The sequence below is a fragment of the Symsagittifera roscoffensis genome, chromosome 5 (genome assembly GCF_963678635.1).
Source record: "Symsagittifera roscoffensis chromosome 5, txSymRosc1.1, whole genome shotgun sequence".
NCBI classification, from domain to species: Eukaryota; Metazoa; Xenacoelomorpha; order Acoela; family Convolutidae; genus Symsagittifera; species Symsagittifera roscoffensis.
The window spans coordinates 5,271,272-5,343,360 of NC_087066.1; the positions used below are offsets into that span (position 1 = coordinate 5,271,272).

The following is a 72,089-nucleotide window of genomic DNA, read 5'->3' on the forward strand; positions in this document are numbered from 1 at the left end:
CACATTTTGGCAGACTACCGAAAACAGAAATTAAAATTGTAAGGGATAGGTTTCTAAACAATTCTGACTATTTAGACAAACAACATTTGGAACGATCAGCATTGACAGCATCGCAACTGAAACGCAGAATCGACCAATCAAGAGAGAACCTCAAGCTAGTACGCAAAGGATAACTCAGCAGGGAACACAACAAGCCCGCTGCATAAGCAACAAGTAAACTCAGACAGGGATCGACAGAGGGCTAAAGCCCTAAAAGAACTGCTGGAGGCTAATGCCCGCTGGAATCACGAGAGAAGAGATGCCGCAAAAAATGATGTCAGGCGGATTGGGGACGAGACCGGATTTTTAAATCCTGATCTACTGAAGGAGATGATATACTCCTGGGAGAAGGGATTCATCGAGGACAAAGAACCAGAACAAAGTAAATCGCCGCCGAAGACAATCTTAAGAAAGGATCCGTTACGGAAAAGTGGACAGGCACTGACGAAGCAACTGAAGGGTAAAATAGCAATCGAAACAGATTCAACTATTAAGACGACAACAGGCTCTATTTACCGGAAATCGGACATTGCTCAAACGAGGACGACTCTGTCACACGAGAAACAGCGGAGCGAAAGTAAGAGCCCATCGGCGAAGAAATTTCAAAGGATTAGTTCCCCTGAAGCACTCGAGGATATTGGGTCAGACGAGGAATTACAACGAGATATGGACATAGCTGACGCGGTGAACCCCATAGACCGATTTCAACAGAGCCAAACGGTCGTAACTTCCAAAGACACGAACGCAGGAGGGGGCCTCAACTTAGCTATTAAGAGAGCGAAACCGAATTTGGCGGGTCCAAGTTCAACGGCAGACGAGAGTGACAAGAAGAGGACAGACAAGAATGTCAAGGAAAAGAGAATTCAAAGTAAACAAAACAATCTTACAGGTCAAACTGCGATAGCAACTGATCAGGGGCAGGAACAATCAACATCAAAGTTGGGGACGTTGGGTCACAACACTCAGACGAGTTCTACGCCAAAAACAAAACAGCGGACCAAATTGAAATGTATTGATTCTCAAACACCTCCGGAGGACATATTAGATACATTTCAAAATCAAAATTTGTCACCAGCTGAATGAGAGAAGTTCGCAGACCAATTGCTAAAACGTGGGGTTCAAAGGGTCGCGGATGATATCAAGGAAATCCACAACCAATTTCGGAAAGAGATGCAGCATTTGAACCGCCGCAAGGATTTTCCGACGAGTCAAGTGCGGAGGAGTCGAATGTCAGGCGAAGCTCCAGACAAACAAAGAATAAAGAGCCGAAACGTTTGGGTGATCCAATAAAACACTCCATTAAAGAGATTTCGGAGAATCTGACAGGGGGAGCACTACTCAAGACGGCACTTCAAGAATACAGTAGAAGACTAAGGGATTTCAAGGAACGAAGTGATAGGCCTGCAGAATCGAAATTGAAAATGTTAGAACGACACTTATTCAGGCGGAAATTTGGGTATGCAACGCTGGATGAAGGAGTGGAATGGAATCCTAGCTGGAAAATATAACTGGAAGAAAACTGAAATAGAAGATCATGAACTAATCTTTCGAGAAACCAAAAGATTTTCTTGTGAACTGAGTGTATTAAACTCTTTTTAAGATAAATTATTCCATATATGTTGAATAATTTATTTTTACCGAGGGGGGTGTGTCATACTGCTACTGCAATAGCAGCAATTGAGTTATGTTATATACTACCAACCTGCGGTGCTATAGTTATTAATTTCATGTGTACTCAAGGTCACAGTGTGTTGTGACATCGAAACTTATTTGAGAGTTCAGAGTTTTCAATTCTGATCTATCTCTCAGGAACTAATCAAAAGACAAAAGAAAAGAAAAGAGAAAACAAAGTTCAATATATCAGAATACATTATTGAATTACAATTAGTTTTCACTCGATACCGCATCGGATATCACAGAGCGAAAGAAAAGATACTAAAAATTCCGTAAACTAACCAGTTGGGAGCAAGTGTGTTTTACCGTAAGAACTATCTTCAACATGGTAGCAGGAGATATACGACAAAAATGTGCGAGAAAGTTTAGTAAAACAGTCAATCAACCAAACAGAGGGAACAATCAAAGAGGAAGATGATGCTACAGGTCAGCTCGGGGAGAGCAGGGCAACAAGGAACAAGGAGGTGACTGATTTAGATGTAACTCATTGGATCATTAGTTAAGAGATTGTACAGCCACCAATTATGGTTCAAGGATAGAAAATGGGAGAAGAGGAGACTAAATGAATGAATGTTACTCAGGAAATGGCAGCAAATGTTGCCCAGATCTTCCAGACAACCCCTCAGTAGGAGGTTTTCAGGGGTACAATGAGATGCCTCATCAATCGAATTTCACAGAAAAGGGGAAAAATTAAACATCCCTTGTTACGCAATACCCTAAATAGTCCTTTGTGATAGCGCTTGTTTTGATTGTTAAAAAATTTGAAGTTCTCATTTGTGATGCTGAAACCGTAGCGCGAATTAGTATCCTGTACACAAAAAAGTCTCGAGCTAAAATCAGGTGTGCTTTGTTTTGGTTATTTTTTTTTATTTTTCGACTCAAGTTTTACCTCCTAATATTTGATATTCACAGTCTAAAATTTATAATTTTTTAAAAAATTTTTGTACTAGAAACTAATGGATACCGTAAAATGACGCCGGATTTTTCTGGTTTTGCCCTGATACAGCAGTCTTTGTTTTTATGCTTTACTTGTGCAGCGACCTGCTATTCTTAGTTTTATCGGCTAGTTTTGTTACATTTTCAACGGCTACTCTGGCTTGATAAGCCCGGAAACAGGCTCTTGTAGCCTAATTACGTCTTCTGAATCTCTGTGTCATCCGGCAAGGATTGATAAAACTTTATATATCTTTATAATATTTATGTTATTGTTCCGACTTTCGATACGAAAGTAACGGAATATTTGTGCTCGGGGTGGGTTTTTTTTCTTCAAACAAATTTCGACTTTTTAACTAGCCATTTTTGGCGGAATTTTTTTATATCATTCGAAAAGTATTGTTGTCTTGAACTCAAATTTGAAAAGATATTCCACCTGTGATCATTTTTCGTAAAGCTATGAGGGTTTAAAGATTGCCATTTTGGCCATTTCGACCAATTTGGGATAATTAACGCGTTTTAATCCGTCTTAGAAATCGTTCCAAATTGGTTGAGCGAATCTTATTTGCCATAATTGATTTGTTACAAGGAACGAAATCTATCCTTTTGTACTTTATATGGCGTGTGGGGATGATTTTTATAAATAAAAATTTCAACTTAAAAAAATTTCATTTTTTTTATTTCATTTAACTTTTTAATGTTATTACTGCTCCATAAACCTTAAAAGGCAGTCAGAACATTCAGGGCTTTGCCCTGATACGAGCAGTTTTTTTCACATTTATGCTAACCTTGATTTAAAAGCTGGTGGATTGAACTTGGTAGACGGTGACACGAATCGGGTTTGAACTATGGTTCAGAGGAGAATAAATGTTGTTAACCAACTAGTTGTTTTGAACCGCTACTTCTGAGATATATTGTTTATCAATCCATTCGGATTCGAGAAATAGTTATTGTTCCGACTTTCGATACGAAAGTAACGGAATATTTTTGCTCGGGTGGGTTTCTTCCTGAGCTTAAATTTGAAAAAATATCTCACCTGTGATCATTTTTCGTAAAGTTATGAGGGTTTAAAATTTGCTATTTTGACCATTTTGACCAATTTGGGACAATTAACGCGAGATATATTTCGCTCTATTAACGCGTAAGCGAAGTTTTAATCCGTCTTAGAAATCGTTCCAAACTGGTTGAGCGAATCTTATTTGCTATAATTGATTTGTTACAAGGAACGAAATCTAGGCTTTTGTACTTTATATGGCGTGTGGGGATGATTTTATAAATAAATGCAATAAAAAATGAATTTTTTTTTTAATTTGAAATTTTTAACTTTTTAATGTTATTACTGCTCCATAAACCTTAAAAGGCAGTCAGAACATTCAGGGCTTTGCCCTGATACGAGCAGTCTTTTTCACATTTATGTTAACCTTGATTTAAAAGCTGGTGGATTGACCTTGGTAAACGGTGACAGGAATCGTGTTTGAACTATGGTTCAGAGGAGAATAAATGTTGTTAACCAACTAGTTGTTTTGAACCGCTACTTCTGAGATATATTGTTGGGGGTTTAAGTTTGCTATTTTGACCATTTTGACCAATTTGGGACAATTAACGCGCGACGTAATTCGCGCTATTAACGCGTAAGCGGAGATTTACTCCGTCTTATAATTCGTTCCAATTTGGCTGAACGAAGCTTATTTGCCATAATTGGTTTGTTACCAGGAGCGAAATTTATACTTTTGTATTTTATATGGCGTGTGGGGGGATGATTTTCATAAAAAATTTCAAATTTTAGAAAAAAAATTGTCGTTTTATTTTATTTCATTTAATTTTTTTATTTTATTACTGCTGCTCCATAAACCTTAAAAGGCAGTCGTTACATTCAGGGCTTCGCCCTGATACAAGCAGTCTTGTTCATACATAAAGGTATGACACTACTTTAATGGATTATTTTGGAAAAATTTAAATCCATTATAATCGATTCTAATCCATTTTTGTTTTCAATATAATGGATTATTTTTTGTACATAAATTCCATAAAAATTTATTAAATTTTGTAATTAATGACTCTAATTTTTGCAACTTTCTGCCAAATTCGAACGAACACGTTCATCTAGGGGCGGCCAAAATGTATTGATTTTCCAAAAAGTGCCCAAAAACAGCATTTTTGACCAGCTCCTCACGTCAACCCCCCCCCCCCCCCACCCAACAACGTACCTCCCCCCAAACGTAATTCCAACGTATTCAGCCCCCCAACGTATTATAATTGATTATATTGGGATTTTATTGGTTAAAAAAATATTATTGTTATAATCCATTTTCACTCAATTATAATCGCTTATTTTTGTTATTTTGTAGAGACTCACAATGAAAATCCAATATAATCGATTATTACCCATGAAACTTCAGTGCGGGTAGATGGAAACAATTCATTATGATTATGATTACTTCTTTCATTTCAGAAGACATGATTTGGACGTATTTGTTAGAGACATCCCGGATTTTGATTTGCATTTGTGTCTGACGTTGTCTTTGTCATAATGCAGTTGGTATCTCTGCATCATACATAGAGCACACATTTGCTCATTTGCTATTATGTCACAGCTGAAAATGGGTATTTTTAATGATGCTTTGGGTTCTAATTTCAACAAATTCTAATTTCGAGATATTTTGACATTGCTTAAAACACAGGCTTGCGAAAGGCCAAGTGAAAAATAACCGTGTGTTAAGAAGAAGAACTTATATTGTTAGTTGGAGCGCTAGAATAATATCCATCAACGAAAAAAGATATCAAATTACCGTTAGTTTTAATTTCAAAAAGCCTCGAAACTCTTTAATGTAAAACTGTAACTCTATATATGTAAAACTAAAACAATAAAGTAGAGCCAAAGTCTCTAGATTAGCCAAATAATCATAGGTATTATGAAGAATTTCAGATTACGCGAGTCTTTAAAACGTTTTGCGTTATGCTCAGTTTGGCGTTCTAGAGTTCTGATCATAATTTAAACGTTAAGGCTTAGCAACCTTGATGACTCATTTGCAGCAACAAAAAGAGCAATAGCAAAAATTCGCTCGTTACCTGACAAAATCCTTGTCACACATCTGTGTTTATTATAGAATCCAAAAAGTTGGAACAGAAAAAACTACTTAAAAAGAGCAATCTGCCATTTTTGAGCAGTTTTTGCATGGAATTTAGATTTTTTTGATAAACGTGAGTACTTTCTGTCTGAAACATTAACTTTTGCTTGCAAAATTTCTCTGAAATAGGCCATTTGCTCTTTCTAAGGTTGTGTCTGTTCCATTTTCTTATAATAATCTAATTATCTGCAACAAATTGTAAGCCAGCACTTACAAAATTCTGATGCGAAAAATATATCAAACTTTGGTCGAGAAAATCGAACTGGGTCGAGCCAAGTCGACACTTTTTTCTTGGGTTGTGAAGGTCGCAACATACCAAATTTTGGTGGAGTCGGTCATACCAAACGGATTTTTCGTCGAGAAAATCGAACTCATAAACTGAGCACCTCGACGTGGGTAACTTCGAAAAATGAAATTTATTCAAAATCATTCCCTTACCTAGAACCGCCACTCCATCCCATAAATGTTGCATCCTGTGCTTTTATTTCTGAGCTGCAGTCGCTCAATTTGGCAGCTGTCTCTTTAAACTTGCAGAAGTATAAGTTCTTTACTTTTACTTTCTTCTCACCAAGTGCCCCATACTCGATTGCTTTTGGCATCTCACTTAGATAGAGGGAATCGACATGATCTACGAAGTTGAGAAGCTTCGCAGGAATGTACGGAGTCTGATCTAAAATGATAATGCTCTTTGTCCTTCCCCCACCTGCAAAATTTTTAGAGTAATTTTTTCTGTTTACATTGCCGGATTGTTATAAAAATTGGAATACGGATTAGACTAACTGGGCCATGACAAACGTATTTCGTTTTCATATTGAACTTGTAAAATCACTCGTTACACCATGAAAACGATGCGTATGTGAGGTGGGTGGGGGGGGGGGGGGGGGGTTTAAAGAGTCAATGATAAGAACTGTACTTAAAAAAAAATTGCCAGTGACAAAGTTGTCAGTTCTCGAGATAATTGAACACAATAACCACTGATCATCGCACCCAAAGCCAACACCCCCCCCCCCCCCCCCCTCACCTCTCCAACCCACACGGCGGCCGCCGATTTTCTCATTTAGCGTTCTTAACTTACCAGATATGACGAGCACCAAGGTCAGCTGACCCTCACTGGATCCATAGCTTTGAATGAGACACGGGAAGTCTTTTTCCATCGTCAAATCTACTAAATGATTGCCAGTACGTGCGAAGTCCAGCACAATATTCAAACTTTCCAGTCCAACAAAAGATCCATGGTGAAGTGTTAACATTTTATCCTATGAAGGCTCCTTTCAAGTTCAGTCATGCTATATATATATGAACCAAAACTGCTCGTGTCAGGTCAAAATCCTGAATATTCCAGCTCTCCTCTAACGTCGATCAGAAGCATTTTCATTTCAAAAAACACATAAAAATTTTCAAAAAAAAAGAAACAAGAACTTTGAAACACAAAGTTGATTTCTGAATTTCTTCCCCACACGCTATGCTATGATTAATAGATAGTGATTTTTTGCCTTTAGCAGCGTATTATTAAGATCAAATTGCTTTATTGGCCGCTTACTTTTTAGTAAATCGCGCGTTAGCTGCTTAAATTGAACTATATTCGTCCAAGCCATAGAGCACTGACAAGGCAAATCTTGCAAGATTTTTGAGATGGAAAACAAGTTTTGAGAAGGAAAAGAAAATACGAATCGGACCGCAAAATTTTGGTAGAATCTCGTTAGATATAATTAGCTAATATTTTTTGTTAGAAAAATTTACATAGTCTAAAAACATCAAAGAATAAACGGAAATCTCTGTAAATCTACAGAATTGGTTTTTCTCTTTGGTTCTTTTGAGAAGGCGAATCAGGATTTTAGTTGAATTTCAGATCTGAAATTTTCTATTACATATCATGATAAGAATTTGAAAATTTCAGATTTGAAATAACCAAGAAAAATTAATTTTTAGATCTGAAATAACCAGGAAAAACAAAATTAAAACTTATTTCTAAAGTATCCAAGCGTTACATTAACAGGTCACAACCCATTATTTCAGAAATTTATTATTTCAGATCTGAATTAGATCATTTACTAGATGAGGGAATAAATGAGTTTTGCTGGAGCAATTGAGTTTGTGACTTTGTTTATAAAAAGTTCTAGCTTCTCACACAAATAATCATTCACAAAAAATTTCTAATTTATTACTCTAATCAACAAATTCTGAACATAATTCTAAAATGTTTAATATAACCTCAAAAATCATTAGTTTGCATGCAAATTTTCTAAGAATTTTTTCCATAATGTATACATAATCCAGCAATCTCTGGAATCCCGTACCGAACTTCTCTCACAATTTCACGTCTGATCATACAATTGTCAGACTTTAGCTAATTTCGAGCTCTGTGCATATCTGTTTCATATGTGACCACTTCTACCGTTTGCAGACTATACCTGAGTCAGGCATAACTATACCTGGTCATACATGACTATACCTGGTCAGACTTGACTATACCTGGTCAGAAACGACTATATCTAGTCAGACATGACGTATTTGAGACTTTGCTATGTATCTGCTAGAGACTAACAAAAAAATGGACATGACATTACGAGGCCAAACTGTGCTCTGGATAGGCGCACAATTTTGTGTCTGTATGTTCCTGGATTCCAGAGACAAATCTTTATTTAAGTAATATTTTGTCGGAACACTCAAAGTAAATGAAAGAACAAAAGAAGAACAAAGGGAGCGTCCTTGTTGCGGAATCAGCTTACAATTCACAAAATGCTCAGTTTGACGTCGTAAAAGACAAGATCAGAAACAAAATTTATTCAAAAACACAATCTGCGGTCGAATAAAAAGTACTGCTTGTTTCTAGTAAAAGAAAAAACTTGCAAAAAGATTACAATTTTTCCAAAATTCTTGAAAAAAAAGCAAGTAAACGTAATTACGTTCAAAATTTTTGCAAGATTTATTAGAACACTGCTGAGTCGTTCCAAAATCAAACTATTTTCAGTAAGCGAACAACAATTATGAATGAAATATGGTTTTTTAGTCAACCAGCCCGGAGACCTAACCCGAAGGTTAATTATTGAAGTTAAACAGCGTCCATAATAAGCTGTGACCGACTTACAACAGCTCACCTAGCACATCGCAGAGCACGTGCGATTTGAACCAGCAATTATATGATTGCTGGGCACCATCACTACCGGAGCGCCAGAATGCCACATATTTTTGACTTTGAGCCCTGGATTTCAGCATCGGCTCTTTTTCCTGTTTCGCCCCCCTGCAAATTTTTTATTATCTACCAATTGTTCGCATATTCTTATTAATATAAAAACTGACATAAGGAGTAACTAAGCCATGACAAACATTTAGTCTTCATACTCAATCTTGTAAAATCACTCGTTATACCGCAAAATTGAAGCTCATATGAGGTGGGAGGGGGGTTCAACAGCTTAGGGTATCAAAACGATCAATAAAAAACTAATACAATGAAAAGCGCCTTCTTATTAGTTCCTGCACTCAAAATAATATCATTCGGAGCTTCAAACTTCACATTTGGCGAATATCCAACTCTAAGAACCTGAAATGTCTGTATTTGGTTCTCATAGTTGAGGTTGAAACTATACGGGTCTTTTGAGATCATACTGGGAATGCAGAAAATGTTAATAGTTCTCTTGTATTGTCGGTGAAGTGCCGATACATTGGACACAGTCGTCGTATCCGGATTGAAAACTGATAGCCCAAGTATTTTACTATTTTTGCTCCACTTGTTAAGCACTTGATGAAATTCACCCATGAGATCCCTGGTTCCCCGCTCATTTTTCTTCTCTTTGAATGGAAATGCCTTTTGATTACTTTATTTAACAAACAGAAAAAAAACTAATGCTCGCTTCAGCTTGTAATTTTTGGCAGAAGGATGAACCTTAATTGGTTATGATGAAGATAACCAAAAGATACTTTGGGTCATTTTCCTAAGCCGCCCAAAAATCATTATTTCAACACCTTGAACTGAAACTATTTTGTTTCAATCCGATTGGATAGAAATGGCCAATCAAATTTCAGCACCATCTCAAAATGCTCTGTTGATAATTTGAATTCGACTCATAAATGGGCATAAATAGCATAAAAGTATAGCATAAATAGCATGAAAGTATAGCATAAATAGCATTAGAGTTTTAAGCAGACCAAAAAAAAGCAGTAAAAAAACAGACCAAAAAAAAGACCACACCTTCATATCTGTTCAAAACTCGGTCTTGTTAGAAAGTGATCACGATTGTACTAACCGAGTGTATCAATGATTTGTTCGCTGGGTACATTTACTATTCAAAAAAATTGCAAATTGAGAACTTGCAAAAAATTGAGAACTTCTAAAAATACTCCAAAGCTGCGTTTTTTTTATTTCAAGCAAAATTAGTAGAGCATTTGATATTGTTCTTAGACTAAAACTATCGAACTATTCGAGAGCTATATCCTAAAATTTTATTGAAATTTCCTAAATGATGACTTGATGGACTGTAAGGAGAAAGTTTTTTCAATATGTATATGTTTTTGTTTTCAGAAACCTGGCTAGACTACCCGTAGAATAAGACTAAAGACAAAGCCAAAACTGAAAAAGCGAAATACATAAAAAGCTTTGAGGATCAAAATTAAAATGTGTTCCGCAAAACAAATTTTAGTTCCGTGCTTTATGAAAATTCATTGAGATAACCGGTTTGACAAAAAATGCTTCTAGTATAATTTTCATAAATGAAAAAAAAAATCCTTATCATACTCTTTCATGCAATTTCATAGTGCAAAAGTAAATGTATGAAAATAGCAAAATAAAATTTTTTTCCATTCTATGAAATTTTATAACAAGCATTTTTTCCATCCTCTGGAGTTAAAATTTAGTCTTTCTCTAGTCTTTTTATCCTCAAAATTGTTTAATATAGCATGGTAAGCGTTTTTCCATACTATGAAATTGTTCGACAAGCACTCTTTTTTTAAATGAAAATAGAAAAAAGTTTTGTCTTGAAATTTTGTGTTTCAAACAAAACACGAAGTAAGGATGTTTTGTGCTAAGAAAACCCAGAGTATAACTGGCAGTTACCACGCAGATAATATGCATATGATGATTTTAGCCAAAAAATTAAACAATTTTAATAATAAAAATAATATAAATTTATAATATAAATATAATAAATTTTAATAATATATTATAATAAAAATTTAACATTTTCACATGAAATTTTGTAACTTTTTAAATATCGCTAGATACGTTTTTGTTTGATAGCTTTTGTGGTTGAGAACAAAAGGCCTCTTTTTTCCAAATTTATTTTTGTCTTAGCAAATGAAACAAAACAAATTATATTTGTGTTTACAAGAAAAATTTTTTTACGTAATTTTTGGACTTTTTTGGGTGAAAAACTCATCCTGGACTATGTTAAAAACAGAAAAAGTCAAATTTTGCATGTAAGTATTTTTTTTTCGTAAAATTTATATTTCTGCACAAAAGCAAGTTTGATACCAAAACAAAGATTTAAAATTTATTACTTCAAGTTTGAGTTTTTGCTCTTGAAAAAATGCATATCATACAATTTTTTTACATGAAAACTGTATGATAAACTTTTTTTCCGACCGCTGCGAAATTTAAATTATGTTTTTCATTGTCAAAATGCCAACTTTCTTAGATATAACTATTTAAATCTGTTTAAAGTTAACCAGACAAGTTTTTTTGGTCATTTTCGAAAATTATATTTTTTCTATGACAAAATGATGATCTTACAATTTTCATACATGAAAACAGTGTGATAAGCATTTTTTTATCGAAAATTTTGAATTTTTTTCAATGACCAGAAAGCCTCAAAAGAGGCAAATAGACTAAAAATGTTCATTAAATCTTCTTAAAACACTTTTCAAATTTTGTATGAATTTTGTATGAAAAACATTTTTTTCCATAGACTTTATATATGAAACTGTATGATAAGCATTTTTCTTTTATGGACGTCAACCTGGGTATTCAATCAAGGATCATGATATCCGCGGTCTGTAATTTTCAGGCAAGGATGACACCGTTAAACATAGAGTGCGGTCTGTATTTAGACAACCGCGTATCCCTACTCGTCAGTAAACAGACAAATACTATATGAACCAATCAGAATCGAGATGGGAAAGCGAACTTTCTAAATAAATAATTCTTACTTTTTAATTTCTTCCTTGTCTCGATTCTGATTGGTTGATACAGTGTTTGTCTGCTTACTGACTGGTAGGAATACGCGATTGTCTAAATACTGCTAGGTAACCGTTAAACATGATGTTAAGTTTTGGTGTTTTGTTTTTGTGTAACGTAGAAATGAGGGCGCAATATAAGAAAAAGCTTTGGGATTTGAATGTTCATTCTGGTGATTTGAGGTCCCAATTTGGAGTGGTTTATTGGTTACTGCTGCATCCTAGCTTTTTTCTAGTTTCATTAGTTTAAGGGAGGCTTTAAAATCAATTTTTCTCACTTTAGTTAAATTTGAACAATTCATTCATGAAAAACTGTCGTGCCAATTTTTTTAAGAATAGGGTTCATTGTAAAAAAAAAAGAAGTTTTGGTGTTTTTTTCCTTTTTACTGTTTTTCTCCAACTTAATTTTTTTGTTGTTGTGCTTTAATCTTTATGCAATTGTTTAATGTGCTAGAGGTTCCATGGAATTCAAATGGGTTATATCACTGCTCTCGCTGAGTTGGTAAAAACACTGCTTAATTTTTCCGCTATATTTTGAAATGATGTAACAACGGAATTTAATTCTTCTTCTTCAAAACAAAATTTGGGCTCAATTGATTTTTTTTTAAACTAGCGATATCAACGATCATGCTCCTAAAATAAATGGCAAAGATACGTAGTAAGTTAGCGCAACAGACCCGCAAACTCTAGGTAAAGTGATTGAATTTCCTGCTAATATGATTTAGCGCGGGGACTGTTCACTTGGTGCAGAATGGTTAAGTGTAAAAAGTAAAATGAGCCTAGAGGAGCTTTCAGGGATGACGAAGCCTCGAAGTTGAATGACGAAACCATCTTTCAGATCGGACGTATCTGCACTCCATCTGAAGTTGAATTCTCCAGATATTAATTTCTCGGGCTCGTATTTTTCCAGGCGAAGTTCAGCAGGATAGTACAATTTTTCCAGAAAATCTCTAAATTGATTTTTTATAAATTTATTGGCTCGAAATTGCTTTTCTACCCTTTCCCCGCCACATGCACTGTTTTATTCATAACTAATAATTTTAAAAACATAAGAAGAGAAGTTTATAGGGCGAAAAAGTGTTTTTATTTGAGTGATGCAGCCTGATGCAAAATATATGACAATGGAGTACGCGGATAAGAGTTGAAACAAGAGTTTTTGTATCACGGCGAAGCGTTAGTGTTTCGACTGCCGTTTAAAAACAAGGAAAGTTTTTTTGTCAAAATTGATAAATTATTCGAAATTTTGAAAAAAAAACATCACCAAAAGACATTTGAAAGAGGACGGGGAAAAAACTTAATAAAAGGCTTTAAAAAAATATTTTCAATTTAACGAATATCGCTAATGTAAAACATGCAGTTAGAAAAGAGTGAAACTACGAAGGAATTAGAAAACAAAACACTGCCTCAAAAAATTGTAAAAATAGCCAAAAAAAACAGTCAAAAAAGAGTCAACGAAGGCAAGAGGACAATACTTTTGTTTTGAAAAATCTTCAACTTTCGAGCTTCAAAGTAAGATATCAGTAAGATTTTTCGAGCTTCAAAAACTATCATAAAATGTTTATGAGGGAGTTTTTTTAGAACATTGCAACATATTGCATGTTGCGGTGAAACGATAACTTCTGTTTCTTTTTGTATTTCTGTTTTTGTATTTTGATTTTGTATGCCTTAGATAGATTCAACAAGAGTCGATCTGATCAAATGAACAGACTTTTTTTCCGGTTTTCGAAAAAAAACTTATTCACTCAGTCATTTTTTGACTTTCAACTTATCCTTTTGACTGAATTTCTTGTAGGGTTTGAAGTTTGCTAATTTGGCCAATTTAGATTAATTAACGTCCGATTTATTGCGTTCTTGTAACGAAGGCCAGCGCCAGAACAAAGCTTTCAAAATTGAACTAGAGGCCCAGCAAAAGCTGAGAGTACCTATTTGATAAGCTTTGAACTTGTTGTACTAATACGGGTTGAAATTGCTCATTTCAATAATTTAAAAATTGGGCTTCATCCAATAACTAGTTATTGCTTTATTAAATTATGTGAGTTTTTTGTTTTACACTTTTATACAAAAGAGCTTTGCTCAACATTTTCTTTCAGATGAATCCAAAATCTCCGATTGGAATTTTAGTTGTCGAGACGGTCAAAAAAATCATAAACTGTTTTTCTGAGGGCGTATTTTTTGCTAATTTGGCCAATTTAGATTAATTAACGCCCGATTTATTGCGTTCTTGTAACGAAGACCAGCGCCAGAACAAAGCTTTCAAAATTGAACTAGAGACCCAGCAAAAGCTGAGGGACCTATTTGATACGTTTTGAACTTGTTGTACTAATACGGGTTGAAATTGCTCATTTCAATAATTTAAAAATTGGGCTTCATCCAATAACTAGTTTTTGTTTTATTAAATTATGTGAGTTTTTTGTTTTACACTTTTATACAAAAGAGCTTTGCTCAACATTTTCTTTCAGATGAATCCAAAATCTCCGATTGGAAATTTAGTTGTCGAGACGGTCAAAAAAATCATAAACTGTTTTTCTGAGGGCGTATTTTTTTAGAAAAAAAGTTCTGCGGAGTCACTCATGCATAAGATCTTCCCACATACCGTTATATCGATTGAAGTAGAAAAAATCAGACTTGAGAGAGTGTTTTTCTAGGAAAGTCAAAAAGTTTCAAAAAATGGCCTTACAACAAAAAAAAAATCCGAGTGTCTAATTTTTTGTGAAATGAGCCGTGAAAAATTATGGAAGAGATTTTTTCACTACCCGTTGTACTCGTTGAAGGCAAAACCAAAGATTTTGGAGGGCATTTTCCTAGAAAAATCAAAAAGCTTCAAAAACATTCGAAAAAATCAAAATTTTATTCCTCGAGGGCGTTTTTTTTTTCTTCAAAATTGTGCGAAGCCGCTATTGAGTAAGATGTTCCCGCAAACCATTCTATCAATGGAACTCAAAAACTTTTTCTGTGTAACATGTTTTATCTGTGAATGCTTAGGGAAGAGAGTTTTCCACAACCCGCTCTATCCATTGAAGGCAAACTAAAAACTTGGGAGGATAATTTTCCAGAAAGTTCAGAAGTTTTAGCAAACAATAAAAAAAACGAAATTTTTTTAATTCCGAGTATCTTTGTTTTGTGTGTAACCAGTTTCAGCCGTGAATACTGGTAGAAAGAACTTTTTACAACCCTTTTTAACTCATTGAAGTCAAAAACAAAAAATTGCGAGACTATTTTTTGAGAAAATCAAAAATTATTCAAAAAAAATCTTAGTTTTTTATTCCGAGGGTATATTTAAAAAAAAAAGTTGTGCAAAGCCGCTTATGCATAAAATTTTCTCATATACCATTCTATCGATTGAACTCATAATGTCTCATTTGGATTGGTATTTTTCTAGAAAAATCAAAAGGTTTCGAAAAACGGTAAAAAAAAAAGTTTTACTTTTCCGAGGGTCACAACTATTTATGTAATAAAAATTAGGCGTGAATAATTGTGGAAGGGAACATTTTTAACAACCCGTTCTGCCCATTGAAAGCAAGACCAAAAATTTGGGCGGTTTTTTTTCCATAAATGACAAAAGTTTCAAGGAACGTTCAAAAATATCATAATTTAAATTTCCGAGGGCGTTTTTTTCATTTTTGCGAAAACGCTCATGCATAAGATCTCCTCGCATAATTTTTGATCAGTTAAACTCATTGTGTCTTTGTGTGTAACAAATTTTAGGTGTGAAGGCTTATGGAAGCAAGCTTTTCACAACCCGCTTTACCCAGTAAAGGCAAAACCAAAGATTTGGGAGGGTAATTTTCAAGAGAAGTCAAAAAATTTTAACAAACGGTCAAAAAACATCATAAATTGTTTAGGAAGAAATTAAAAAACAAAACATTGCCTCAAAAACTGTCAAAATAGCCAAAAAACAGTTGAAAAAGCGTCAAAAATTATTCAAAAAAATCATAGTTTTATTTTCCGAGGGCATATTTTTTTTTAAAAAAAATTGTGCAAAGCCGCTTATGCATAATTTTTTTCCATATACCATTCTATCGATTGAACTCATAATGTCTCATTTGGATTGGTATTTTTCTAGAAAAATCAAAAGGTTTCGAAAAACGGTTAAAAAAAAGTTTTACTTTTCCGAGGGTCACAACTATTTATGTAATAAAAATTAGGCGTGAATAATTGTGGAAGGGAACATTTTTAACAACCCGTTCTGCCCATTGAAAGCAAGACCAAAAATTTGGGCGGTTTTTTTCCATAAATGACAAAAGTTCAAAAATATCATAACTTAAATTTCCGAGGGCGTTTTTTTTATTTTTGCGAAAACGCTCATGCATAAGATCTCCTCACATAATGTTTGATCAGTTGAGCTCAAGGTGTCTTGGTGTGTAACAACTTTTAGGTGTGAATGCTTATGGAAGTAAGCTTTTCACAACCCGCTTTACCCAGTAAAGGCAAAACCAAAGATTTGGGATGGTAATTTTCAAGAAAAGTCAAAAAATTTTAACAAACGGTCAAAAAACATCATAAATTCATAAATTGTTTAAGAAGGAATTAGAAAACAAAACGCTCTCTCAAAAAATTGTCAAAATAGCCAAAAAACAGTTGAAAAAGCGTCAACGAAGGCAAGGGAAATAAGACGAGGTCAAAGTAAGATATCAGTAAGATTTTTCGAGCTTCAAAATACATCATATAATGTTTATGAGGGAGTTTTTATAGTAAAAAATGTGCAAAGCCGCTCATCCGCAAGATCTTTTTGCATACCTGGCTATCACTTGATTCACTTGAACTAAAAATCTCAGATTTGGGAGGATATTTGCCTAGAAAAGTTAAAATTTTTCAACAAGCTATCAAAAAGTTGAAAACTTGACTTTTCTGAAGGCCATAACGTTTTGTGAAAAACGGGCAATGGCACCTATGCACCGGAGTTTCAAACAACCTCTTGTAGCCGTTGAAACCCATAACTCAGATTAAAGAGTGTAGTTTATAGAAAAAAGTCAAAAAATTTCAAAAAACAATCAAAATTTCGAAATTTTCAAACTTGTGAAAACAATATGATTTTTTGTAAGAATTTGGGCAAAACAGCTTTTGCAAGGGCGCCTTCCAGAGCTCAGTTTATCCAATAAAATCAAAATTTCATATTTGGGAGAATAATTTTTAGAAAAAAGTCAAAAACTGTCAAAACACGATCAAAATATCAAAAAATTGACTTTTTTGGGGGCCATACCTTTTGCGGAAAAAATTGTTTGTAGCCACTTACGCAGAGTCACTTGCCACAACGTGTTTCATCCATTGATTATAAAAATTTTGGTCAAAAAAACTCCCACCAAGCACTTTTTTGAAGGCTGCAGAAAGTGGGGTAAGGTCAAAAAAGCCTAGGGAAATACGCAAGCCGTTTTTGTGAATTTTTTTTTCTGAAAAGTGACATAAATTCCAAAGCGTCTAAGAAAAATTAGAAAAAAAACCGATCCCATTCGTTTTCATTATACCTAATTTTATCAAACAAGAATTGAAGCAACTCATTTACTTTTTTCTTAGAATATAAGACGCTAATAACATCACACGGGAGTTTACATTAGCTTGTTGGTTGATACATAAAAAAACATATATTTGAACAAAAAAAAATGTTTTTTATTCATTTATTCCGTCAATTTTTCACGCAACAAAATTTTTTATTTGGCCTTAAAATGCAGTCGAAAGAATGATTGATAAATGGCTTGATATACGAGCAGTCTTGTTCAATTTGTCTGCGCAAAAACATCTACGACATAAATGTTCTCATAGAAACAAGACTGAATGTTCCAACTGCTTCTCAATGTCAATGGAATTTTGTTCGCTTCAAAACACTTACAGCATTTTCAATTGTTTTTTTGGAAAACTACTCCCAACACGCTATATAAGTGTGTTCTTTTGAGCAAAGTAAAAAATACTTAAAGTAACGTGCGTTAGTTGAATTAACCGATGTGGAATGTTAATTCCAAATCGGCCAAATTGAAGTTTCAGACGCATGAATTTACAAAAAAAAGGTTAGAGCTTATATCTTTTTTATATCAAAATCTGTTTTCCAATTACAAAAACCTTTTCGGAAGATAAATGTCTCTCAAAAAATGCTCATTCGAAAGTCGGAACAAAAATTCATCCAGAATTGTGGTAGGAAGGTCTTGTAAAATTCTTATGCCATTTTTGCATCGAATTTTTAGACCATGCTAATAAAAGTAATGCGGTAAAAAACAGCAATTGGGGGAAAAGGTAGAAGACCTGTTAAAGTTCCTACTACGAAACTTTTCATTTATTGCGACAACTTTCAGTAAGTTTTTCGAAACTCAGCAGAATGAGAAGCCATGAAAAAAAATTTAAAAAAAACCTGGTTTATTTTTTTTACAAGTGTTCATAAACTAAAATCACACTTTTATCTCTATTTTCCTAATCCCGTATAATTAACACAAAAATGAGAATTTATCGACTCCCTTCCCGCACTCAGTAAAAAGAGAAAATAATCGATTATATTCCAATTATAACTGTACTTTTATCAAAATGATTATTAATTATAAGCGCCAAATTTAGATGTTGAAACAAAATATAATCAATCATAATGATAAAATTTTTCGCGACGTTGTAATAAATTATAATCAATTATAGTTCATTAGAATTTTTCCGAAAATCTTTTATAATCTCGTATAACCTCTTTTAATCTATTATAATAGATTATAATCCTTTATTCTGTCAACAATCTTAAAGAGTATGATGTCTTGTCACTCTTTGGTTCATCTGAACAGAAAATTTTTTCCACAAAACAAAAGTTTCATAGAGATTACTTCATATTAGTTGAAAGAGTCCAGCGGTAGGTGAAATATAACTCTTCTATATATATCATGAAACTAAAGCATTGTGCTGATGTTTTGGTGGTCAAAAAACTTAAAATGTATATCATGAAACAACTATAAGAAATCCTAAAAAATTAAAAACGTCGTCAATTTGGATTGATTTGAAAACTGTTTGAAAAATTTTCCCATTTTGCACATAAGCCAACGTCTTCAAAAAACATAAAATATAAGCAATTCATGTGCAAGGTCAAAGAGAAAATGGGCAAACAAAAAGGATTATATACACTTATAATAGACTATAGTGGATTTTTTCTGCAAAACAAATGAATTGGAAATTCGGATAAAAAATCGATTATAATGTATTATAATTGATTATTTTTGATTTTAAAAAGAGCGATTATAATCGATTACTAATTAATTAAAATCAATCTTTTTCTCAATTTTGTAAGACCAGTATTAAATCATAATATAATCGATTATTAACGCTTGAAACTGGATGCGGGTTTCCTTCATCCCATATGCATTTTTTATTTGGTAATCTTATTTTTTTTTAAAGCACGCCTTTTATTCAGACTGTTCTAATGATTTTTAATCTGCATTTTTAATTTTGTAAGACAGCTCGCGCGTTCTTACATAAAATTGTTGCTCATGCTAGATGAAGAGTCTCTGTATAAAGATTCGACAGGACATCATCTGCGCTCTTTTATCACTGTTTCGTCCAAGAGACATGAAGATCACTTTCTTACAGTGTTTTCAACTATTGAGAAAGTTTATATAATTCCACACGAAGTAAGCGTGTGATTAGAGACTAAGCTTTGCCCTACTGTACGAGTAGTCTTGTATTCTTCTGCGAGTTTTGTTTTCTTATTTTTTATTGACGTGATTGATTTTTTAGAATACAAATTGAAAGGCAAGTGTTTTCTCTAATCAGTCGCGCAGTTGTAGAATACGAGACAAAATGTACACTTCTTTGTAGTTTACAATAGCGTGTAAAGTGTTAAAGTGAAGAAAAAAGGTAACGAAAAATCATCTATCTTGCATTTTGATTATCGCGACAATTTTTCCATCATTGTTTTTAAAATTGGCACCAAAGTTCGGATATGCAAGTGACTTATACGTCAGAATTCTAAGGCCAATTAAAAACGTTTTGGAAAAAAATTGACAAAATATTCAAAAAAAAAGAAATTTTATTGTTTTTTCTTTAATTTATCCTCCCACACGCCACTGTAAACAAAAAAGCATGTATTTAGCGTATTGTATTTTATTGAAAAAAAAACAAGTATTTTGCCGCAAAAAAGTTTACAACGCTTTAATCTTCCGCTTACGCGTGTTATAGCTTGCATGCTACACTCAACTTAAAATAAACGATTAAATTTTAATAAATTAAAAAGCTGCTGCTGTGAGAAAAATTAAAAGAACCGTAACATTTTTACGGCGCAACAATTTTGGCTTTTTTGGCTCTTTTTTGGCTCTTTTTTCTTTCCCTCACCTGTAAATTTTTACTAGGAAACCTTTTGTTAATGATATCAAATTGTAATGAAGGTTGAAACACGGACAAATTGGGCCATGAAAATCATTTTTGTAATTCATACTTAACGTTGTAAAACCACTCAATTAGCCCTAAAACTGAAGCACATGTGAAGTGGGCAAGTGGGGAGGATAAAGAGCTGATTTTGTAAGCATTTATTGAGGCAAGATGCAACCCCCAAGACACTAAAAGTTCACGAATATAGATCACAGGTGATATTGTTTAATATTTGTTCTCCAGGCAACAATAATTTTCAGATAAGGTAAAATTTTTGTCAAAATTTTTTTTTTCGAAATCGAAGTTTGACTGAATGAAAACCACCACAAGCATAGGTGTTTCAAATTTTCTTTAAAAATCATAACAAAAGGGGAAAATAACCAGCTTCAAAAAGCTAGCCTAATTGATTTTTGACTTTAGTAACTATGTTTCACTGTGTCAGTGAGAAAAACTGAGCATTTGCCATTTTATGTTTTTAAGCATGTTTTTTGTTTGCTTTTTGGGTACAATTTTGTGGAGTGCGGAATGCCAAAAGTCAGTTTAAAAAATTTTTTGGATTAAACTGCTTGTATTTTTAGAAAGAAAACTTGCGATGAGTCCCCCAATTTTCAACATACCAACCGCAACAATTTTCACCTTCAAAATTCATTTTTGAGTTGGGTGTTTTTAAGGCTAAATATGACTTGTTCAAATTTAAGTTACAAGCTGTTTTTTGCTTCATCCTTCTTCGTTTTTTTAATAAATTGCACCCTATGGATACTTAACCTTGTAAACCCATTAACGGAAATGGAAACGAAGCAAAATACAGAAACAAACCTGTCCACAAGAGCTATTGTGGTCACCACACAAAATTTTTGAGCACTAAAATGTGACTACAGTATTTTTAAAAATTCGAGATCACTCGCGAGGGAAACGTGGAAAAAAGTCTACTTTTTTGCTCTCAGCCAAAATGAAACTAAAAAATCCAATAATTAGTTTTATTTTAATTAGGCATAAAAGTAGGCATAATTCAGCTATTTTAAAGTAGGCATAATTCAGCGGTTGAAAGCCTGATCGCTTGAGTTCTTCCTTCGAATTAAGACGAAAAATAAAAAGTTTCAAACCGGTTTTTCTCGACACTGGGACAAACTTTTGGAAATGAGGTTTGGACCACGACTGAAAGGACTTTAATATGATGTGTCCTTCAACCCAGTTCGATAATTTTTTGTGATACCTGATTTTGTGTAGAAAAAAAACTAAAAATACCGGAATACCAAATTCCGGCTCTTTCCCTTTTTCCCATCCCCCTCGTAAATCGGCAAAATTAGGCTGTTCAAAAATTGTTCACACGGTTTTTTGGCATGTAAGAAATGTTATCGATACTCGTTCACCTGTTCACGCTGACACGTTTCACTGCAAAATATAACATGCAAAAATTGTTTCAAATAGACTTTCGTTTTTTGAATATTAGGAAAAATCAAAGGGGGGAACTGGAAAGGAGCCAAAGTTCCTCCCCATTTTTCAAATGGTCGGAACAAAAAGTTCGAAAAAAAATGCAAAAACTTTCAACATTTTTCGAATTTTTGGTGATATATTACAATAGGTGGTAATTTAAAGTTAAATAGCTGGACCTCTTTTTGTTATATTCGCACAGTATTTATAATTTATTTCAAAAGCAAAAGAAATGCTAAATTTGAGTTTTTGAATAACACTTCATCTGGTAGAGTACTTTATTTACAAAAACTATCCTAGCAGCATGTACAAATGATTGAAAAATGAAATGACTATATTATGCATTATAGTTCTCAGTTTCAATACATGCACTATAATTAAAATTACCACCTATGGTAATATATCACCGAATTTTTTCCAGGTTTTTTTGCTCACCTATTAGCTTATAAAGTCCCAAAAGGTATACTTTACGTTTGATGAAGCCTTATTATGAGCAAATTGCATGCCTCCATTCAATCTGGGGGGATCTAATAGAACGAAACTAGATTTAATTATCCCGATCCGAGTTGGAGTTGCTATGAAATCAAACCATAATAACTTATCAAAAAATCGCAGCTGAAATTTTTTCTTTATTTCAGCTGGATACAACAAAATTTTTCTGATTGCATGAAAAAACACTTAGTTAAAATCTGGGGCTGATTTAGGGAGGGGGCGGACGCTTCCTTTCTTCACGATTCGACCCCCTGCCGGCCCAAAGAGTCCCCCTTTTGTACTATTTTGAGATATCTATTTTTGATGACGGACCGTAAAATTTTTCTAAAGGCGCCTTTGGCACCAAAATATAGTAATTTTAAGGGGGAGCGCGCGCCAAAAAAAAAGCGAATTTTTGGTCAACATTTTCCAAAAAGTGCCTAAAAACGCCTTTTTCGGCCAGTTTTTTCAAAGTTTTTTATATAACGATTCTCGGCTCATTTTCCTTTCATCCCACCTGCAAATTTTTAGAGTAAATTTTCTGTTCACATTGTTGTCAGATTGTTATCAAATTTGGCATACGGACTAAATATGCCACGAAAAACATATTTGGTCTTCATACTCAACCTTGTAAAACCACTCGTTACGCCATGAAATCGATACTTATGTGAGGTGGGGGGAAAGAGCCCGATTCTCATTCTCTTGCTTTAAAAAATATATGCTAATATCATAGCTGGGAAGAAAACAGGCTCTTTCTCCTTTTTTCCTCTCCCCCCCCTTCCGTCTCACATAAACCACCAACGTCATGGTGTAACGAGGGGTTTTACCAGGTCAAGTATGAAGGCCAAATATGTTTGTTATAGCATAATCAGTCAGTCGGCATGCCAATTTTTGTAACAATCGGACAATGCGAACCAAAAAATATATATAAGAGCCAGGAAACATAGCCTAGAATTGCACAAAAGTTGGATCATAAGAACAAACGCTATTTAGGTAAAAAGCGCATGCGACGGGCTAACGTTAGAATGGTGGCAAGCCGACCAGCCGAGGGCCAGCCAGCCAAAAATACAATTACCTTTCCAACATGCCAAAAAATTAATGTGGTTTTGCAGCATAACAGCAGATTAGCTCTGTTATTATGCAACTATTACGAAGTTTTTCGGCATCAACTTTTTCGGTTTCGGCATAACGGCAGATTAGCATTGTTATTATGCAACTGCTACGAAATGTTTCGGCTTGGAAATAATTTCGGCTTCAAATGTGGCGGTTCTTAAATATGGCAACTTTAGAGCATCGGCCGTTAGAAGAGCCTCAACTTCTGATTATTTACCTACTTCTGATTATATGCAAATCGTGTGCACCCGTCTTCTTTGTATTCTGGATTGTGAATCTCACAAACTGTGATTGCGTTTTTGGGTTCGTTGTAAGTACACGGGCACTCGGCTGTAGCCGGGTAACTTCTTCCAATTAATCGACAAACACTTTCAGCTGAGTAGGTTCGGCAAATAAGAATTGAACCAACAAACAAATAAAAGAAACCTGTTGACAATTCCATTTTGAGTTTGGCTATTTTTTGCGGGAGTTTTCCAAAAACTTACGTATAAATGAAGCTCTGAAAGTACGCTACGCGAATTGATTCAATTAAAACACGTGGACCAATTGAAAAAGCAGTATGTTACTAGCCAAACTTGACTGGTCTCTCCTCCCCCTGAATATCCAACCAGGTCAATGTTTACGTTTTTTTCTACATAAACAACACTTAAAGAACTTTGAAACTGTTAGAAAAATGGTATGTTCAGAAAATTATAGATCATTTTTATTAAAAATATTATGCAATATTAAAAATATAGCTGTTTCTCATTACACAGCCCAGCTCGAATTTAGCTTTCTGGTTTCAAATGCAACAAGAAGACTGCTCTTAATAGCGCAAAACCCCGAATTCCGACTGCTTTTTAAGGTCGACGAACATTTTTTTTTCAATACAAAAATTGATGAAGTACTCAAGCAAAAAAATGAACTTTGACCTTTTTTAACTTCTTATTTTGACTAAATCCCAAAAAGCTATGTAAAGTTGAGTATCCTAAATTGGCCACAGTTACAAAGAGCAACCTCCGTTAATTTACGAAAAAAATATCATCGCAGTTGAAATACACTTTTAATTTTGAGCTTTTTAGGAGTTTCTCGAGGGGGGTGTTATACCCTCAGCCGTTAGGTGAGGTATAATTAAGTGGTCAAGTCTATGCTAATCGCTGACTATGAAATGAGAAATAGAAAAGACTACGATGGTAACTTAAATTCATCGGTCTATGTTTAAGTCTGGACGACGCTGACCTCGAAGCATTTGAGATACAGCGTTTCATAATAACTATTACATATGTTGTTAGGTATAGATAGATACTTATTTAATTCCAGACTTCTATATGTATTATGTAATCATTTAGGTTTATAATATGTAAACATTACCAACTGGTAGTTTTAGCACCTGATTGTACATTGTTTGTATGGAATGTTTTACTATGATATCCGTATGGATAACACTTCCCTCCTTTTAAGAAATTGAGTTCTCAATTTAAGCTTGATTTAGATCGTCCTCCTGCGAATTATCTTTGGCTTGTCCTCGCGTTTCCTCCGATTGTTGTTTATCGGTTTTAGGTATGTCAGATGATCTCTGTTGTGGGGAAGTTTGTTTTTCGTCTTCTTTCTCTCTCTGGAACGTCATTGAATTTCCTCGAATAGGACTAATCGATTGTAAGAAATTCATTGCTTCTTCAAAATCTTTACTGAAAGAGTCTTCAGTGATCTGCGACTTGTCTAGAATATACCGCGAGCTTGTGGTTCTTGCAATTGTATTGGTCTTAGTCATATTTCGGGTGTTTTCGGGCGTATCGCTACTCATGTGGACTTCTGTACACACTATATCATCTGATGACGCCAACGATGCTGTTTGGTGTGTCGTGTCCTCATTGTATTTTGTGATTTGGTTTTCGTCATTTTTGTCATTCAGATTGGAGGTGCTAATTTTCGTCGGTGTAATATCCTCCGTATTTGTGTGTTCGATGGTTGCTACTGTGAGTGGGGCTTCAGTGTTTGTTGAGATGTTTCCAATTGGGATGGCATTTCCGAATTTTCCGGCCAGCGTGCTTTTTCGTGATCTGGTTGATCTCCGTATTTCCGGTGATTTGGTTTCTGGTGTGGCCTTTAAGTCAATTCGTTTTGCTGCAGGTTGTTTACTTGGAGATGGGGATTTATGGTCAAGCTCGTTATCCGATGAGAGTGAAATCGATGTATCACAGTCGAATTGGATGGTTGCAGGGTCGATTCTTGCTTTCTTCTTCGGGCTAACCGTTCTGTGAGGTACTGCCTTTGCCGGGAGGCGTTGCGTGATCGATTTGCTTCTGTCCCGGGCATTCCCTTGCTGTGTTGGTGTAAATGTAGCCAATAGTTTCTGTGGACCTAGGGCTCGTCGATTCAATGTCTGCTGAATTATCTCCTGTGTTGATTTTGGTGGTGGCTTTCTAGGGCTTTTCGCTGAATTTCCTGATGTTCCTCCTTGTGCCCCTGTGCTAGGTGTCTTTGTCTCTAAAATACGCGGTTTAGCTCTTGGTAGGTGTTTATACGCGACAAAATCCTTTAGTGCCGCTGGTCTACATTTTCCATAGACCCTTGGATCTGGTATGAATGCAAGACCGTCATGCCTAATTACCCTAGGTTGTTTCCCATCTTCCCGTATCCACGCAGTGTGTGGAGAGTAATTAATTATTGCGCCGTTTTCGATGATTTTGAACTGCGCCCCAAATGTTCCCGGATTTTTTGTTTTTCTGGCAATTGTCCCCGTTTTTCTAGCAATTTGTTCGAGGCGTAGTCCTGTTTTAGGATTAATGGTATGTGCTGGACCTTTAAAACGATCCTTTAGAAATATTAATGGGGCTCTTCGTAATTTTTCTTTTTCTTGTGATGTTAATAATCTTATGGGGTTACGAGTCCTTAGTTTATCAAAATCATTCGATTTTTCTTTTAGAAAGGTTTCCTGAAGTGATCTGGCTTCATAAGGCTTATTTGTCAAAGGTAGGTGCGCACCTATTGGGAATTTTTGAAGTAGCCTCCTGTCGAATTCCTCATCGCTGCTGTCTAATGTTACTGCCTCCGTGTGTGCGTCTGCGTCCGGCTGGTTCTGTGCTCTACGTTTTCCTGAGTGTGATTGTGTGTGTCGATTAGCTTCGGTAGCACTTTTATCCGCGACAGTTTGTGCTGGTGGGGCCGGGTTGAATGTTGGTTCTGGCACGTATTGGTGCTCGGGTGTGGGCTTCATTTTGTATTTCAGGTCTAGTTCATCCTCGCTGTTTAAATCCCTGTTCCACATTGATTCCGCCGACAACGCTGGTTTTGCGAGTACTTTTTCGTCTAAACATGATAATTTAGTATTTTCCCACGAAAGGTTTGACAATTTAGGCGATGTGCTGAGGTTACTTATGGGAGTATTAGCTTTTCTACCGTAGTGAGATTCAAACGGTGTAACTTTTGTAGAAGAGTTAGGTGTAATACGGAGGGTTTTTATTAATTCAGCTACGTCCGATGCTAACTTATATGGACGATTTGTTTTGTCAATTTTCATTATCGCTAGTCGTGATTTTAATGTTCGTATGAGTCTTTCGACCATGCCTATCGCTCTATGGTCGTCCACCGGTGCGAAAATCAGTTTTATATTGTGAGATTTACAATATATAAGGAACTTTTTGGCTCTGAAACCTTGTGCTTGGTCACATCTGATAGCACGGGGTACACCTTGGTTGACTATGTGATTTTGCATAAAACGGATGATTGTATCCGCTTTATTATTGGTAACAACTTTTGCGTACGGAAAGCGTGAGAAGCGATCGACACCCACCAATATATAAACATCCTTATCGTTTTCGTCCGGTAAGGGTCCTGCGAAATCTAATTGGATTTCCTCATTTGGTTCTACCACCGCGTCCAATGTTGTGAAGTGTTGTTTACCCGAGTTAACCTTAAAGTTCTTACCCTTTTCCCGACAGCTTTTACAGTTTTGTGCCGTTGAGACGATGTCTCTGTGAAGGAACGGATACCACACATGCTTCGCTGCTTCTAGCATTCCCCCTTGTCCTGGATGTGTGAGGTGTAAAGCATCCATCAGTGTAGGCCTCAGTTGTTTCGGTATGACGACGCGGTCGTCGTAGAGAAGAATGTTGTCCCTGACTGATAGGCGATGCCTTACATTGTAAAAATAAGGGCCGTAGCAGCTTTTGATCGAGTCCCACTTTTGTTGCTTAACCATTGTTAAGAGTGGTGATAAATTTCTATCTCGTTTGGTAGCGGCTGCTAGGAAGCTTACGTCCATCACCTTTCGTAAATTCTTTCGGAACATTGGGGTGTCTTCATCTTCTATGCTGGCAATAGTTTGGCTTTCCGTGTCCTGTTTTGATGACTGGTTGTTGTCGGTTTGGGTTTGATGGTCTGTGTCAGGGGATTGATCTATTTCCAGTGTCTGGCAAATGGCATCAGCTTTCTTGGATTCAATTCTGTTGAATGTGAAGCTGTTTGTAGAGGGTATGACCTGATGTGTCACGTCACTGAATGTAAGTTCTGGTGGTGGGGGTTTAGATAGAAGTGCATTAAACGATGCGTAATTGAGGGGAGAGAAGGTGAGTTGGGTTTGGGCTGCGGTATGTGCTTTCCTTGTTATGCGGCGAAAGGGTGGTAAAGTCATGCCTTGTTGTAATTGTCTACTCATGTTGTTTTGTTTTTCTAGGTTTGAACTGTTTGAAATTGAGTTAATTTGAAATCGACTTGATTTGAGCAATTGACTACGCAGAGTGAATGCAGTTTGTGTTTGAATCGAATTTGAACGTGCGAAGTTCTCGTTCCGGTCGAGCTTTTCGGTGCCTGGATAATTAGCCGTTTTGACGTTATTCCAAGCGGCGTTAATACTACTGCTATCTTGGAATTCTACGCATTTTACGAGGTCATCGATTAGTGCTACTACGAAATTTTCATCCCAGTACGCGGGGGGTTGAGGTTTTCCGACCGGGTGTCGTGAGATGTAGTCAATGAGACCCATTTTACTACCAGCTAGGTGGTGTATGTCAAAATCGAATGGAATGAGTCGATCAATCCATCTGGTTAACCTACTTTGATAGGTTTTATTGCCCCTATTACTTTTTAATGCACCAACTAATGCTTGATGGTCCGTTATTAAAGTAAAGCGTCTGCCGTATAGGTAGTACTTGAAGTGCTCAATGGCCCATACTGCGGCTAGAAGTTCGAGTTCGTTTACCGAGTATTTTTGTTCGCATGAATTTAGGAATCGTGATGCATACGCAATTGTGGCCCAACCATCCGGTGTGTTTTGTTCCAGGGCCGCGCCTATACCTTCGCGGCTGGCGTCACAGACAATTCGGGTGTCTCGGTCCGTTACAAAATGTCTGTTTTCTGTTATGTTCTTTACGGCATTTAATACATTTTTGAAAGCTTTCCCGTTTTCTTCATTCCACTGGAAATTAAATTTATTTGCTGTTGATAGCAGTGGTCCAAGGGGATTGCATAGCTGAGCTAAGTTTGGGATGAATTTGTTGAGGTGATGAACTGAACCCATGAAACTTTTCAATTGTTTGAATGTTTTTGGATGAGGTAGGTTTATAATTGCGTCCGTTTTCTTATGGATAGGTATGGTGCCGTGTTCGTTTATGGTAAATCCCAACCATTCTACTTCCCTACAACCAAATTTACACTTATCGATTGAAATAGCCATGTTTTCCGTATCTAGTTTGTTCAGAACTTTTGTTAATTTTTCAATATGCTTCTCTTTCGTGCCATGGGATATTATTAAAATATCATCTAGGAACGCGAAAGTGTCCTTCTCGTTGTTGAGTGTCAGATCAATGGCTTTCTGAAATTCTGCGGGCATATCAGTTAGCCCGTAGAAGCCGGTTTGGAACTGATATGTTCCCGTTGCTTTTCCTCCAATTATGCTGAAGTTACACTGCGTACGGGTTGTTTCGTCTAGTGGTAGTTGACTGTACGCGTATCGTAGATCTATTGTTGAGAAATACGTCGTTCCTGGCTTATTTGTACCCTCTTGTGCCGATTGTGCTATATTGTCTAACAGAACGTCAATATTTGGCATCTGGTACTTATTTTTGTGGATCGATTTGTTTATTTGTTTTGAGTCCATGGCTAATTTAATGGATCCATCCTTTTTAACAGTAATGACGATAGGGCTTGTGAATTGGTTGTCGTTACATTTTTCAAGTCGAGTGATGTGACCTTGATCGATTAATGATCTAATTTCGTGTTCCACCTTTTCTTGTATATGAATTGGAATTCAACGCCCCCGTTGTTGTAATGCTTTGAAATCCGATAAAAATTGTGTATGGACCATATGGTTTTTTGAACGTCCAATTCGTGTACACAATCCCGGATACGTACTTCTGACCCACGTTACAATTTGTGTGTCTGAATTTTCAATACTATTAACTTGACATACTGACTTACCAGCTGGTTTTCTTTCTTGGTGTAGCTGGATGCCAATTTGCGAGAGAAGATTCCGCCCCAAAATGTTCGCTCGCCTGTCGTCCACCACAATGAAGGACGCTGTGTGGATTGTCCAACCTCCTGATTCGATTGGGGCGGTTAGTCTGCCAAGAGATGGGATTTTGTAGCCATTGTAGCAGACCATTCTATTAGCTTCGTCATCCTCTCGCATTCTTGTTCTTACTGCTGATTTTACTGTTGTGGCCAGAAGGTTGGCTGTTTTTTCGTTTACGAACGATGTTGGTGATCCTGTGTCGGCAATAAAAACGATGTTGTTTTTCTCCGAGCGGACCCTTATCAGGTGTCCTTTGAGATCTGTGTCCAATAGTTCTTCTGCCCGTCTTGGTTCAAAATTTATCCAGTTTGTCGATGTATCGTCCGGATGGATTAACTCCCACCCTGGTATGACGTCACCCGCTTGTAGGTAATTTACGTATGCTGTCATATCAGTATCTTGAAGTTCTTGTTGTTCTTGGTTGTCTTCCTGGATTGCATTAACCTCACTTGATCTGCAAAGTCTAGCGAAATGGCCCCTTTTAGTGCACTTGTTGCAGATTTTGTCACGTGCCGGACATTGTGCTAAGTGATTTCCTGAAAATGCATTTCCGCATTTGAAACAGTCTTTCTTTTGTCCAGTTTTCTCGGGATAGTTTCTGGACGTTTGTCCTCCTCTACTGCGACCACCTCGCTGATGCGCTTTAAATCCGCCCCGCTTTTGAACGAAATTTACCGGTTCAGATTTAATATTTGACATTCCGGGATGATTATTTGTCGTTCCCTGTTTTCTAATATAGAGCTGGTTCTCGAGGCCTCTTTCGCGTTTTATTGCGTAGTCCAAAGCTTGTTCGGGAGTTTTTGTTTCGGCCAGAAGGTCTTTTTGAACTTCGTCGTTTGACATGTGTGCTATAAATAGGTCTCTGACGAACTCGGATTCAAGACTAACATCGTTGCATGCCGTGCATTTAAAGTTTCCTTTTACCACCAGTTCCGTAAGTCCGCAGTGGAATTCTTCCAGAGATTCCGTTTTTCCCTGTTTGCGTGTGAACGCTTCGTAACGATCGAAGGTTACGTTGCGTTCTTTAACAAATAGTTGCTTAAGGAGTTTCCAAAACTCTCTGGTTGAGGTATCCTGAATTCTGAGATTTGGATAAAATTGTGTTACTCGTCTTTGGCCCTCCGTCCCCAAACACAAGTATATGTAACTTCTGCATTTGATATCGGCTTCCTCCCATGGTATGCCGTCGACTGTGGGGCCAAGATTATCCAAGTGTTGGCATTGGTTCTCCCATGTTACACGTTTCTCTTGGTTTCGAAGGTTTCGATCGCGTATTTGTTTGTCTGTTTCTCCGTCTATGGGGAGCTCGTATCCTGGTTCCTGGGGTTTTCGAACAGCTGGGGGGTTATGTAGAAGCTTGTTCAAATTCATTCCATCTTTGGCGATGACGCCAAGAAACAGTTGCTGGTTCCATTTGTCCCACTCTATTGGTGGTTCCGCGGACGCTTTTTGCCAAAATGGTGTAATTCCCAATGGATTTTTTGTGACTGCTGGCTGCGCCATGTTATACCCTCAGCCGTTAGGTGAGGTATAATTAAGTGGTCAAGTCTATGCTAATCGCTGACTATGAAATGAGAAATAGAAAAGACTACGATGGTAACTTAAATTCATCGGTCTATGTTTAAGTCTGGACGACGCTGACCTCGAAGCATTTGAGATACAGCGTTTCATAATAACTATTACATATGTTGTTAGGTATAGATAGATACTTATTTAATTCCAGACTTCTATATGTATTATGTAATCATTTAGGTTTATAATATGTAAACATTACCAACTGGTAGTTTTAGCACCTGATTGTACATTGTTTGTATGGAATGTTTTACTATGATATCCGTATGGATAACAGGGGGATCAAAATTTCCAAAAAAAAATCAAAAATTTGGTCGATCTTTTTCAAGTTTGACCTAATTCAATGTCCCAGCTCACTCAGAACACCCTTACAGACTTTGACTTTGTTTCGAAGAAAAAATGGAAAAAAAACAGGTCAAAAAGCCGTTTTTTGCTATATTTATGAAATTTCGATCAAAAAGCAGGTGAAAATTTTGACCAAATTGCCCTTCAAAATTGGTATTCATTGACGCTGAAGGCTCGTGTAGAAAAATTTTTCGATTAGTGAGTGAGTCTATTACTTTAAGCCCGCCCTTGGATTACATGAAAACATCTCGAGGAAAATGACTTGTTACCTTACGAGGCCAAACTATACACTGGATAGGCGCACAATTTGGTGTGTAGGTCTCTGGAATCCAGAGACAAGTCTTTAAGAATAATAAAATCATGTCGGAACAATCAAACAAAGCGGAAAAAAAAACAAAACAAAAAAGAATAAAGAGAGCGTCTTTGTTACGAAATCGGTTTACAAGTCACAAAATACACAGTTTGGCCTGGTAATAAAAGAAATCGAATTTTTTCTGAATAAAAGAAACACGCGAGCCCAAATATTCACCAATTTGCTCAAAAGAAGAAAAGGAACGGATGAGAATTGTGCCTAAGGCACTTTGCATAAAAATTAATGATTTTTGATAGTTTTTTCACTAAAAAATTTCTAGTTGAATGTAAAACAAAGGTTACATTTATTTCTTTGTAATTCCGATTCCAGTAAATGCCATTTGCCGGCTACCAGAGATCATACATTTTTGTCAACTTTAACCCCAAGAAAACGAAAAACAACGTTTCAAAATTTATCAACAACCACTGGGTATAATGGGAAAGAAGCGTAAGTTCTTTACAAAGTTGTATCCAATGAGATGGCACTGATATACTATTTTACAGAATTATTTCAGATGATGTACACCTTCTGTTTGTCGCCCTATTTATTTGTGATGAGTTTCTGTATCTTCCTTGTCCAAAGATTTAGAAACAAAAAGCAGAAAACAATAAGTTCTTAAACGATCTGATCTTAAAATGGTCAATCCAGGGTTACCCAAAAAAGCTAATCATACAATTTTCTTATCTGAAAAAATGCTAATTATACACTTTTCATGCAAATCCGTAAGTACAGAAAATTGCATGTAAGGTCTATGATTAGTGATTTTTCATATGTGCAAATTCTGTGACTAGCATTTTCCCATAAACCAAAAATAGCAATTTCTTACACTTTATTTCTCGATTTTTTTTTGGTTGTGTTCGTAACCGAACACAAGTGAACAAAACAGTGGTTACTCAAATTTAGAGTAAGCAAAGTTTTGACCGTCTCGCATTAAAAATGCTTTGGATACAGCCTGAAATGTCTTCATTCTGTCTTACATAAATAATATAATGAAAGTATCAAACTTTTAAATTTTTAAATTATCAGATATTGATCAAGGCATTCATAAACATGCTATACAAAAAATAGGAGTTTCTAGCTTTTTTGAAAAACGTTACTAAGCGAAAAGGAAAATAATCCAATATAAGTGTATCCAGGACTACTTTATGCGCCCAAAAATATAGATTTTGTATGAAAAACAAAATCTTTGAAAAAGGTTGGCTTGTGTATAAAATTCGATTTGCGGTTGAAAAAAACTCAAAAAATTTTTTGGGGCACTTTCAAATTTATTTGGAAAAGTTTTTTTGTTGTCGCCATCAAAAAGTGCTGGTCATACAGTTTCCATATATAGAAAAATGTATGATTAACATTTTTTTTGGTAAAATTTTTTTCTTTTTTTTATTTAGTACGATACACCGAAATTTATGCCAAAACAACGAAAAAAAATTCGTCGAAAATACGATGACACCATTATAGCAAATTGTATGAAGTTTGTATGAGTAGTTTTTTTTCATAGACATAGACATATATTAGCCTTTCTGGTCTATGGAGGTCAACCCGGCAAATTTTCAATCAATATTTTAAATACTTATGAAACATGATTTAGTAGAACTGAATGCTTCAAAGTCATTTTTCATGGCGCCAGAAAGTAGAAACTAAAAAGATATAATAAAATACATCAGAACGGGTCGCACTCATCGGGGTTTATTGAAATTTTATGTTGTTTATACGTGAAACTTTTTCTAATGTGGTGAACGTATTTTACGTTTACATTATAATCATTTGTTGTTGCAATCTTCTGCAGAGGTGTACTATTTAGTGTTTTTAGGTCGTAGTTGATTTGCCTTAGTTGTTTAATGGGTAATGAATGCTTCACGCAGCCAGATGCGGTTTTGTACGATTTCCCTCGAAAGTTTATTGTAGAACACTGATCTGATGGTCCGCGAGGGAGTGTGCGGTTACGTAGAGAGCATTTGGTTGCACGAGGAGACTTGGACCACATTGGTTGTTTTCATTGGCGTTTGTACACAGGGCTTCACCAATATCGTGGCTTGTCATTCGGTGATTTGTCGCAATGTGTTCAGTGGAAGGATTCAATTTCAGTTCAACTCTTTTCTCTGTGAAATTTTATGGAAAACGTTCTTGGTAGCTCTCCCTTAGTTCTTTTTTAGTGTTAGGTTAGAGCTTTAGAAAAAATACTTTTTTGCAAAAACTTCCAATTAGTTACTTATTTATGAAGAATTGATCACGCTGGCAGCCCTCATAATAATAACTATATGGGTTGTTTTAGGCGTGATTCTTCCAGTCTCCTTTCAGAATACTCTTTCCCAGATTTCCAGAGGTGCTATCCAAAGGATCATTTGCAATTTTCTGGCTCCTCTGAATGCCAGATAGATGTTGCGAACTGGTTCAATGCAAGATAAACATCAAAACAAAGAAGAAGAAAAAGTTTGGGACCGGCAGGGAATGTGTATACACAAATCCACCGATAAAAAGTATAGTCGGACATTCACAAGTGTAGCTTAAATGCAACTGACAAGTACACTGAAGTATTGATTTTTTTCATGGCGCCTAATACCGATTGATTGATTGAAAAACTACCTAAGGTTTCAGTTTTTACTTTTTAGTTTTTTCTACTACCTAAGGTTTCAGTTTTCAGTTTTTAGTTTTTTCTTCAGAGCTGAGTGGCACATACTTAAATTTATTGAGTTATCACACACTAAAACAGTTGAGACACGTGTTGGCTATTTTCCAATGGTTGTTTTTGTCAGTAAAAGAATTCGGAACTGGGCCATCTTAATCAACGTTTACTAAATATAATTTTATTTAAGCAAAACAAATTGAAATTGTAATCAAGAGTTGAAATGTCGAAAAAGATCAACCAGAACAAAGCCAGAGTTGTACCAGAACAACCAGAGTTGTGAGTCCAAAACGGTCTTTTTTCTTCCACTTCCCACCTCACATAAACATAATTTGTAACGAGTGGTTTCACGAAGTAAAGAATGAGAAACTTTTGGGGGCGAGGTGCTCATTATATGTTTCGACCGTCTCGGCCAAAAATTGGTATGTTTTGACCGTACTCAAGCGAAACAAATGTGATCGACTGTGCTTGACCGAATTTGGGTATCTGTCGACTTTCAAACAGCATGAGTTATCCAAATTTGAACGTTATAATTTCTTATGATGCTTTTTGATCAGAACGAAATAATTAGAGCTATACGCAGATTCAATGCGCTGAAGAGATGATTTTGTTGAGCTATTTTTCCATCTTTTGAAATACTGGTTTGGAATTTGAGACGGAAAGTTAAAAATATGTTGACATTGGAAAGAATTTTTTTTTGACTACGAGTAACCGCGGGTCAATCGGTATTTTCCACACACGGCCGTGCTCGCGGAATATTTTGAACGTGCTCGAGGTATGTTTCGAGTTTGTGCTCGACTCGAACACCTGCCTGGACAATCCTTTTTCAGTCGAGAACTGAAATGTGCTCTACGGAGAAAGTCGAACCCTAAAATGAGCACCTGGACCCGGGTTACGTTTTCATGGCCTACTTAGTCTACTTATAAAAACCGGCAAATATTTAAAAAAAACTTGCAAAAAAAACAAGTGGGGAGAAAAACAAAAAAATTCCGACACGTAAACTTCAAAACCAAATCGGAAAACAGAAAAAAGAAAATGTTTTATTCTCGATATTTCTCCCAAAATGTCCTTAAAACAACTGTGTTTCAGTTTAAACTGGATCCTTTTAGCACTACAGTATGCACCCATACATAAGGTCATGAACAAGAAACCTCGTTTTGAGATTGAACTCTCGACTATTTCGATCAGACATCAAATAGATATCTTGTAAATTTACATATCAACGGTGAATATAAAAAACTTCCAAACAAAACAATCCAATACAAAAAAATCTAAAACGATTGGGAATATGAGCAAAAGCAGTCCGATACAAAACAGTGCATATGAACTTTAAACGGTCGTAGACAACTAGCCGGCTGTCGGCGACAACCGATTCTAAGTTCAGTAAATAGCCGTACCACTTGTTGACAAGTTCGCAACACGGTGACACGACTGCAGCGCCCGCAAAAAAGTTGTTTATAAGACTGTTTTAAACGCCTTTTTCACACTTTTCCGGGCTGTTTTGTAATGAACTATTTTGAATGTGACTGTTTGGACAGACAAGGGTTTGGCACTCTGGTAATTAAATCATTATACTATAGACGCCCTACTTAATTGAATTTATAGTACGTATTACTCGACTGTTTATGCGCTAAAACATTGTTGTTTTTTCTTGAAAAGTGTTGAGTTTGGTCTCCCCCGTATAACAGTACTTTTCTTTCGAAGAAGTTGACGAAACATTTGTAATGTGTTATTTTTTGCATTAGCCAAATTTGCATTAGCCTTAAATCAGCACTGTAAACTGGACAATATACAGTGCTGATTTAAATTATCTGGACACAATGAACAAAAGTTGAATTTTCATAAGCATTTTTTGCCAAGAATTTCATCAGGAATAATATGGTGCAATTTTGTCTCCAAAATTCTCAACCAAAGTATTAGCCCAAAAATGGGTCATTTTGGCTTTTTTTCAAATAATCAAGAATTACGCTGAAACTACTTTGTTAATTGATGAGAAATATATAATCACAAGAAACCTCTTACACAGCCCAACAAAGTTTTAGGAATGTTAAATCTCCAAAAACCTGTATAAGAGAAATTATTTTTGCTTGATAGTCAAGAAATGTGATTTACTCAAATTTTTGGGAGAATTGAAAATGCACCATATTAATGTTGAACAAAAAGACATAAGACAAAAAATTAATTTTAATTAACTTTTTGTCTAATCTTAACCCAAATTGAGAAAAACGCGTTGGAAAATTCAAGTTTTCTTCATTTTGTCAGCACTGCATATTCTATCTTCTGAAATCAATTTATGATTTGAGCTCGAAATAAAAACCAGACTTTACGGCAGTCAAAGTTTGTGAAATTACAAAGGTTTAAAAATTGCGAAGTTGGGGTTAACGCGCAATCATTTTTGTTCTATTTAAACGACAGCAGCGAATTTAATCATTACAAGCTGAATCGAGAAACGGATTTGATTTTTAGTTGTACTTTGTCTCAGGTAATTTATATTGTTTTGACCTAACATAGCGCGTAGAGGGCGTATCAAAACAATTAATCAACTTTTTAACATAGCTCCCATTGTTAGAACAATTAACAATCGAATAGTTTTCATAGTAACCTCAATGGGTAGATAGAACATTTAGAACTTCCCTCTTCGAGAAGTCTTTCGAGAAGTCTTTCTCAATATTGAAACTCTTTTTTTTCAATAATTTTTTACTCAATCTAAAAATTTAAAACAATGAGTATTTCAGACTAATCTTTATTGCATTTTCTCTCAAAAATTTTTCATTTTTGCGGAATCACATCTGTTTAGGGACTTAATTGTGATCTATCATCCGACTCTTTCTAAACACTCACTTGCAGTAGCGGAAACAAGGGGAAACCCAAACCCTCAGGGATTCGATCCCCTGACGACCTAAAGGATCCCCTTTTGGCGCTTTTTTCGACGTTTAGTTTTGTCTCAGCGATTCTAAAAATGTTTCTAATGGCACTAATATACACTCATTATGTACCCCATAGTTTCTCTTTAATCGCTTTGTGAAGTGGTTGCCACAATCAGATAAAAATAAATCTTTTTCAGGTGATAGATTTTTATTTCGAAACAAAATGTTTCGAAATAAAAACTTATTTTGTCAGAAGTTCGAACAAACCATCTTTAGTTTATGTCGGGTTACAAGCACTCGCTCGTTTCTTCTAGTGGATACAACAATCAATAATGAAATATGAAATCGCAGTTTCTGATTTCATTCATTTACCGAATGGGTTCGTTTAGCATATAAACGTTTACCATAGCCTTGTGCATCTTCAAAAACTGCAAAGACAAAACTGAACATTTTTTTATGTTTCATGAATGTTTCTGTCTTAAAAAGTTTTCGAATCATATCTTCATGATTGAAAGTTATAATGGACACCAACAATATTCTACGTACAAGTCATAAAACTACACGCACTACCAAAACAGTGTTATAGCTATCGTGTATAAGATTCTTATATTAGACGCAAAATTTTTAGTGATAGATATATAATATAAAATAGCTGTTTCTTAAATTTATTGCAGTTTATGGCTACAGATCGGGTTTCATACAGCAAATCAATTTTTATTGTATTCATAATCCTCGCTTTAAACGTTATTATCTCGGTGTACATACATCAATCATTCCGGCAAACTATTTTAATTGCTCCAAAAAGTGAAGAAGACAAAAAACTCCCGGAGGTTTTTAGTGCAGTAATATACAAATCTGGATACGAAAACGGTCCTCTTTTGCAGAAATGCGAGGAGTTCCAGAACTACGCCGATTATCATGGCTACAGTTCGTCAGTATGCCGTAGTGGCCTAGGAAACGAGTTAGGACTCCTGGCATTCGGCTTCGCTGTCCATCTGCAGTTTGGAATCAAACTTATGTTGAGCACTCGCCAGCAAGAAATTTTATCTCCAGTCTTCAATGTCAGTAGACTGTGCCGAAATAATGATGGATCCGCATTTTGCATGAGTCTGCCGAAAGGTACGCCGTTTGACCTTAGATAAGTTTGTTAGGTTTGTATTTTGCGATGTCGCCGACTTTCGAAAAAAAACTGGCTTTTTACCAAGCCCTTTCCAGTGAAGTTTGTTGTTACATCTGAAAGGCATCTGATATTTGATTAAAAATGTAATTTGAAGTCAAATCGGCAGTTTATGATTGGAATATAGCGCAAAGTTACGACAGTATTTCAGCTCGCCCCTTTTAAATTTTAAGAAAACGTTTCCTATAACGCTGTTTGTTCCGAATTTTGAAAAAAGAAAAAACAGATGTGCTCGGGTTTTTTGTCAGATAACACTCCGTGCCGTATGAATTTTTCATACCACATGAAATTTATTGATGCTGTATGCTCAATAAAGGATTTCAAAAAGTATTGGATCTACCCCCCCCCCCCCCCTATTGTACCTACTAAAGATCCCCCCCTTTCTTGAAAGGGGGAGATTGTTAAGTAGATCCAAAGTAAGTATTGGCGGTTGCACTGTTTTGTTTATGCAATAATCACGGAAAATTTGAAGCAATGACGGAAATAAGTAAATGTCTACGGTAATCTTTTAAATGACAATGATACAGTGAAACACACAACACTTGACTTCTCAAAATTTTTCAGATATTTGACCTTTGATTTTCGATGCAAAATTGAAGGACTTATTGATTAAAGGTTTGTGAAGAAAACCCAAGCCCCACATACCTAGGTGGGCGATCCCATATTTTTAATGTAGAAAATAAAACGTTTTCTTTAAAACCATTTCTTCGGGTTCCTCTGATTTCTGCAGGGTTAATTTTGGGGTCCCTTCTTTTTCTGATTTATTTTATGATCAGATCAAATTTTTGTGAACTGAAAAGTGACATTTTGTGCAGATGACGGTATCCTAGTTTTGGCTGAAAGACTGCAAAAAAATTGAATACTAACGACCGTGAGAAAAAATTTGGCTTGACCAGAGACAAAAAACACGTAGTCAACATAAAAAACATCAAAAAAACTCAATCAAAAAATGAGAGCCTGAGAAAATTAGGAGCGAAACTCGTCTTTGATATCTTGAGAAAATTTAACTTTGTTAACTTTGGGAAACGTTAAATTGCTGAAAAATTATAATGAGGCAGCACCCGTGCCTAATATAGCAATCAGCGCTTATGAACTAACATGTGTACTTTCAAATTGCAACAAAAGTCAAACTAAGAAAAACGGAAAAAATTTAAGAGCATAATGAGGAAAAACTCAAAAGCAGCAGTCTGATTCTGTAGAAAACAAATGGTGTACTCTTTTTTTTCTCTTATCAAATTTCCCACTCTCTAGAAGTTAAAAGTATTGAACTATTTCGTTGCAAGTTATATTTAGTTCAATTTTTGCTATTTTTCTTTTTTGAGTTTGTCTGATTCCATTTATTTCGGCAGAGTTTCCAATTTTGCAGTGAACAGCTCGGTTATATGTCAATTGATGCAATAGGACACGTTACAGCCGGCCTCAATTTGCAATTTCAAAATTTAATAAAGAAAAAAGGGGGTTGGTGTGGTTCCTAAATTTAAAAACTAGAAGCTCGGCTCGGCTGATATCGGTTAGAGCTGTCATAGAAATAAGTCGGCTATGCTGATTTCGTTCTGGGCTTCATATTATTGATGCTGGTTGTTGGCTGTTGTTGTTGAGTCTGCTGATCTTGCTAATGATTGTTGCTGGTGTAAGTTATTCATTTTGAAATGATTGAAAGTTAAGCTATTCATTCTTAATTTTTCCAATTTCGTCGAACTTTATCGACGCATTTTTCTACCTTGATTGACCTTGGTCGACTCATATATCGACCCTGCTCAACCTATGTATCTGCCCCGGTCGACTCAAATAACGAACCTGGTTGACTCATGCATCTACTCTGGTTGACTCATGTATCTACCCTGGCTGACTCATGTATCTACCCTGGTTGACTCATGTATCTACCCTGGTTGACTCATGTATCTACCCTGGTTGACTCATTTAACGACCCTGGTTGACTCATGTATCTACCCTGGTTGACTCATTTAACGACCCTGGTTGACTCATGTATCTACACTGGTTGACTCATTTAACGACCCTGGTTGACTCATGTATCTACCATGGTTGACTCATGTATCTACCCTGGTTGACTCATTTAACGACCCTGGTTGACTCATGTATCTACCCTGGTTGACTCATTTAACGACCCTGGTTGACTCATGTATCTACCCTGGTTGACTCATGTATCTACCCTGGTTGACTCATGTATCTACAATGGTTGACTCATGTATCTACCCTGGTTGACTCATGTATCTACCCTGGTTGACTCATTTAACGACCCTGGTTGACTCATGTATCTACCCTGGTTGACTCATTTAACGACCCTAGTTGACTCATGTATCTACCCTGGTTGACTCATTTAACGACCCTGGTTGACTCATGTATCTACACTGGTTGACTCATTTAACGACCCTGGTTGACTCATGTATCTACCATGGTTGACTCATGTATCTACCCTGGTTGACTCATGTATCTACACTGGTTGACTCATTTAACGACCCTGGTTGACTCATGTATCTACCCTGGTTGACTCATTTAACGACCCTGGTTGACTCATGTATCTACCCTGGTTGACTCATGTATCTACCCTGGTTGACTCATGTATCTACCATGGTTGACTCATGTATCTACCCTGGTTGACTCATGTATCTACCCTGGTTGACTCATTTAACGACCCTGGTTGACTCATGTATCTACCCTGGTTGACTCATTTAACGACCCTAGTTGACTCATGTATCTACCCTGGTTGACTCATTTAACGACCCTGGTTGACTCATGTATCTACCCTGGTTGACTCATTTAACGACCCTGGTTGACTCATGTGTCCACCCTGGTTGACTCAGTTAACGACCCTGGTTGACTCATGTATCGACTTGCCCTGATTAATTTGTGCATCAACTGTGTACGAGGTTAATTTTTTCTCAATTTTTTCTCGATGTGTCGATTCAATCATCAGACTTCGTTAGATCCATAAGGTCCATGCATAATTTGATCCTGTCAACCTGAGTAGCATGCTTTACTTGACTTTTGAGCGTAAGATATTAAGGACGAAAATGCGTCACTAATTTTAAGAGCGGCGAAATATGTTTATGCCATTTGGTTTTGCTTCAAAAAGGAACCCGTCTCTTGCCCAGTTCGGCGCTGCCTCCATTCTTCCCACTCGGGACATCGGGGTTTTATTTATTAATGGTTCTATAATTTACCAAATGCATATATTAAATTAGTCTGGGAGGATATTACACTGATCCAGTTTTTAGTAGACTGCTTTCTTCAAAAATCGGAATTCAAATGCTCTAAGCCACTTATTTTTAAGGTATCGTTTTTAGATTGCAATCTTGAGAAACCAACAGATCCAGGTCGGTATGTGGAACCATCGGTGAAAGAGATCTGGAAAAAAGGAGTCCAGGCCTACGGAGAAGTGCCAGATGACATGAAAGGAAAGCGGGCTCAACTTCCTCATTGGCCCACTTTTCTACCATTCTTCGTTAACGGTGAGATCTTAAACCGACCCTTTGATTCTACAAAAAAATACACAGAAAAAAGCTGAACTAAACCAGGTTCGAATCCCGAGGCAACAGGGAACACTTTTTTAACAGTCAAATCATCTAATTCAAATGTACCGAATACCACTTATTTATGCTAATATTGGGTATAAATAACGCAAAGGGAGCTATAGAAACGGATTTAAAAACTTCTCAACATGTGTGGTATTTAAAAAAGTGGAAAATTCAGTAGCAGTCGAACGTTTTAAGCTTTTTCGCCTGATGCGAGTATTTTTCATCCCACTGTTTATGTTGGAATAAATTTGCTCAGAGTTTTGTAAAATCTTCAATTTATATTGGTTGAAAATTTTAGCGAGGTTGAGGTTGTCGTTCGATGAAAGTGACACTCTATCTGTGTAGTTTTTTCACGCTCGTGTAGTTTTTTCACCACCCGGTTTGATGTCTGCAACTCAAGTCGCGACCGAATACCGTCCCATCGCGCGAAAGGGATTGCGCTTCTAAATTTCGCAGTCGCACAGAGGTTTTTGAGTCGCGAAGATTGCGCAAAGATCCGAATATTCCCTACTTGAGTCACGCAAAGTCTCGAATTGAAGCAGTAGAAAATGGATGGGTGACAGGAGCTTCAGCCGTTTTGAATTGCTTAAGCTTTGGAAAACTCAAAAAAGATGTTTTTAAAAAAAACGAGTCAGAAAAACAAAAATAGAAAGAAACGGAATTTTTTTCGGTCAAACAATTTAAACTAGTTGTCAGAGAATTTATAATTAATTTAGAGGACTTACGGCAATAACTCTATTTTTGGAATTTTACTTTTTTAATTAGAGAATTTTTAGTTTTGGCTTCCTGGAGTGTGAGTTCACATTCCCTTCCCGGGGTGAGATCCCCATCAATGAACTATCGATGTTCATTGCCACAATAGCAAATTTTATCATTTGAAAATCGCTTATTTGGCTATTTTTCAGTGATGAAACAGCGATAAAAATCATATCAAAACGAGCAAAATTAATGCTCTACTGGGATCCAATCCAGCACCCATCAGTTTAGTAGACATATCTGCTGCCCTTTGCGCCACGAATAGTTAGCTTTGAACAAACTGAAGGGCTTATAAACTCACACTCTTATTTGAAGGCTATTAAAATGCTGTAAAATTTCTTAAGTTTTAGCGCTGATTTTCTACGGAATCATTACTGAAAAAGCTCTGAAATATCCTAGGCTTAGCTATGCAAAATGCTTTGATATTTACATGAACCAGGGCTGGAACAAAGCGATTACCGGGATACTACAGAAAAAGCGCTAGTTAACGTTGGGACTTCAACCCGGGTTTATTCTATTTTATAGAGATTTTACAACTTTTGATTGGGGAAATTTTCACGAAATTTTGGCTTAAGCTTGCTTGAGTTTTTCGGATAGGGAAAACCAAATTTTGCGACAGGCCTGCTAGGAAAAAAGGAACTTTATCACGCTTTTTTCTAAATGTGAACCATGAGTTTGTTCAATAATTTTTCATAGAAAAAAGAGTTTTTTAGATAACTTATAAAAAAAATTTGTTTTCACCCATTCTGTAATTTGTCTTGGAGATGCATTTTGATCTTTTACAAATGGGAAGAAGAAAAACCAGAGTCAACAAGATTTATTTTAAAGTTATTTCAAAAATTTTCCTATGATTTTTTTTTTGGTTTCGGGAATTCAACACAAAAACTTGATGGAAAAGAAACATCCAACTAAATCAAATGAACCGAATACGCCCATGTTGAATATGAAATCTTCAGAAAAACTAACACACACTCAGTCAAAAAGATGCGCTAAAAAACTGAAGTTAAGAAAAATTGAAAGCTTTCAACTGCAGTTGAAATTTTTTAAAGTTTTTTTGCTTGAGCCGAGCATCCACCATCCAGCGAGAATCTATTTGGGAAAAATTTGCTCAGTATTTCGTAAAATACTCGATTTCGATTTGCTAAAACCCACCAGCTGAGGTTGAGGTTGTTGCTCCACTTTTTGAATAAAATCACAAAAAACATATTAAATTTTTTTATACTGTCCTAACGATGTCGATAAAATCAGCTCAATTTTTTTACCTAAAATACTGATGTACTTTCAGGCCAATTTGATAAAAATATGTTACATTGCTAGATTATGAGTTGCAACTTTATTTTTCTAATTTATCCCAAATTGGCCAAAATTTCAGTTTAAAAACCCCAACTTTACAGAAAAAACGCTGGTGAAACTAAAAGTGTTTCACGGGCGTTCAATTTTTGTAAAGTCGGGGTTTTGAAACTGGTAGCTTGGCCATTTTGGGATAATGAGGCAAAAAAGCTGTGCAACGCATCTAGCAATGCAACGCAGTTGTATCAAATTGGCCTGAGATTAGTTCAGCAATTTTTTTATGACGCATTTTGTATTGCGAAAATGTTCCCCAAAATGGGTAATTATTGGCTTGATTTAGTGAAAAAAAAGTCAATAAGTACTTTGTTAACTTTTGAACGAATTCTGTCTAGAGATACCGCCAATTAGGCCGCCTCACATGAAGAATATCCAATATTTTGCCCTAGATGCTTCAAAATAGTTTTCAAACAAATAGTTGCAAATTAAACTGCAAAATTTATGTCATTATATGATTATTAAATTTTGTCGGTCTAAAACAAAAACTCGTTTTTACATAATTTGTTTACCAAGTGGAGCCACTGCTTTAGAAAATCAAGGATAGAAAACTTAAATCTATCACGATAGTCCAAAAACTGTTAAAAGACTGAAAACAAAATCCAAGGCGTCCAAATAACTTAAATCAGCACTGATTTTTCGAGAAGAAAAAGAGATCGAATGACGAAAAACTCTCAATGAAACTTGAGATTCCGAATTGATACAAGATTTCTTTTGGGTGAGTACTTCATATGCAGAAAAGAGAAATCAGAATCGATGGCATCGGAATAATTTATGTCCACGCTGTTTTTTCACCATGAACGAGATACTTGAGGATGAAAAATTTAAACCAAACGTTTTCTGCATGCGCAGTGTTTATTTCTGAACCTGATTCTTTTCTAGATTCGCAAAAACATGGAAATGCGCTATTTCGAAAAAAAGTATTTGTGTTCGGTTTGAATCTTTTTGTGCTAAATACTAAAACAAACTCAAAATAAAATAATTTTGTTCTCAAAAAAAAAATGACATAAATAAGTTTTTTTTCTAAAACAACTGCAAACTATTGATCTTTTCAGCTTGAAACTTAGAAAATCTACCTGCGATCATTTTTTGTATTTCGGTTTGATTGGAGAAAAGGCGATTTAATCAAAACAATATAATAATCATGCTTTATATCAAATCGTATAAACGGTAATATAGACTAATCCAAAAAAAACAGGCAAGCAAATGGTGAGGAATAATCAGTTGACAATCCATTCAAATTTGACAAAAATATGCGGTTTTCAGCACCTCTGGTTTTATTGAGTAAGCCCCCAGAGAGCCATGGGCAGTCAAAACTAGAAAACGATTGAATTCTATCGCGAACTGTTGCTCGACAGCTCTCCGATTAAAATTTTGTAAAAAAAATTGTGTGATTTTTCTTTTTGTGTCATTAAGGCATTTTTTGGTTAGACTAGTTTTTATTAAGAAAAAAAAGTATAAAACAAGATAATTACAAAAACTTTACCAACTTGAAACAGATCCCACAACTTGCCAACTTTACCAACTTAAAACAGATGCCGCAAAATGATTTTGAGAAAAAACGATTTTTGCAACTGGTTAAATAAAACATGAAACGTTCTATGCAGACGTTAAACATGAAAAGATGAAACTAAAGTTTAACGCGTTTTGTCCGGTTAATTTAAATCAGCACTGGATAAAATTTTCGTTATCAATTTCCAAAACCATTTTATCTAATGAGTACCCGTTAAAGAGTTAACATAATTTTTGTGTACAACTAGGTTAAAAAATCACCATATCAAGTTTTTATTGAATTATCGTTTTTTAGTTATTTTCGTTGAAATATCTGCAAATTAAATGAACTAATAGGAGTTTGACAGAACAAATTGTACTTTATATTATCAAATGATGAACAACTGATGAAAATCTTGGAAGTCCGAAAGAAAACACAATAAAAGAAAAAATGAGCTATTTTCTTTCCCTTTGAGATTGATACTGTACCTCTCAACATTCTCACTTTTAGTATAAATTTCCAGTTAAGTGAGCATTTCAGGAAATATCTTCCAAAACAAATGGCGAAAACTCAAATAAAAGAATTAGAGAAATTGAACAACAACTTTTCATACACCTAGAAGCACTTCGCAAAAAAAACGGCCGCCTCATAAATCAAAAAAGGAAAGTTTCAACTAAGATGAGGATATGGGATACGAACTTTTTTTTACAACAAAACATTTATCAAGAGTGAAACATTTTGATGAAATAGCTGATTTTGAAAAAGTTCTCTGAATGAAATTTTGTTCAGTTCAGTGATAATTCCTCTAAGTAATTTTCGAAAAAATGAAACTTTGCCAGATAAAAGGTAAAACAATCAATTTTTCATGCGAATAACAATCAATATCAGGAAATTTTCTACGCAGATCAAAACATGGTTTAATCAAATTTTTCTAATTGGTTAGTACCTAAAACATAACTGATGAAGTGTATTAGACTATCCGTAATAATCTTAATTTTACTTGTTTTGTGTCTTTTCTATTTTTATTGGCAGAAAACAGTAAGATTTGTTTTTGCAATTTACCATATTGAAAATTGCTCCAACTGGAAAGGAAATAGTTTAAAGTTCCATTAAAACAGAGTTTCCTGAATTTCTCATATTGATCAAGATTTTGACAACAAGAACTTTTGCCCAACCATTCTATTAATTCCTAATTCACCAAGGACGGAGCTTTTCAAACTGTATGAGTCCAGTGAGCGAATCACCCAGAAAACCAACAGCAACGTAAGCGACACTAGATTTACCTTCTACTTCTTTCAAAACTTACGTTCTTTGCAAAAATATTCGACAGCTCGTCGATTGAGGAACTGTGAACAAAGATTGTGCGAATTTTTATTTGTGCAATTAAAAAATTTCATTTTAAATAAATCAAAATTTCGAGTCTGTTTGAAGCAAAAATGTACAAACAATCAAAACAATGGGAAAAAATCTCCCATTTTGCGTAGAAAAACGACATAAATTTTAACTTTGAAATTGAAATTGATTTTGATAATTTTGAAAATGATTTTGAAATCAAATTGAAATTGATTTTTGATAACTTTTTTAAAATTTAAATCTATATTTGTAAGTTATTTTTTAGAAATTGAACTATTTTCGATTTTTTTTTGAAACATTGACATTATTTTGCACACATGATGAGAAAATACTCCTCAATTTGCAGCATGTTAATCAAATTTACGCGTTTTTTGCACGTATGTTTAAGAGCTACAGAGTTACTGTTAACATATTTTTTTCGTTAACGATTCTAAAACTCTTTGATTTTTTCTGACAACAAGTTCAGAAATGATCAAAAGTTTCCAGTTTCGAGACATAATTAGGAATTTTTGCGTCATTCCACAAATATTTTTTTTTTGGATGGGTTCTGAATTATCTAGTTTTTTGAAAAAAAAAGTTGACATTATTCTTAGGCAAATTACAATGAAATATTTCAGTTTAATTTCATTGTTTTTCTAGCTTTGCGTTTTTGTTTTGACAATGTTGTCTTGTCGTTGTCGCTAGAAAATAAGTTATTTTTCACATTGGGACAAGGTGTAGGCCTTACCTTGGTGGTTCTGTATATGATCAAAAACATGCTGGTCTACCTAATTGAACGTTAAGAACATATAAATTTTTTAATGTTTAAATATATGTGTGTGTATATATATATTCTAATTTATTGTGCTATTTGCTTGTTGTTGCACTTGTTATGGCAAAAAACGGCGACTTTTGCCTTTATAAGCCCATTTTTCCTGAGTCAGTTCGACTGTGGTTCATCTATGTTTCGACTGTGCTCGACCTATATTTCGACTGTGCTCGACTTATATTTCGACTGTGCTCGACCTATGTTTCGACTGTGCTCGACCTATTTTTCGACTGTGCTCGACTTATGTTTCGACTGTGCTCGACCTATGTTTCGACTGTGCTCGACCTATGTTTCGACTGTGCTCGACCTATGTTTCGATGTGCTCGACCTATGTTTCGACTGTGCTCGACCTATGTTTCGACTGTGCTCGACCTATGTTTCGACTGTGCTCGACCTATGTTTCGACTGTGCTCGACCTATGTTTCGACTGTGCTCGACCTATGCTTCCAATTTGGATATGTTACGAATGTGCTCGGCTTCTTTTTTTGTCTTTCTCGACCGAAGTCAGTTAGAATTCGACTTTGTGCTCGACTTCAAAATGCTTCTTGATTGCGGATTTTCAGTCGTAAAAATGCACCTGCTCAGCTTTCACAGTCGAAGCATATTTCGGGCAACTAGACCCGGAAACTATGCTTAAGGCCTCTTACAATGTTTTTTACAGATCAAACGGGTTGTCTTCAATCCGCTCCCTCAGAAAATCATAGTTTTTGTTCACATGCTTTTGATTAAAACAACGGTCCTGAACCCAGTATTACAAAATCAAGCCAAAATCATTTCCGTGAACTGATTTAGGTGCATGATGTGAAATTGATCCGCAGAATGATGTGAAATTGATCCGATAATTCATTTTTTGGCCGATGTAACTTAGTAAAAACGGACCGAGTAAACATCTTCTCCCGAAATAGAAACAATTAAAATCTTCTAACCACTGTTCATCTAACTAGAACAGGATTTAAAATACAAGATTTTTGATTGGCTGGCATTTCCAACTTCTAACCATGTGGTGTTTTATTTATAACCATTATGATGTGTATCGCTGACATTTTAGCTCATTTTGCCGAATTCCGTTCTCGAATTTTCTTCAACGAAGACGTGTGGAATGATGCGAGATTGATCTTTAAGAAATTGAATGAAGTGAACAATTGTTCAATAGAGACCAATTGTTCCGTTGTGTATGTCCACATGCGAATGCAGGTCACTTGCGGGGTCACAAATGGGGACCCGAAGTCTTCTTTTCGACAAACTATATGCAGGAAGCCTTCAAGAATGTGTCCAACACGTACAACGCAAGTTGACTCTTTTTCTTCACTTTTTCTTCATCCAAACCTGAGAAAGTGAATCATTGCGCCATCCGAATCAAAGTTCCCTATTCAAATCAGATATGAATTTAAAAAAGCGTAGTTTATCATCACAAAATGACATAAAGGGTTTTCTTGCAAGACTTATGCGATTGTTAAAAGACAACACATTTCGAAATAAACTAAAGTCTTGCATGATTCTAATAAGATTTGGTAAGATATCGTATCTAAAGCAAAGTTAAAAGTAATCTAATTGCTCAAATCTTGATTAAAAACAGTTCAAGCTGCTTTGTCTATATTTTAGAACCCAGTGTTCTACGTTGTTGGCCACACAGACTCAGATGTAGCCAATTTCTTACGTTCGCACAAAAAGGACTTCGATTCTTACAAGGTTGTCGTTGTTGCCCCATTTGAGACAAAAATGCTGAAGAGAAAGACATATGAAGGTTTGTACGTTCTCTTTAAATATTGCGACTTTCGAGGAAAATGGACGAATATTTGTGCTAGTAGTATTGTATCGTGTCCCGGATTCTGAAGGGAGGTCCTTCCTAAAGGGGGGGGGGGTGTCTCACGTAAAGACAAAAACCTACGAAATTTGTCCTTGATTCTCGTAGGACGAAATGGGTCCTTCCTAAGGGTGAGGGTCTCATGTAAAGCAAAAACCAAAGAAATGGGTATTGATTCTCGTGAACAACACTGAACAAATTTGTCTTTTAAAGTTAATTCCCACATTGAATTTTGATTAATCAACAACTTGGGTAATTTCTTCTATAAAGTGTTTTGACCGATTCGAAACAATTTTTATCGATGAGTATCTTCAACTACGTATTAAGGTGAAATTTTTGTACAACTTTTTCAGAAAATTTCTGACAATAATTCTCCTAGATCAATTGTTTGATTAAAAAATCTTTTCCAATTCAAACTGAATGGGCTGTGAAAATATCCGTTCAATGCAGTCGGTTTTAGTTGGTTTCGAACAAACGTGCGAGTTGCGCCTTTTGAAGGCCCCATTTCCTGTATATTGATTTTATCATGTTCTAAAATCAAGTAAAGTTCGATAAAAAAATTTTTCTTGTAAAGTCATTTTTGGAAGCTTATGACGAGTTGGCTTTATGCGAGTTTTGCGACTCAAGAAACATTTTGCTGGAGTTATCTCAAAGATGTGATATAATTTTCTTTGCCCTGTTTTGTTATGATTTAATGGCAACCTATTGGCAGCTTGCAGTGTGGTGAAACAAAAAAAACAGCAAGTTTTATTCCAAGCACTTCATCAATTTTTCATGCTAATGAGTGTAATTTAGCCAGAGCAAACACTTTGGGTTTTTATGTGTCTTGAAGTAGAGTTTTCGTTTAAATTGATTTTTTAAGTGTCATTAGACGTAGTTCATTAGAAGAAAAAGTTTCGATTGGAAAGGTTTTACACAAGAGTTTCCAAAAATGTTTGTCTCTGAAAGGAACAAACAACATCAAAGAGTACTGTGCAATGAAACTCGCAGAAATGAGACTATAAGGCAACTCGCTGTAAAATTAGAATTTTTGATACGAAAAGCATATTCTCTAAATACTTACGATTATAAAAACCTGAAAATGACAAAAGTTCTCATTATAATTTTAACACCACAATTAAGAAAATAGCATTAGAAAAGAGAGCATGACATCAATCATCAAATCGCGAACCAGATATTGATTTCATCTCATAGACAAACCAGAACAAGCTGAAATCACAATGAAACTGGAAAAAAAACAGAAAATTTAAAGTTTTAACGAGTCAAAAAAGACAATTACGTCACACATAAACGACATTCAAGACACCGATAGTGAATTAGCAGAAAAAATCCTACATATTTCTGTTTGTGTAGATCATGCTTCTGTTGATCTTAACTGGTTCTATAAACTGCAAATTTTTATAAAACTTTTCAACCCTAAATTGTAAGAATTCATTTTCAATGTCTTCAGATCATCAAATGCCCTTCAATTTTAAGATTGTCAAATGCCCTCTTTTTCTTCAAAACTTGACAAACTTATCTTTAGCTGATATTTTGCCTAGAAATGGCAGCTGCTCTTGCAGACTGTTATTAATTTTCTGTAAAACTTAACACAAGTTGAGAAAATGGTTCACTGCTGCCAACAGTTAAGCTACGCCGCCACAATCGCCTCAAATTTTGATTATTTACCACAAAACTCCATTCCACATACAATTCTAAACCAGGTCAAACGTTCATTTGTCTGAACGATACAAACCAATCAATCTGATTAATGTAATTAACCAGGACACAAAAATGAGAAGCAAAAACTTCGAATTGGAAGAATTTATATATCGTGTCCCTTGTTTTTAAGTTAAGCTTATCAAAATTCTAAGTAGAGGGTCTTCTAATTTATGCGTGCAAGCTTACGTTCATTTACAAAATGCTAGAATAGGGTTCCTTCAAATATTAAGGACCCTTTTCTTAAGATTTTGCTTTACATGAGGGCCCCCCTGAGGAGGGATCCTCCTAAGGATCCGGGACACGATTCAAAACTACTTGTGCTCGAGGTGGGTTTTATTCTACAGACAATTTTTTTAAACTCAGTCGAAAGATATTAATGCCCATAATTCAGAATTGAAAAGATATTTTCACATTTGGGCTCATCTGTAATGTTATGGTGGTTTAGAGATTACCAATATTTCCAATCTGGGATAAAAATAGCGCGGTCTATTTTGCACTTTTTTATGCGTGAACATTTTTCATCAGTCTAAGAAATTCTTCCAAATTGGTAGAAGCAGGCTATTTGTCATAAATGCTAACATAAATAGTAGTGATATTTTTTAATTCGGTCCTAACTTAAGCGTGAGGGGGATGGTTCTCATGAAAGTCTAATATTTTGAAATGTTCTTTTTAAAAAAATTTCATCAATTTTGATTCAAAAAAACAGCACCCCATAGACCTTAAATGGCAGTCGGAATATTCAGGGCTTCAACCTGATATGAGCAGTCTTATTGTTCCAACGTTCCAAGACAGTGAGGAATATATATGCTTGGGGTGGTTTTTTTGTTCAAACCGATTTTACTAAAGTTGACATCATAAGGGTATCAATCTTTGGAGTTGCTATGAATTTTTTGTCAAAAACGCTACCTTAAGAGTAATTTTTTTGAGAAAAGAAACCAAACGAAAAACAGACTGCTTTTAAGCGTAGAAATGGCTTTAATAGCGATGTCAACAATGTTTTGGAAAAACGTTACGTCAAATTAGTTTTTATTTTGGAAAAAAAACCACACGAAAAGCAGACTCATTTAGAATCCAGAACTAGTATGATTGTTCCGGCTATTTTTGATAAAATAATTGTGCTCGGTTGGATTTTTTTCCAGGCATGTTTTGATTTTTACTATTTTGCCCAGAATTTTTAGTATATTTCAAAAGTTATTGTTTCCTGAGCTCAAAATTAAAAAGATATGCCACCTGTGATCATATTTTCGGACGTTAAGGGGGTTCAATTATAGCCAATTTGCGCAAATTAGTACAATTAACGGGCGATATATTTCATGCTATTAACACAGTGGAGAATAAATTGCTCTTAGAAATGGTTTTAAATGGAATTGAGGCGAGCTATTTTCAATTCAACTTCTCAATAAGCAAAATATATCCCTTTGTACTTTAAACAGTGTATGGGGCGATGATTTAAAAAAACTAATTTTTCTTTGTTTTTTTAAATGTCACTCAATTTCTGAAAACTTTCACTACTCCAAATACGTTAAAATGCAATGAGAACATTCAAAGCTTCACCCTAGAACGCGCAGTCTTATTCTATTTGTCAGCAATGTAAAGCAACTTTTATATTTAGGTGTAGAAATGGCTTTAATAGCAATGAGCGATGTAGTGATTTTATCCTACGGAACGTACGGAGATTTTGGAGCTCTACTGGGAAAAGACAAAAAACAAGTTCTGTACCCAAAATCACACAAAGCGCACGACGAAACAGGAGTCAATCAAGGCTTGCCTAGATTTATGCCCATATCATGGAAGAAAACAAAATGAGATAATGTTTTTTTTTCAAATCGTTTACAGCAATAATAGCCTAGCATACAATTATCCGGGTCAGGGTCTGCAAATTATGTCCGGATTTCTTAAGTTCATCCAAAACTTCAAATTATAGCTCAATTTTTAAGTATAGTCATCTTGATAAAATGTCCAAAACGTGATTCTGATGTTGTTTGCTATACCAACGTTTCAAAATTTTTAGGGACAGAAAAACTTTACAGGTTTCGCAAAAATTTTGAATCAGTTGTGAGTATCTGCATCTTATCGTGCCGGTCTCGAAATGTTTTTATTCGCAAAAATCACACTTTTCACCTATCTGAAAATTTTGGAAATAGTGTTTTGTTGCGATAGTTCGGATATAAAACTTGAGCCTTGACCCGAGTAAAGAAAATCATTTTTTAAAATCATTACAACAATCATAATAAAATATTTTCAAGCTTTTAAATATACAACAGGTGTTTTTACTCGTCTATCAGTTTAATATTGTTTTGGCTCTTGATTGTTTTCCTGCAAATGAATTTAAAATTTGATCTGATACTTTTATTGCGTGTTGATTTGATGCTTGTCTGATGATTGTCTGAGCGATCGTCAGTTAACCTCCAAAGTCGGCTGAAGTCATCTTTGGCTTAATTTCTGATTTATTTGTTCTTCCAGACTCAGAAAAAAAAACAAAGTAACCTCCATCCTCAACGTTCTTTTTAGAAACCAGTTGAAAAATGGAGCTAAATGGTACAAGCCCCGACGTTTTTCTTTTCAGAAAACCTACTGTGCAGACACTAATGAACTCTCCAAAAACACCACAACGACCTTATTTTGACAAGAATTTCACCGCTGCAGTCATTTTTTGGAATTAAAACAAGTCAAATGTTTGTGTCCCCTCTGAATCTTTTTCTTTTTCCTGATCCTTGAAACAAAACTTCGACCTTACAACTTCACAGCGTCAGAGACCTGCCGTAACATTTCCTCCTAGAAAATTGATCCCCCCCCTAGAAATAATAAAATCTTCAATTCATGTGCGAGTAAAACATTGTTGTAGAAAGGTTTTTATGTGAATTATATCTTTTATTATTTTTGATTTCCCTAATTACCCAAACTTTTTATAAAAAAAAACAAATTTACTTTACTCTCAAATATGACGTCTAAAGAATCCAAACTTTATACCCCTAATTAGATTAGGGGAGAAAGACTTCATTTATCTAACTAAGTCTAATATTAAACAAATTTAAATAATAAAAATAAGAATTATGTTAAAACACTTCGAATAAATGTTAATGTACTTTGAGTGATACAAAGCCAGGTACTAATTAGAGAGTCTAAACCTATCGGAAAATATGTCATCCATGTGAATATATAGCCAAATACCCACTTTTCCCTTCAAAGGGCGAATGTAACTAGATAGTGGTTCAGGTACCGGGTCAAACAAAAAGAAAAGACACAAAAAAATGAATTTAGATAAAATCATCCGAACGAAACGCTTATAATTATGTGCAGCGTAACGCTATAAAATTTTCATGGACATTCACACAACTGCAAAAATGTACACTAATTTAACCAACTAAGAAAACTCAGAAGAATAAACCTGTGCGTTTGTAGGGGTTTTTGTTGGCTCCTGTGGGCTTTTGGCTCCTAACCCTAATGACTCCTTTTGCCGGAATATCTGGGAATACTGGTGTCTGCCTGTGCTTCTAAATTAACCATTCGGAGCCTCTTGATGTTTGAAGAAGGGCTAATTGTCTGCCCATCTAGGAGCACCAGTGACGGCTGTTGAGTTTCTCTCAATGAAATTGTAACAATAGAGGATAAACTAGCGCTGTATGAATCGTCAGCGTGATCCACGCCCTGATTTCAAGTCGAAACATTTTTTCAACAAAAGGTTTCTGCTTTGTCGAAGGGTACATTTTCTGAAACAATGCCAGTACACATGTCATTTTTGAGATCGAGGTCTCTAGAATAACCTGTTTGATAGTGGAAGCGATACGTGGAATTTCTGTGATTTTCTTCGACTTATATATGGCCTCTTTGCGTATCGTGCATTCAATTGTCTGTTCTTATGGACTCATTTTTTTCACTTTTTTCACCTTCCAGTGTGACATTCGCTCTGAAATTACACAGTGACGGAGCATAGAAAAATTCCCTATTGACGACTGGCTGACGTCAGTTACCTTGATTCTACTCGTTTTAAACCCTATTGACCTAGCCAGATGATTTTCTGATCTGCTTAAGTGCTAACTATCGTGTTAGCATTTTTAAGCCCTCAGCCAAAAGACTTTAAATCAACTTTCGTTTAAATGCGAAAAATAAGCTCATAGCTGCGTCTAGGATTTCCAGACAACTTTAATAATACTGAAAACATGGCTGTAAACCACAATTAGAGATATTTTTAGTGACAGCTATATATTACATTCATTAGAGATTAATTGACTCTTTCCTCGCCCGTAACTGCTCTGAAATACTAAATCAAAATCGAGTTAAGCTAAGTGCGTTCTGGGCATTAAAGCAGCTAAAATGTTTCCTAAAAGAGTCTCTGGGCATCGGGCCTCCAATTTTAACCTTTCCCGGAGATAACGTCGTCCCGAATGTGCCACTGTACCTTGCGTTCACGCTCTCATCTACAAGTTAGCACCTTATCGTGTCGTCTTTTCACGATGAGAGTCTTCGTTTTTCTTTTACTTTTCTCTCTCTTGTTTCACCGTTTTTTGTCTCGAAATCGACTGTTGTGTAATTGACACATTGCTATTGTCAAATTAGCCGTTTCTCTTATTTCTTAAAAATATTTCAGTACATGTCAAAAATTTGACAAATTAACATTCTGGAGCAATCTGAGTCTCCTTATCACTTCATACTCGCTATTAAGGCCTTTCACATATATTTCGTCGTGCACTGATGGTTCGGCTGTACCATCCGGGGGTATGATTAATACACCCCGGACAACGTCATTAATGTCCCCATTGAAAACTTAACTCCGAATTATCAACAAATGATGTTCCAATGTTCTATCATGAACTTACAACCCACATCAGAAATTAAAGTTTATCTATGTTACCTCAACTCACCGCGTGTCGTTAATCGAATCATACGACATCTTAACTGCCTTCCAAAATATTCACAAAAACATGCACCAAGAAGCTTGTCCCGGATAACATGTCTTTTCTCACTACTTACGTTATTCAACTACAAAAATTTACTATCGCCCTGCTTCTTTAAAAAATTTGGGATGTGGAATGGCCGCGCAGCCGTTAAAATTAGCTAAGAGTTACTCACCAAACATAATTGTTTAAAAATGCCTAAATTTTAAAACTAAGAAACTCTAAGACTAGGAAAAGGTAATGAGGTACCCACCCTTCTCGAGCGAGCGTACCCAAACCCTACCAGGTCGCCACAAAAAGAATAATTGTCCTATGCTGGTTAAAAATTTTCAATCAGATTTAAGTAAGATAAAATACTCACTTACACGCCTGTATTAATAAATAGTCATCAACTAAAATTTGCGTTGATTTCTAACGTTTTAAATAGAAAATTATAACACTTTCGACATCTGATCTGACCAGGTTCTAAGCAAATGAAAAAGCTTAAAGTTTCAATAACCAAGCTTGGTTGGCTTGGTCATTTTTTCACAGCTTCTTTTTTCTCTTACCTTCCATCTTTACTGGTCTCCTCCATCCGTTCTTACTCCAGCGCCTCGTCTTCTTGTCCTTCACTTTCTCCCATCTCACTGTCCTCTAGCATCTTCTGCAGCATCTCGGCAGAGTTGCGAGCCATACCCAATTGTCATGATCCAACAATCTCTGCTTGTAACAGGTCAAGAGATCCACGTTCCTTTTCTGCTCCCCGTTCCTAGAGAAACTGTTGTGTTAGCACAAGCTAACGTTTCGCTCAAGTTCAGCTCGTAAGATCTCCTTCGTCTCGCTATCGTTCCTGCGAGAAATTCCAGCTACACGCTTCACAGCCGTCGTGACAGGGTTTCTATGAATCAAGAAAGCTCTTTTAAAGGCACCGGTCCTATATCTAATTGGAATGATTGGTAGGCTTTCCCCAGATCCCCACCTCTGCTTTCCCCAGATCATTTCAATTGCCTTGATATCTTCACAATTGTAACAATTGTTCGCTCACGTCAGAAATGAGATTTAGAAAAATAGGCTTTACAAAACTGTTGGCTCAAGGATCAGGACGTATTTAACTCACGAAGTATTGTCGTTAGGACCTTTAGGTCGCTTCACTGGTCGACCTGCCCAATCAAGGTGTTTTTCACTCCACTATTAACGCTCTCGCAAGAGTTCTCGGTGCTCTCTGTCATTAACAAGACATCTCTACTCAAATAGGTTGTTAATAGTTCAAATTGCGAATAGCAATTTGACGCTAGATCTGATTTCTGGTCCACTTTCCCGCAATTTTGAAATCGATTCTTCTGATTTTCTGAATTTTCAATCAGTCGCTGCGATAAAACTGAGCATGAAATGGCCAATTCGAATTTTTTAAAATCAATTTAAACGCAAAATCAAGATAAAGCTTCAAGATTTGACCGGCTGGCATATACTCCCCGGAATCAAGATGGATGGGCTAGTAGACTCCCCGGAATCAAGAAACAGTACCAATGGTCACTTACAGAAGTTTGCAGTCATGCAAAATTGTCATTATTTAGTTAAACAGTAATTAAAATTGGCATCTAACTGCACTTTGGATTTTAGCTTAAGAAACCGTTAAAAAGTTCTTTTTGATTTACTCAGTCAGAAAATTGTAAAGCAAAATTTGATATATGAAAAGATACATTATATTAGATAACAATAGTTCACAGGTTAAAATCTTGTTTTTGTTCCCTCAGAATTCATCTGAGTTCACCCTCAAGCCCAAGTCTTTTATCGCTGCTAAAGAGAGAAGAACTTTTCCCTGCGAATTTGACCTAAATCTTCCCATCTGCCTTCAAAGTATTGGCCCCAGCCGTACTTGGCTTCGTGACCTGCCTTGACAACCCCTCTTCACATCGGAGGTGATCACGATCTGTTCACATGCCTTCAATTGCTCTCTCTGCTCCTGCAGCCTCTCTAGATGGTTCAGCAGCTTTTTCATCTTGGACTCTCTATTCAAGCAAAAGGAGTTGCGAAGGCTCAAGCTCACGTTCTCCGCTAGATCCTCTTCTAGTATAGACTCTCTAACCCTCGTGTTCCCATTGCGATGGGTAATCAGCGGTTTCTTGAAAACCTTTTGCCCTATTTCTACCAGGAACAGACGATACTCCTTTTAATGCCTTTTCATGTGACCAAGTTGTACAACCAAGAGGTCTGTGTTGCCCTGAATCACAAAAAAAAAACTGTATTCCACTCCAGACGCGCTTCACTTCCATCGGAATGGCAATAACTTTGCAAGCAGTCTCAAACAACTCGGGTCTCATGTTTTAGTCCATAGCATGTATTACGTCCACTGTAGGCGCATTTGCCTCGGTACTTCGTCACATTTTCCTGGACCCATCGCAGTGCCAGCATTGAGCTCACTGCGAAGTCGGTTACCTTCTGTTAGTGGTCGGGTAAAACTATCGCATGAATTTCTTCCACATCCCATATTAAGCAGGTATTGCTCTTCTCAAAATACCACACAGTCTCTGCCACACAATGACATGGGTAATCTCCATGCACCATCCACCTTGGGTCCAGGCACTGTTCCCCATATCTTTCTATGCAACTGATGCGAGTGATGTGACATTCGTGCCAGCCGAACACAAAAAGGTATCTGAAAGTCCTCGTCGATCTTCACCCTCTACCCTCTGGCTGAACACTTCCACCAACGACATATTCAACGGATAGTGGCTCCCGCAAAAGTTCGCCATCACTGATCCCACTATAAGATTCGGTCACTGCAAATCCCATCACTGCTTCTAAGCCGACACAAGGATGAATCCTTGAGAGATCTGGACTTGAGGCAATCCAAGCCACTCACAGTCGATGTGGCACTCCCCGGCCAGTGCCAAGGCCTGTGGCCTGTGGTAGCCAAGGCAGTGCGGGAACTTCCCGTCTTAGGGATTTTCAACAGAGACTGCAAGCAAGGACACCCGAGTGCCCCGCGTCGGAGATGGAACCATCCACGTGGATGAATCTTTCATTACTTGACGTGTCTCCTCTTTTTCGTCTATCGATGGGAATTTGGTCGGTAATGCTCCACTTAGTTTCCTTCTCTGGATCTCACTTACATTACACTCACCCAATTTCATAAAGTTTTCACCCGATATGTTTATCAAATCGCTTTTGGATCTCTCCTGGATCGCCCGAATGATTTTCGTTAACAAATCGTACGAGTTTTCCGACATTCTGTCCAAACTCACACACTGAGAACACTTGACCGATCAACACTTGTTGTATCCTCGCATCTAGTACCACCATGTGTGTAGGGTATTTGCTAATGCATTACGGTGCGGAGCTTGGTCCCACTAAATACTTTGAGCCAGCAGGCCTATGATTCCCCTCACTATCTTTCAGATTCATCTCATCTTCGAAAAATTCTCGAATGCCTCCGATTTTTTCTTCCGTCTGAAACGCTCCAGGAAACAATTTCACTCATAACTATCTAGCCAACTCAATGGCACGCTCCAGGTTATCCAATGACTCAATCGGGCTGAACATCCCGAAGCGGTCATCAGGTTCACTTTCGTTATTTTATGACAACCCGCAATGAGCTCCAATTCCTTCCATACAATTTTGCTAGCTGGCGATGGTACTCACTCAGTGTACTTAAGCAGTTGCCAGTCCCACACACATTTTCTTCAATTTCACAACCGGAAGCCAGGCAAGTGCCTTTCTCCATCCAATCACTCGGGTCGGATTCATCCTGCTCGAATACTTTCAAGGCCAACAGATGATGGATCACGGCCGAATCACTTAAACTCTCGACATCATCCAGTTCTTACATCTGCGGTCACATCCCATATCAATCTTGCATTCGGATTAGGACACCGCGAAGTTACCATGCTCCCGTAATCAAACTGTTTTTCAAAGGACCCTCTTCCGACTTCTTTCACCCTATTGTCCCCAAAAAACGAGAACTATCGATTGCTCAAAGTCAAAATGCTTGTCCTAACTTCCTGCTCTACCAACGGGTTATACGCTATCCCTGGCACGCCTGCTGACACATGTTGAAACAATTTTAGCTCATCCAGCGTCACATGCTCCTTCGGATAAACATTCGAAAAGACTCTATCAGCTCTAACTCTTGTTCTTTCGATCTTGAATCGTTACTGGCTTCATACTCCGTCCTTCTGATTCCCTTTGAACACATTGCTAGTATCACTTGCAACTCTATCCTCACGCAAGGATTGGCCAGAGAGGCCGTTACTGCTGATGAAGTGTTCATGGACTTGTCAAAGTATCTTTGGAGGACGACCCTCCAAGAAATTTTCACCAGCTGCTCGGGCCCACCTCGCTTGTTTCAGACGACCTTACGGTGCCGTATTCCTTTCGTTTCAAATTAAAACCCTTCACTATTCAAGGCAATGGCTCCTGAATGGCTTTTGTCTCACTCCGTGCCATCAAGTTCCTTCTCGCTGATTTCCTTGTCTTAAGCATTTCCACATCGCCACCAGCAGGATCGCCCCTATGAATCGAATCGGGTATCGTGATCCCACTATACCCGACTACGTCAAGTTATCCTTCCAGTTTCGTTTTTGCTTATTAGTTTGCGATTGCTTGTAGTCAACCAGCCCACTAGATTCGCACAAGTTGATGGAATCCATTCCAAGCTTAGTATCTGTCAAAGTTTTTCGCTCCTCTTTGACTTGGAGGCCAGTGATATTAAACCAGCCAGCAGCATTGGTGGTATCAAGTTGTCTTTTTCTCCTCCATTCGCTATTAGATGATCCCCTTGTCCAATATCACCAGAACGGTATACTTTTGCCAGCAATGTCACCACTGCACACGCTTTGGACTTAATTACCTTGGGGTTCTCTGCTTTGTTGCCGAATTTGTTCTTGAGTTTTTTCAACCCTTTCTTGGCTCGTTTAACGGGTTCTTTTCCACTGATTGGGTCTTTATCGGCCCTATCATCCGTGACTGACTCGGTCAAGCCTTCATGGACTCAGTGGAACCCATCATTTTTTCCTAAAATTGAATCAAGATGGGTTGATTCAAGCCCCACCTTCAACACGGACTGCGCTCCGTACCTGCAACCACAACCCAAGTTGTTTCCATGAAAGCCGGGACAACACAATTCCCGTTTTTCGCTCGAATTCTCCTGGATACCTCTCCAATTCCTCCTCAGGCAACATGCTCAGAGAAGATACTCTCATGGCTTCATCAATCCTCCTCCTACGAGGAGATTCGTAGAGTAACTTTTGCACGTTCCCCCTTTGATAATCTAGAGCTAGGGAAACTGGTCGGGCTGGGAACAAAATGACCGGCGTTGCCTCATAGGAGACATAAATGATGTTGGCATCATCAACAGAAAAGCTCATCGAGCTCTCCATTTTCATCATACTCCAGCAAATCTCGTTCTAGCGTACCCAAATCAGTTCCTCTCGTCTTCACAACTTTTCGTTTCATGGGGTCGTCCTCCTTTTGATCTTTAGCGTTGTTGTTGTTGGTGTCATCTGGTCTTAGTCTAGATCCAGAGGGGCCCCGTTGCATGTCCATACCTGAGTCCAGACGAGCCGGATCTAGTCGGGTGACTCGCATGGTAGAATACTTCGTCACTAACGAGGAACTTTACTGACTCATCCCCAAAAAACGAGAACTATCGATTGCTCAAACTCAAAATGCTTGTCCTAATTTCCTGCTCTACGAACGGGTTATACGCTATCCCTGGCACGCCTGCTGACACATGTTGAAACAGTTTTAGCTCATCCAGCGTCACATGCTCCTTCGGATAAACATTCTTAGAGACTATATCAGCTCTAACTCTTGTTCTTTCGATCTTGAATCGTTACTGGCTTCATACTCCGTCCTTCTGATTCCCATTGAAAACATTGCTAGTATCACTTGCAACTCTATCCTCACGCACAGATTGGCCAGAGAGGCCATTACTGCTGATGAAGTGTTCATGGACTTGTCAAAGTATCTTTGCAGGACGACCCAGCAAGAAATCTTCACCAGCTGCTCAGGCCCACCTCGCTTGTTTCAGACGACATTACGGTGCCGTATTTCTTTCGTTTCAAATTAGAACCCTTCACTATTCATGGCAATGGCTCCTGAATGGCTTTTGTCTCACTCCGTGCCATCAAGTTCCTTCTCGCTGAGTTCCTTGTCTTAAGCATTTCCACATCACCACCAGCAGGATTGCCCCTATGGATCGAATCGGGTATCGTGATCCGACCATACTCGACTACGTCAAGTTATCCTTCCAGTTTCGTTTTTGCTTATTAGTTTGCGAGTGCTTGTAGTCAACCAGCCCACTAGATCCGCACAGGCTGATGGAATCCATTCCAAGCTTAGTATCTGTCAAAGTTTTTCGCTCCTCTTTGACTTGGAGGCCAGTGATATTAAACCAGCCAGCAGCATTGGTGGTATCAAGTTGTCTTTTTCTCCTCCATTCGCTATTAGATGATCCCCTTGTCCAATATCACCAGAACGGTATACTTTTGCCAGCAATGTCACCACTGCACACGCTTTGGACTTAATTACCTTGGGGTTCTCTGCTTTGTTGCCGAATTTGTTCTTGAGTTTTTTCAACCCTTTCTTGGCTCGTTTAACGGGTTCTTTTCCACTGATTGGGTCTTTATCGGCCCTATCATCCGTGACTGACTCGGTCAAGCCTTCATGGACTCAGTGGAACCCATCATTTTTTCCTAAAATTGAATCAAGATGGGTTGATTCAAGCCCCACCTTCAACACGGACTGCGCTCCGTACCTGCAACTACAACCCAAGTCGTTTCCATGAAAGCCGGGACAACACAGTTCCCGTGTTTCGCTCGAATTCTTTTATTCCTCCTCAGGCAACATGCTCAGAAAAGATCCTCTCATGGCTTCATCAATCCTCCTCCTACGAGGAGTTTCGTAGAGTAACTTTTGCACGTTCCCCCTTTGAGAATCCAGAGCTAGGGAAACTGGTCGGGCTGGAGACAAAATGACCGGCGTTGCCTCATAGGAGACATAAATGATGTTGGCATCATCAACAGACAAGCTCATCGAGCTCTCCATTTTCATCATACTCCAGCAGATCTCGTTCTAGCGCTCCCAAATCAGTTCCACTCGTCTTCCCTACTTTTCTATTCATGGGGTCGTCCTCCTTTTGATCTTTGTTGGTGTCATCTGGTTTTGGTCTAGATCCAGAGGGGCCCCGTTGCATATCCATACCTGAGTCCAGACGAGCCGGATCTACTCAGGTGACTCGCATGGTAGAATACTTCGTCACTAACGAGGAACTTTACTGACTCATCACCATACGGTACCAAATCATCAATCGGCATATGATTCCTTCCTCAATTCCAACACTACTTTTTTCTCTCGTCCCGGCCACTTCTATCTTGATTGATCATCGCCTGATGAAAATTTTTTATTTCAAACATCAGGGGAAACCTCGGGCTTTCTGGATGGTGGGACCTTGAAATTTTTCCGGCCCCATGCGTCAGGGAAACTTAGTCAAACGTGTTCAATTCTGCGACAATCCAGCTAATGAAGCGTGAGTTCATGCACTCACTACAACTTCGCATCCTTTCTTCGACGTTCCGAACCGCTCCGATAGGGGAAGCAAGGACAGGAGATGTGACTCTTAGCAGCATCTTGAGTATCGGTGGGTATTGAGGGCATTGGCTGGGCAATAGTCTCGAGCCAGCCAGCCAGCCACTTATGCTGGTTCTCCTTCACATGGGCATTTGCTTCCGGCCAGGCGGGAGCTCGTATCGCTTCTCAGGAATCCTTCACTGCTGGGCGTAAACTCTAGAACTTGAAGTTGAATTGGATGTTGACCAAGTCATCAACGCCAATCCTGCATTTGAATTGGTTGTTGAAATTCATCAACATCCAGCCTGGTTTGGCTACTCTTCCAAACAGCCGGTCACCACTGGCTAATCCCCAGAATTCTTGACCCAGTTCAACACCGAGCAATCGACCACTGAGACTAGGTTGACATACAGTACCGAACTTGTGTACGATAATTTTTGCACATCGTAGAACACATGCCACATCACCGGCCCATAAATTGCATTCAAAAACTCTCTTAGTCCAAAAAATAGAGACAGCAGATCAATCCGCATCATCACGGCTAAAGCCGTCAACAAGGGAATGTCATCACATTTCTTGCAGTCGTTCGCCTCTGCGATATTCGTGTCAGACTTTGTTGTAGGAGTTCTGAATCAGAACAATTACTAAGCCGATACTAAGCCGTCTCCAACTGCGCGTTGAAATCCCGGCTCGATCCCTGCAGCTGCTCCGGTAACGCATGAGCTCAAACAGGTGATGAGGACATAAGGTCCTTTCACAACAATTTCGAGGCCTAAAGTCTCATAGAGTGCATATACCATGCCAATCGACAGCTATCTGACGTCTCTCACAAAGCTTGCAATCAAGTTCCATGAGGCTCTCGGATAGCACGATGACAGGAATGATGGAGTCCATCCCACTCTAAATCCTGCTAGGATTACGTCGAATCTCTCATACTGCGCTCTCGTTGCCATTACAACCGCTTGAAACTTATCTAAAGACATTATGTTCACGTCCTGCATCAACTGCAATATCATGCCTCCAGCTTTGTCTATTTCAATAGGGCTTTCAAGTATATCTGAACTTCATTTGTCACTGCTGGCGCTTGTTAGAAAGCATCTCCTCCCAATGCGCACACCCTCAGTTACAGCCATGAATTTGAGTGAGGCTTCGTCCTCGAGGCCAGCGCCATGACGTCCTTTTCCGAAGATGTCAAATTACGTCTGACTATACCCTCATGTGCGTAACTATCGTGCTCTACCTGCCTGAACCATAGGTCGTTCGCCACCTGCTGCACCAGCATATAGTCATCAACCACTCCTGGGTTCATTTTGAGCAACCTGGCGAAGTTGGACGGTTCAAACCCACGGGCTTCATCTAGCTCTGATCGAAGGAAATCACTACATCGAAACGTTCTCCCGCAAGCAGGGCTACCATCCTGTATACGAACTGCAAGGGTTACGGCAATTAGGCATGCCCAGGCTATAGCAAAAAAAAATTCAAAACCTTCCTACTGGGAAAAAACCTATCCATGAGGTGGCCCAGTGGTCCCCGGCTCTGCAAAGGATCATTCAACTCAGCGATTATTATCACTACGAATCCATGCTTACTACCCTATGCGAGCTCATTGCCATTCGTACTGATTGTCGCCTATCGAGTTTGGGAGCTGTCAGGCAAATCACTTCCAGCCAAAACAAAAAACGAGGCGTGTACACATAGTCCGCACTGGCCACTATCAATTTTTTTGTGTTCTTGATATCTAGGTGGTCGCTTTTGCTGTATACAGTCCCTTGGACCACTTATCGTCCCCTTTCACTGAAATTGTAGGGGATAGTCTCTTGAATACTCACCAGGCGTCTGGCCCGGTAGCTTAGAGAGTTATCGGTACATCATGTGATGTTTGATTAGAAGTTTTATGTAAAGAAGTTGCACTTCTGAAGATGTGGCAATAATTCTCTGGCCCTTCGACGGACGTCCGTCAAGGATCGCGTAATCAGGGGTCCCATAATTTTTTCCTGATGTAATCCATCGAGATCTGCAAACTTTAGCGGTGTAGCGGAGCTTAACAGCTCTTGCTTCGCCAACAACATGTCAACGCCCAATATCCGATACATTCCCGACTCCGCTGGCTATTTCCATTCGTCATCCTCATTGCGTCGGATCGACATGCAAGCGTATTCATGTTCAACTTGGTTGACATGTCAGCCTATTATGGCCCCTAAGCACTGAGGTCCGATCGTTCCACAGTAAGACACTGTTCGAACCAGCCACTACGACTGGCGCAGGTTTAATTGATGAAATTACTGCAAAAGTTGAGACTCTTGCGGGTAGACTCATCACGCTCGTGAAGGCCTGGGATTTCGTCGAATCTGATTATTTGGTCTTACAAGCCTACTCTTCCATGAATTCCTTCGATCCACCGCCTTCCCTGCTGGGTAATGAAACGTATCCCGTCTCTGATGGGTGTGCGATGGTCACTCAAGCGCAACGTGCTCTCAATGACCATAAATCGAAACTCGCCTGGATGGCTCCTGACCAGGTTGAGGATCAACTCGTTCCATCGGCCACATTGTCGCTCATGAAATTTGCCACTGGTGTACCCACATCCGGACTCTGCGGGACCGTGCACAGATTCACAAGTCTTGGCTTATTCTTCTCTTTGAACTAATTCAGAAGGCAGACTAACAAAGGTTCCCATCTCGTCTCCGTCGTGACCGGAGTTCAAGAGATGTCGTTAGTGCCTATCAGTCTTATCAGGAACTCCATCATATTGACATCCTGGGCCACGGAGGCTCCCGCAAAGAAAATATGTGGTCTGACCACTAGCAATGATCTCAACTAGAACTCTCACCAAGTTTTCCCCTTTGCTCAAATGACGATTCTCGGAAGAAATCGCTTGATGAGTGGTGACAGGGTTCCAGATCATGCTATAAAGGAAGGCTCGGGGGATGGACAGCGGCCACCTGCATAAAAAATGCCGAGCTCCAAGGTTCTTCCTAATATCTACCACACGTGACCTTACGGTAACTTCGCTGCGTGTCCGTGTGTTAGGAGTGAACGACTCTACCCAGAGACCGTCCGCTGGTTCTGTTGATTTCAATCATCGTCGATCTGGCTATTTTCTCGAATGTCCCTTGAAACTGTGGAGCAAGATGCTTATTCGAGGAGTCAAGTATGGAGTTCGCAGAAATTGCTGCAGACGAAGATGACTGTGCAGGAGCCTCGAGGTACATAGGTTTACACAGCTCCTGTACCCTCATCCTGGGCTGCGCGTCCCGGGGCCCGTACGGGTTCATAGTCGCCAGGACTCCTGTTGGCATCTGGCCCAACCTCGCCATATATGGATCTTTCAGGTGTTTGACCTCTTCCTCCTCAAAAGCTATCAATAACACATCGTGCTTCTTCTTCCATTCGTCCCGTTCCTGGGCTCTCGCCTTGTATTCTTCCAACTTCGCGTGCAATTCCTGAAAACCTTTTTCTTCTTGTCCAGTGTTTTGATCTTTTCCGCAGTCTGGATCTCAATCTCGTTCATCTTCACTTTCTTAGAAGGAGGAGCAGCCTGTGGTAGAATCCACAGACCACGAAGGGCCCTGTCCGTGGCGTGATCGTTTTGATTCAAAGAGAGGCTGCGCAGAGGAGTTAGGGCGGACAGATAGAGGCATCTCCCCTAAACGACAATCCATTTGTTCACCTAAACCTGGCTCACGAGCCAGGTCTTGACCAGACATATCTCCACGTCGCTATCGTATGAGCCTGTTTTGGTCACTTTCAGAGGTACTGGACTCGCCGAAGGCCAACATCAACACTACCTCCGTGGGGCAGTCCCCACGGTCCTCTTTCCCATAGAATTCAAGATCAGTATCTTCCAGTCCAAAGTTGCGGTCTAGCACACGCTTGTAAATTTCGTTCAGAACCGTTCCTAGACTCGCGGAGATAAAATCCAACGGTCGCGGTGTCACTCATTTTCTCGTTTGTTCAGATTTGTTGCATAGTGTTCAAGTATAGTTAACAAGATTGACCAATCACGATCTAAGAGAAAAACAAGTCGCAACTCAGGAAAGATTATTCATTTTGCTTAATCTCCACGGTGAAACATCATTCGTATCTTTCAAAAACAGTCAAATGATTTTTTCTTCATTTGCTCCAAAAACTAGCACCCAGTTGGATCGTCCACCTCCATTTATGTTAATTTGATATGATTGAACGTTGTCACCTATGCATCTAGAATAATCCAGGAGACATACCAATATCGAACACAATCAAAAAATTAATACATGACCATGACTGTAGTGTATACTCAACACAACAACGTCACATTAACTTAATTCTGCCAAAAAAGAATAAAGCTTTATATTCAGCGCATATCCTAATGCCTAAATCTTTAATCCTAAAAGCTTTAACCCACAAGATAATTTACTAATCTTAATCGGGGAGCTAGCATTTGCGTAGATGGTACATCTTATGCAAGAAGACTTCTATGTCTGTTTCCGAAACAATCTTATGCACTAGAGCATAAAACCCTCTGGGATGTACTTTTCGCCTATTTGGATCAAATACTAGTGAGAGAGCGGGGTAATTCTCTCTCGACCAGAAAAGCGCTAAAATCTTGGGGCTCACGTTTTGTCTTTCAGTGGCCTTGGTTACCAAAAAACACAAAAACATTTCCAGGTCTTTGTGAAGCAACAGGGGGCAGCGCTATCATCCCTCCTACACCAGGCTTTTGTTTACCTAAAAACTTGATTTTCCTATACTTCCTTTTACTGTCGACGAAAAACGCCGGTTTTTAACCTAACGCCGCGGTTATAGCTATGAAGCACGATTGTTCCGTGAGTATAAAATCACTGTCGGTCTCAGCAATGTTCGTGTAGTGATTTGAAAGAACAAAATATGACTCAAAAATTTGTCCTAAAGCCGGTTTTTGAAATTTTTCTACCTCTATTTCCAGTTTTCCTGTTTCTCTTGCGGATTTTAACTTTGATCATCAGATTTTTGGTGTTCCCATCCCCACTTCCGGGACAAAATATATTAATTATCCCTCGACATCCCCAGAACTTCAGATCGAGGTCTCCAGATTACCTGTTTTATAGTCGAAATGATGCGCGGCGTTTCTGTGATTCCCTTTTTGTCTTACGGCCTAAATGTGTATCGTCCATTCAATGGTCTGTTTGTTGTGACCGTTTTTTTACCTTCCAGCTAAATCACTTCCGTTGCGTAGTCATAGACGAAAATTACCCTTAGTTTTGACTGTGAGTGTTTACTGTGTGACTCATGCATTCAATTTGTAAGCGCATTGTTTGATCTCTTATTAACCTTATTTCCATGAGGTTTGAAGAAAAGATTGTCCTTTTTTCTTGAAGTTTCATTTTTGGAGAATATTACTTTGGTGATCTAATCTATGTTGAATGAATGGAGTGCATTTTACTGAAGTGACGAAGTTACTGAAGTTACTAATTTCTCGCAGACATGGCTGTTTTTTTTTTTTTGATAATCTGAAGATAGAATGTTTCATAGTAACAGTGGCTACAGTAGGGAGTTCTTCATCACATTATCCAGTCAAAATCCCCGGAACTTTTTAGATATAGAAGTTCATCTATTTTCTTTTTTTTAAAAAACACGTCTCATTGAAAGAAAACAAAGAACCCCTTTAAATTCCAGATTCCTCCTGCGTTATGGAAAAATACTACTCATAGAAGTTAACTGCTCTTCTTTTTAGGAAGTTATCCACTTGAACAAAGTAGGATTATGGCAACCAAAAAGGTGGCTGAGTCAAGAAACTTACAAACTAATTCATAATCTAAAAACTTACAGCTTATGGACAATTTCCTGATCCTGGACAAAAACTAGAAATCCCTTTCGAACTAAAAAAAAAACCATCATTCATAGCTTACATGAATATCATCTTGGCTAAGTCATCATGAAAATCCTGGCTGAAGAAAGTTGGGACCACGTCTCCCTTTGTAGGCCAATTTTTTTTCGTTAGTATTATACAAAAAACGTAATTCTTTTAGTTTTGAACGAAGAGCTGAGATTAGTTTGTACAGTGGGCAATCATAAGTCTAACAGCTTGCATAACCCATCCTACCTGAGAGCCCTTACATGGCAGATGGGATATCCAATCCAATCCCCAGGAGAAAATCGGAGTCCAAGGACCTTCGGGAGTTCAACGGGACCCGCCAGCAGCAGTGTTTTTGGTGAAGCGCCCTGGTAACCCCGCATACCAGTGGCACATCATCTTGACTTCCGGAGACATCGAGACAAACGCCGACCCTACCAGGTGGCCTTGCGGGAAATGTGTACGATCCGCAAAGTTCGACTCGATCCGATGCGGTCATCTATCGCCCCCTGCGAAAGGAGGCTTGGACCTTAGAGACGTCCGCCCCCAGCTGCAAATCTGGCCGACAGACAAATGCAGCAAAACCTGCGCCGATGCCAACGCGCACGGATCTTGCGACCGCCCAGAAATCACGGACCACGCCAGAGAAGAAATCGACGACTGGGCCATCGACAAGAAGATGTACATCCTCAACCAAGGCGCTCCCACACGCATGAAGAGCGATGGCAGCTGCACAGCCCCGGACATTAAGATATTGCAGTCGTCCAGCTCTCAGGCCTTCTCTCGGAAGACTTTAGACAGCATCAGCTCCGATCACCTGCCGATACTGATCGACAGGCAAGGAAGATCAAAAAAAGGAGACAGAAGAAGGCGACAGCTGAACATCAGGAAAGCTGACATAAAAAATTCTAGGACATCCTGACGGGCACCCTCCTTCCAACAGCAGAAGCCTCGTTAGATCAGCAAAGGAAGCACTCCACTTCTTCCGTTCGTTGAGCCGCGCAGAAGAGTATCACTCTCACCAGAAAGAAACCCGGCAAACCCTGGTGAAACACTCAATGTGCGAACGCCAAAACGAACTTGAACAGAGCCCTCCACCGTATCCGTGCCAACCCTCAGGACAAAGATCTCTTCCGTAGATACAACGAAGCGAAGAGCTTGCTCGGAGAGACGATTGCCACACAGAAGAGGTCTTGCTGGCGAAAGTTGGTGGCTGATCTGGACCCCAAGACACCAACGACAAAGGTCTGGAACACTTTCAAGGCCATGGACAGAAGACAACGATCAGGACTCCCGGACACGACAATCAAGTATTGCGAAAAGTCAGCTGTGTCAGATAAACAGAGAGCCGACTTAGCCATCAAGGCGCACGCGAAAGTCAGACGGATCAGGATCCCTCGCAGGCTGGGCAACGGAACTGACCACGCTCTCCTGTCGGGGCTGAGATACAACATCCACTCTCACACAGATCCTGCGAACGACCTCATAATCCCCGAGCTGCAGACCTTTGTGCACAAACTGAAGAACAGCGCGAAAGGAGAAGACGTGAAAAACCCTCTCATGTTGAATAGTTTGCCTCACGAATGGAAATTTTCCCTGCTGGAGATTTTCAAAGGGAGTTGACAACTCGAGAAGGTGCTCAGCAGCTGGCATTCCATAGTGATCAACGGGATTCACAAGAAAAAGAAAGCGGCGGATACGATCCGCAGCTACAGGCTCTTGAGCCTCTTGTCTTGCGGCTCGATTGTCCTGGAATCCCTAATCAGAGACAGAATGAAAACCTGGGCTGAAACAGAGTCCTTCATTCCTCAGGAACAGTCAGGATTTCAAGCGAAGAGGTCAACCCTCAACGGAACAGCACACATCGCTCATTCCTGCTTCGACCCATCTATTAAAGATCTGTGCGTCGAAGACCGAGGCGTTAGTGATCCTCTTAGATCTGAGGGAGACAGCAGGGAATACTAAGCCTCCCCTCTATCTCGTCGGCGACACAGTGAAGTACAGCGCCGACCTTCAACGCACTGGTCCGGAAGTTCTCGGCATCACCTTCGATTCGCAGCTCCGGTTCAGCGAACAGACCCCGACCACCTGCAGCAACCTGAAGTCAAGACCGAAGATCATCCAGGCCTTAGCAGGAACTGACTGGGGCATGCAAGGCTCCGTACTCAGACACCTCTTCAACGCGTATGCATGAACTGGTGGCCTCTACGCGGCCGGTGTCAGTTACTCTTTCACCTCCCAAACCAACAGAGACAAACTGGAATCACTGTACTACCAAGTGGCAAGAACAATCATTGGAGCGCCCAAAGGATCGAACGCCGCAGCAACCTGCCGCAAA

The 72,089-nt window shown here is 37.7% G+C and overlaps 1 protein-coding gene across 1 annotated transcript; it reads left to right on the plus strand.

Moving 5' to 3' along the window:
• The first annotated feature begins 38,100 nt into the window (after nucleotides 1-38,100).
• LOC134846196 (uncharacterized) lies at nucleotides 38,101-53,381 on the plus strand. The gene is made up of 5 exons (XM_063863447.1): nucleotides 38,101-38,644; nucleotides 42,008-42,172; nucleotides 49,040-49,277; nucleotides 49,594-49,735; nucleotides 53,109-53,381. Exons 1-4 carry the CDS (start codon nucleotides 38,203-38,205, stop codon nucleotides 49,634-49,636), a joined length of 888 nt encoding a protein of 295 aa, XP_063719517.1. The 5' UTR covers nucleotides 38,101-38,202; the 3' UTR covers nucleotides 49,637-49,735; nucleotides 53,109-53,381.
• The last annotated feature ends 18,708 nt before the right edge of the window (nucleotides 53,382-72,089 follow it).

Coding starts and splice junctions, on each gene's coding strand:
- LOC134846196 (XM_063863447.1), top strand. CDS start 38,203: ATGGCTACAGATCGGGTTTCATACAGCAAATCAATTTTTATTGTATTC. Junction 38,645..42,007: donor TTGCATGAGTCTGCCGAAAG/GTACGCCGTTTG, acceptor TATCGTTTTTAG/ATTGCAATCTTGAGAAACCA. Junction 42,173..49,039: donor TCTACCATTCTTCGTTAACG/GTGAGATCTTAA, acceptor CTGACATTTTAG/CTCATTTTGCCGAATTCCGT.